We start from the raw sequence: 72089 nt of genomic DNA on the forward strand, positions 1-72089 counted from the left end.
CACACTGATGCAAATTCGGCAGCAACTGCTTGGTTGGCCCTACAGGTTTCAGTACTACCAGAAACCAATTTTGTAACTTTCTAATGACACTATTCCACTTGTCAATTCAAGTTAAAAAATATTGCTTATATACTATAGGCCAATTCCCATGCAGACTTTGGTGTTTCATTGATGAACATGAAAAAATACTTGTCCTCAAGGAGCTTAGTGTCTTGTAGGGGAAATAAACAAGCAACTAAAATTTAGGAAGAGAGAGAGGTGTTGATGGGGATATGTAGTGTCTGCTATGGAAACACAGGAGGAACATTTAATTCTTAGGGCTCAGTGAGTCTTCACAAAGAGAGAGTGGTATCTAAGCTACAGCCAAGACCTCTAGTACAAGCTGAAATCAGCTAATCTTATTCTGTATGAACAGACTTGTGTGACCATGTATGTATGTGTGTCTTGAGGAGCATCAAAAGGTAAAGGCATTCTGGGCAGAAATTGGCACAGGCAAAAACTTAGAGATGAGAGGAATTATGGAGCGTTGGACATTCAGAAAATGGCAAGTAACTCTGTAAATCTGTGAGAAGGACAGGTGGGCAAGTATGCAAACATCTGATAATGAATCACCTCTTATGAAATGCCCCCAATATGGTGACTTTGTGTCAGTTATCAAAAGGGGTCCCTTCTGGGTGAATCAGGTTTTAAAGTTGATGGGTAGGATGCAAAGAGAGAAGAAATCAAGGATATGAGAGGAAGACAGAGGATAACAGATGATGTAGCGTCCCTGAGAAAGCCAGGGTAGATTGAACCCTAAGGTAGAGATGGCAGTATTTGCCTCAAACTAGACAAAAGCCAACATTTCCGTTTTGACAGGAGAGAAGGGGGAAAGGATGAATGCAAATGAAAGTAAGTTTATTGCACATTTAACTTTTGGCATTCTGCCAAACTTTTCTCATACATTATTTTATTTAATCTTTGCGACAATGTACTTCTTTCTTCACATTTTAACATTTTGAAAATCATAATGAGTCTTCCAACAGAGACTAAAAGGATGGTGACAGTCACCTGCAGATGTTGAGTATAGTCTATATGACCTTAACTCTATATAGAAAACACCTGTTCACATGATTGTCTCAACATTAATTAATTCATTCAACCAATATTTATTGAACACTTAATATGTGCCAAACATTAAGTTCTGGAGAAAAAGAAGTGAATAAAACAGAAAAGTTCTGGCTCTCCTAACTGCAAGAGACAGAATAAACACTCAAACAAACGTATAAATATGTCAGATGTGTCTAAGTGGGATAAAGCAAACTGAAGCAAATTAAGAAGTTAGAGTATGGTAGTTCTATCCTTGATTTTTTGAGGAATCTCCATACTGTTTTCCACAGTGGCTGCACCAGTTTGCACTCCCACCAGCAGTGTATGAGAGTTCCCTTCTCTCCACATCCTCTCCAACACATGTTGTTCCACTGTTGGGTATTTATCCAAAGAACTTGAAAACACCAATTTGTAAAGGTACATGCACCCCTGTGTTCATTGCAGCGTTATTCACAATAGCCAAGACTTGGAAGCAACCTAAGTGCCCATCAAGGGACGAATGGATAAAGAAGAGGTGGTATATATACACAATAGAATACTACTCAGCCATAAGAAACGATGAAATCCAGCCATTTGTGACAACATGGATGGACATTGAGGTTATAATGCAAAGTGAAATAAGTCAGAGGGAGAAGGTCAAATACCGTATGATTTCCTTCATTAAGTAGTAGATAATAACAAAAATAAACAAACACATGGGGACAGAGATTGGATTGGTGGTTACCAGAGGGGAAGGGGGGAGGGAGGAGGGTGAAAGGGATAATTCGGTATAATAATAATAATTTCAGTATTTTTGAGAAAACTGTTATAAACATCTTTATGCAAAAAAAAAAAAAAAAGAAGTTAGAGTATGCTGTCTGGGAGTGATATTTTGTAAAGGGTGGTCAAGGAAGACTTCTCTGATAGGGTAGCATTTGACCAGAAACACGAAGGAAGTAGGGAGTAAGCTGGAATTCTAGGCAATGGAAAAGCAAGTGCAAAGAGCCTGACAGCAGCAAGCTTGTTATATTAAGGAATAACAAGCTGATCAGTAGCCTGGGGTGAAGTAAGGTGGAGCCTATTTGGAAATGAAGACAGATCAAGGAAGGCCTTGTTGGCCATGGTAAAGACTTTGGATTTGTTACTTGTATTTATAGAGCTACACATAGTTGAATTTTAGACTTAATTAAATCAGATTTAGATGCCTAATATTCATTTAAAATGTCTTCAAAATACTACACTACAATGCCTCATTGAAGAGATAAGTTACTCTGTATGTAGAGAAAACTGAAAATATGCCTGGGAGACACACATTTACTCTAGGTGAAGAAAATATTTCTTTGAAGGAGAAAGACTACACTTCTATATCTATTGTAAAGCAACAAGATATTCATAAGTACTTGAAGCTGTATATTTTATCATTGAAATAATTACAAAATCATGGCCAATCATACAGCAGCAGTACATTTAAAATGAGTAGATATTACCACATCCCTCAGAAGATGTCATAGAACTTTAAAAATGACTGATTCGTGAGAGCTGAAGGATGATTACTCAGGTGTCAAATGTCCATCTGTCAAAAGCTTCTAGGTGACTTTTAAGAGAGAATGCTAAACTTCTAGCGTTTGACAATTAAACAAAGAATAAACCAATATGCCTTGGAATGTCACTCTCAATCTCAAAGATGTAAAAGAGATTACAAGAAGTAGCCTGTTACTATGAAATTAGACCTAACTACCAAAGGCCAAAAATAGTTAAGGATCTTTATATGCGAGGAAGACTTAATCTTACACTTCGAAATGCTGAAAAGTAACATGATAGGCATTGGTATGGCAAAATGTATGCATTCTCCATTTCTTTAAGACAATGTAAATTTAAAATAATATTTCTCAGTTTATAGAGTTCCTATGTAATTGAGTTGAATATTTTAATTAACGGGTTTCTTAAAATGGAGGATTTCTAGCATTAAGTCCATTTTACATATAAGGAAGCTGAACCTCATAAGTGCAACTATTTGCCTAAGGTCAGATACTTGTTTACATTAAACTATAGATCCTAGACAGCTTAATAAGACAACACACACACACACACACACACACACACACACAGAGAAAGAAATTGAAGATATACAGATTGAAAAGGAAGTAAGAAACAAAAGTGCCACTATTTTCGTAGATAATGATATCATTATCTACGTATAAAACACGGAGGAGTCTGGAGACAAATTATTAGAATGTTAAGAGAGTTTAGAAGGGCAACTAATTTACAAGAATCAATTGTTCTTCTGTTTACCAGCAACTGATAAATGCCATACACAAACATACACATACACATGTAAACACATACATACAGTTCTTAGGAATAAATATAGTAAAAGATATGTAAGACCTTTATGGAGAAAAATTTCAAATTTTAAAAAGACCTGAATAAGTAGAGAGGTATACCATTTTCATGAATAGAGAGAATCAATGAGACAAAGAAGAAAATTTTTCACAAAATGATTAGATTCAATGATATTCTCATTAAAATTCCAACAGGATATTTTAAAGAACTTGACATGCTTATAAAAATTTTATATGAAAAATAAAAAGGAAGATATAGGTGAAGGTAATTTCCCAATCAATTATTAACGCTTGTTATAAATTTGTAGGAACGGAAACAGCAAAGTATTAGTGCAGGATAAATAAAATGTTCAATGAAGCAGAATAAGATCCCAGATATAGACCTTTACAATATGTGAAAACTTGATATTTGAGAGAGATGGCCTTGCCACCTATTGGGAAAGAAGCCGTTATTCAATAAATGGTGCTGGAACGACTGGTTACCTAGAGGATAAAAAAATGAATCTTGACTCCTACCTCACACAATAAACAGAAATCAATTCCAATTATATTAAAGACTTTTTTTAAAAGAGTTGTTTTTTAAAACTGTTTTGATATTTAGAATTTTAAGTATTTAGAAGGAAGCACTGCAGAATAGTATTATGATATTTGTACAAGGGAAGATTTCTTTTTAAATGGTTACAAAAAGCACTAACAGGAAAGAAAAGATTGATAAAAGAAACTACATTAGCATTTAGAACTTCCATTCATCAAAAGTGATCATTAAGAAAGCGAGAAAACAAGTCATAAATGGGAGAAAATATTGCAACACATGTAACTCTTAAAGGACTGTTTTAAAATAATTACTCCCGTAAATCAATAAGAAAAAAACAATGGAGAAATAGGAAAAATATGTGAAAAGGCATTTCACAGAAGAGGAAAGCAGAATGGTAATTAAACATAACAAAAATTGATCAATCTCATTAGTGATCAGGGAAACGCAAGTACAGACCATGGTGAGAGGGCACGCAACGTCCGCTAGGTTGGCAAAAAAGTAAGAAGCCTGATGATGCCACGTGTTGATAAAGATGTATACCAGTGGAAACTCTTATTCTTTGCTGGTGGGAAATCAATTTACCGTTATCTGGTAAAGGTGACATACACTACTATTCATAATTCTACTCCTGGGTATTTAGCGTACAGAATCTCTTACACACACACACACACACACACACACACACACACACACCCCAGGAGACAGGTACTGGAGTGTTCATAGCAGAATTATGCATTATAACAAAGAACCAGACAAAATCTCAATGTCTAGCAATAAAAGAAAAGATAAATTCTAGGATATTTACACAAATGTTGCACCATGCAGCCATGAATGACTACGCAAGGCAACTTGGACGAATCTTAGAAATGCCTTGTTGAGTTATCGAAGTCTGCAAACACTATGTCATTCTTACTAAGCTCAAAACCAAGAAACTAATAAGAAAATAAAAAACTCCAAGGAAAACAAAATTATATATTTGGTGCAGTGCTCCTCAAACTAATATGCATATGAATCAACAGGGCATTTTGTTAAAAGGCAGACTCTGATTCAGTAGATCTGGGGCAGAGCTGAGGTTCCTTATTTCTAACAAGCTCCCGGGTGACACTGATGCTACAGGTCTGTGGCCCATACTTAAGTAGCAAAGTTTTAGAGGATACATACGTATGTGATAATTTATGAAGTATTTAAAAATTGAAAGGTTATGAAATTCACAAAATTTAGGATGGTTGTTACCTGGTGAGCAGAGAAGGAAAAGATGGCCAATGGGAGGAGGAAGGAGCTCACAAGTACACGCAATGTATTGATAATATTGTAGTTCATGAAGTATATGCCCTGTAACCTACACCTGTTACAAAGATTATCTTGTGTACATTGAATACTGCATAATAAAAAACGTAAACATACACAGGGCAGGGAACCCACATCATCACCAACAGAACAGATAAAACTGAGGGGGGTAGGAACAAGCAGTGGGCATTGTGGAGCCAAATATTCCATCTTTAGAAGAGAAAGCTGCATGCCATTTGTAAACCCTCTGTATTTGTACCTCCCCTAAATAACTCACTGGACAAACTTTTAAAACTGTGGCAGCATAAAAAAAAATGTGGGGAATCCAAACAGAATTCTGAGCTAAAAATTGCAAATTTTTAAAAAATAGTATTCATCTTCCTTACAAAATTTAGATTTGAAATTAACACTGAATTAGGATAAAATTTTTTTTGTGAAAAAATACATGTAGCTCTCAAATGCAAGGTGAACCCGCTCCATTCTTTGGCTGTGATTCTCCCCTTCCCGGCACACAAATATCCCTAAATATGTACTCCCTACACCCTCTTAGTCATCAGAAAGTTTCCTTCCTAGGGTGAGGATGGGTTTTAAATTCTTAAATATCTGCCATTAAAATACAATGTTCCTCATCATCCAACATTTTAGCTATCAGCAAATGTCACAGCAGGAGTTAATAACAGCTAACAAGAATTCAGGATAGTTGTCTAAGGATCAAGGACTAGGGTTAGCAGAAAAGAGAGGAGAGTTAAGACAGTTGAAAATAGAAGATGGATAGTGACAGAGAAAAATTTCCTATGTTCTCAGTATTATCTCAGGTTCTCCAAACTGTTCTGATGTAAAAGAAATTGCAACACATCTCTGAGTCATGCATTCATCTAACTGCTCTAAGGGGTAAAAGGTATAAGACAGTAGAGGGCAGGCTACCTTAATTCCAATGACAACCAATATTTACGGAGTTTACTATGAGCCAGGCATTGTTCTTCTAACTGCTTTTCAAGAATTAATTTATGACTACCCCCGTGTAAAGATAAGGAAACTGAGGCACACAGAAGGTAATAACTTGTCCAAGCACACAGATAGCATGAGTAAAGCCAGGGATACAATGCACACTGCCAGATACAGGGCTCTCCCTAGACTGGTGCTCCCTGCTGCCTCTTTGCAGTCCCAGTACCTGGTCTTCTATTAGCACATCTTGTATCCATGGATGTTTCCAATTTCCTCATGAATGAAATGGAACATCCTAATTAAGAGGATGGGTTTAAGGATCAGACCGAACTAACTTGAATCCCCAAAAGTTGTGTGACTTTTGTAACTTTGCTGAGCCTTAGTTTCCTCATATGTAAAATAGGATACTGACAAAATATATATGATAAGATTTTATAAGAATTAGATAAAGTAATTCATGGAAAGCATTTAACCCAAGACCTGTTATTTTATGCACTCAATAAGAATTTGCTGCTGTTGTTATTGTTGTTATTATTGTGCTGATGATTATTAAATGAGATTATAAATTAAAACCCAGGTCTGTCTTTACTCCAGATCTTGTGCAAAATACTGTGCTATACCATGTACATGTGCTATATATGAAAAAAACCCCAGGTATTTTATTTTTGTTGCTTTCTCCCTCCTTCATCTCCCTGAATCACACAGCAATTATGGATGAAAACACATTGAAAGGAACTCCAGCGGAAATCCAACTTTCAGGTGCCCAAACTAGAAACCTGCAATATACAGGGGAAGGGGAAATTCTCTCCCACTTTGCAGGAATAAAGCCATTCTAGGACTGACCATTCAAGTTTAAATTCATTAGCCTCCAAGGGGTCTGTGAATATTTTTAGATAATTATCCAAGACCACCGAATTCAAATCCTACTGTAGCTATAACTGATATTAATTGAAAGATGAATGAGTGTAATTTATTGTTTCAAATAGCTTTTCTTCCAGTGATAACAAACATGTTATTTTTCAGCAGTACCACAATTCGCCCTTAAGATCTGAAGTAAAAAAGACTTCAAAGAGGTTCCTGGCATTGAGGAAAGACTAGTTTCTTAATCTGTCCTCAAGGAATATGTGTTTCCTCCAAAAGAGAGAGAATTCGCATCAGTATTGGGGGTGCACTTACAAAATAACTTCAATTGCAGCCCAGTTCTTCACTTTCTTTGTAAATGCAAAATTTTTAATGAAATAATACCTTTTTTCTTAAACATTGGTAAAGATGTTGTTTACTTCAATAGAATTGTAAAATTTCCATGTAACTTGGTGAGTAGAATAGAATAAAATAAGAACCTTGGGAGAGAAAAAATACATAGAATTCACAATTCAAGGCAGATTCTCCAACTTGTTAGTTTTTAGTGTTTTTGCTTGCTTATTCTGTCTTCTTACAGACTTGACACAATGATACAAGATTTTATTTATTTTAATCAATGTAGTTTTGACATACCATTTGGAGGAAGGAGAAGAAGGATATGAACCATTATTCTCCTCAGCATGACACTACCATTTTAAAATAAATGGAAGATCCATGGTCTAATATTACTAAGGCTGAGTAATTCTCCCCCTGGCTCAGTGCATGGAAAACAGCATATTTTCTTCATGCATAAATAATGGAAATCTCATCTTTTGAACACATTGAATTGTTCAGAATGCTTTGTGGAGTGTGCCAAATGTAGATTTAGATTTATTTGCCAGTGGCCTCTGTGCAGGTTCAAAGATGTGGACTAACTGACCAATTATAAACCACACACTGGCTTATTAACCCAGTTCTTCTTTGACATTGGTCAAGTAACTCGTAAATGACAAAGACGTCTAGTCAAAATGGTCTAGCCAGTAGTCTCATTGCACTTAAATATTGTTTTATCTTACAAAGTATGCCATTCGTCATCATTATTAGGAGAACGGGCACTATAGCCAGGAAGCCCTAAGTTTCAGTTCAAGCTCTGCGTCTTTCTAGGTGTGTAACTGCAGGTAGGCTACATTAACCTCTCTAAGTGTCAGTTTTTCATCTATAAGATAAGGATGACAGAACAACTCTGCAAAGTTACTGTAAGTATTAAATCAGATAATAGATGTAAAATGCTTAGCACAGTATCTGGCATGTAATTAATATATGTATGCATAAGTATACACACATATATATCATTTTATATATGTGTGTATGTATGCATATATGTGCATTTATTACATATAATTTAGGAAATGAGGAAAATGGAGAATCAAGAACCTAGTATGATGCTAGGTGCAGAGCTCTTGAAAATTACGAGCTGTGTCCAAGTAGTAACAGAACTGTGACTTTGAGCCAGCAATGAATATTTTAGTGAGATAAAGAGCTGCTACATCTTACAAGTGAAGCTAGTTCTGCCTTCTACTCTGCTTTGTTTCTACTTTTATTTCTAGTCCATATGTGTTTTCTGGCATATGGAGAAAGAAGAAAACTACCATTTCCTGAGCGCCTACTGCAGGTCAGATGTTACCGTAACGGGTACTTTGCTTATGCTATGGCAATTGGTAGCCGCGGCCTTTTTATCAGGGAAGTATTATTATTCCTGCTTTACAGATGAGAAAGTAGTGTCCTAAATAACTATCCAAAATGTACACAACTAGAAAATACTGGAACCCAATTTCTAGCCACTATTTATGTACCTCTAAAGATATTTACATTTCTTTTTTTTTTTGTAATTTTATTTATTTATTTTTTCCCCCAAAGCTCCAGTAGATAGTTGTATGTCATAGCTGCACATCCTTCCAGTTGCTGCATGTGGGACGCGGCCTCAGCATGGCCAGAGAAGCGGTGCGTCGGTGCGCGCCCGGGATCGAACCCGGGCCGCCAGCAGCGGAGCATGTGCACCCAACCGCCAAGCCACGGGGCCGGCCCTACGTTTCTTTATTTAAGGAATTTACCAGATCTAGTATTGGGTCAGGTCCCTACCTATTATTCTGGAACCTACTCCTATAGGAAAACTATGCTAGGAAAAGTAGTTAGCTTTCTAAGCCAGTTTATTAATCCATAACAGAAATACCGTATTTTTCAGTAAAACAGGGGTTGGCAAACTATGGCCATGGGACAAATCCAGCTTACCACCTGTTTTTGTAAATTATGTTTTACTGGGACACAGCCACATCCATTCATTTACTTACTGTCAATGACTGCTGTCACGCTACAAAGGCAGAGTTGAGTAGCTGTGATAGAGACTGTATAGCTCACCAAGTCTAAACTATTTAGTATCTGGATCTTCATAACAGTCTGCTGATCACTAATGAATAAGAAAATACTAGATGACAACTTCTGTCACCAACAAACCTCTGTTTATAACATCCTCTCTATGAGGAAATACTTCTTGTTGTGTTTGGGCAAAAGTGAGGTCAAGGTACCACAAGAAGATTTCAGCAGCCTGCAAGTCAGCCCGAGAGGAGCAAGGAGATGGGATGCTGTGTGAAGTCAAAGGCATGGTTCTGACTTAGGTAGTTCACCCCAAAGGAAGCTCCTCTGTTCACAACTCCCAGCTGCCCAGCACAGATGAAGACCCACTGCTCGCCTCTGTCTGCAGCCTTTCCTTGTTCCTCCCATTTCACTCAGCTGAAACTTCTCCCAAGTCCTCATTCTTGACTCAGCTTCCGTCATCCCTTTCAAGAGGTCAAAGCCTTCCCTCTTCCCAAGCAAACATCCTTTCAAAGCAGGAAGGAATATGATTATTCACCCTTAACTGAAAACAATTCATGTACAATGTTTTAACTCTTCAAGGTACTTGAGTATCTTTATCCTTTTCCTTCTGTTGGTGAAACTAAAGACTGGAATTTCAGAAATTTTAGGCAATACGTATCTGCAAGAAACATTTCCAGTTCCTAATACCACATTATATCTCAAACTAATTCTGAAGGTAATCTATAAAAATACTCAGATGTTATTAAATGAAAGGCCAAATAATTTGTTCACATATGTAAAGGAAGGTATGAAATAAACTCAAAAATTTTAAAAAGAAAAGAAAAATGGAATTCCTTTTGGAAAAGTTGCTTTTGATTATTGGTTACTGTTTTAGTGGAAGCACCATGACCCCTAAATTTGCATTAACCTGAGAGTGAAATGCTTTTCTGATAATTATTGCAATTTCTACTTATAATTTAATTTTCCTTGTATCTTTCATCAGTACAATTTCTGATAGCTTAATGATATGAGCTAGAACCTAACAGTAATAACCTTTCCAATATTTTCTTTGTCCTGGAAACTACTGAAAATAAGGTCCAAGATTGTGTATTTTACCCACTACGGACTGTAATTCCAGTAACTATATTGTCCAAACTAAGAATTGGGGTTGGGTTCAGAATCTGTTGATCTTTAAGAAATGGAAACTATTATTTTTATTGAGATATAATTGACATATAACATTATATTAGTTTCAGGTGTACAACATAATGATTTTATACATGTATATATTATGAAACGATTACCACAAGTCTAGTTAACATCCATCACCACACATAGTTAGAATTTTTTTCTTGTGATGAGAACTTTTAAGACCTACTCTCTTAGCAACTTTCAAATATACAATACAGTATTATTAGCTATAGTCACCATGCTGTGCATTACATCCCCAGGACTTATTTATTTTAAAACTGGAAGCTTCTATCTTTTGACCCCCTTCACCCATTTCACCCACTTCCCCACCCCCTACCTCCGGCAACCATCAATCTGTTCTCTGTGTCCATGAGTTCAGAAAACAATTATATTTAATTAGAATTATTTTCCCAAATCCAGGATGTAGGATAACCATAAATGCAGAGACACTCCAATATATTTTCTAGAGTTGCCATCTTCGCTAAATGGGGAAGATTTGGATAATTGAGAATTCTACATCCATTTTCAAAAACTAATGATGAAAGGAATTCAGGAAAATTGACTGAGAATTAGTTAAATCCATGATGGGGAAAATAATCATTAGAATACATTTGAATACAATACAAAGTGGCAGAATAATTTTTTTCTGGATTTCTTTTTTATCTACATGTTTTACCATATTCATTATTTTATATTGTATTTTCTCCTAAGTTCACATTTGGGCATTATCTTTATGTGCACTAACTCTTCTAAGTGAATTAATTGACTAGCAAATCCAGTTGTATAAACAAAAATTACTAAATATGTTGAATTAAATACACTAATATCATCTTAGACTATTTCTTCCCTTTGATTTCTTATATCCAAACATTTCTAAGTTTTACCAATTCTTCCTTAACAATATCTGTTACAGTCATCACTTCCTTTTCATTCCTACTTCTAAAATTATAGTACAACCCTTCACCACTCCACTCTTGGGTTATTGTGACAGCCTCCTTATTTAGTATTATTCAAAATGTGGTCTGAAGACCACTTAAATCAGAATCACATTGATTCTTGTTAAGATGGAGATTAAGGGCCCTCTCCAGACTTATTCAATCGGAATCTCTGGAGTAAGGCTCAGGAATCTGCAATTTTAACAAGCTACCTAGGCGGATTCTTAAGTGCGTTAAAGTTTCTAAGAGCCACTATTCAAACTGCTTTCTTCCTTTCTCATCTCTCCCTAGTTTCAAGAAATGGTGCACATTTCTATCAGATTAGTCATTCTAACATGCTGTTCTTCTCCTTCCACTCCTCTGTAGAAAACCTTCCATGATTCCTCATTATTCTCAGGATGAAGTCCAAACTTCTTAATCTGTCAATTAAGGACCCACACAACACAGTCACGGATTATTTTTGCAGTTCCCCACTATCTCCGAAAGATGACAAGCTAATTCCTAGTTTCATGCATGCAGCTTCATTTTGAATCTCCCCTACTCTCAACTTGGAACATCCTCCACTTATTCAATTCCAACACATTTGCAATCCAATCCAAAAGCAAGGCAATTCCGAGTTTTTCCATGGTGCCTTCCTTGATCTTTCCTCTTTATGAGCTCATATCATTTATTGTTCATACTATTCATATGGCACTTAATCATAGTCTGCCTGTGCTGCCTCTTGAATTGTCATTTAATTTTTAATGTGAGTATGCATATCTCATTTTCACATCTTGATTGTGAAATTTCTGAGGGTAAGAACATTGTGTATCCAACTGTGCTTCAAGCATACCTATAAACAATGAATAAATATTTTTGAAATGACTAAGTGAATAAAAAATTGGCTAATTCTCCATTGATTTAACCAATTATTTGGCTGATGCAATTAATTGTTTTGAATTGCACATATTCCGTGTTAAGAGACTCCCTTATTTTATGAGTTTACACATTTCTTATTTTCATATGCCAAAGAGCTATTCATGACAACTGAATTAATCCCAGACCAGACAAAACACCAGTAATAGAAGCATCAGCACTCGGGTCCCAATATTGTATGAAGATCTTGCTGGCTAGTTCAACTAGGTGGTAGAGCTTGGAATCCTAAGCATCATTCTGCCCATTTTATACTGTCACACCATCACAAAATGCCTAATTTCTCAGTTATTTCTCTTAACACCCCAAAGAGATGCTGGTAATTTAATTGTATTATTCCCATATCACCACAGACTCCAGATTCCCTATTGGAAGCACTTACATCTGTGATACTTATAATCACAAATATCTCCTTGCCTCCAAAGGCATGTCTCCATGTCCAAAACACCTAGTCAGAATTCACAATGCAGTAGAATCACTGGTGCAGGGCTAGAGTCCTGAAGTCTGAAGACCACTTAAATCAGAATCACATTGATTCTTGTTAAGATGGAGATTAAGGGCCCTCTCCAGACTTATTCAATCGGAATCTCTGGAGTAAGGCTCAGGAATCTGCAATTTTAACAAGCTACCTAGGCGGATTCTTAAGCGCGTTAAAGTTTTTAAGAGCCACTATTCAAACTGCTTTCTTCCTTTCTCATCTCTCCCTAGTTTCAAGAAATGGTGCACATTTCTATCAGATTAGTCATTCTAACATGCTGTTCTTCTCCTTCTGCCAGGGACTAGACAGCAAGCTAGGGTTGAAGGATTAGCATAGGAGCATTGGTTGACTTAAAGATTGGTTTATCTGTCTACCAAAATCTAACGTCTGTCATGTTAAACACTTTAAGGCAACTAGATGTACCTTAATGCAAACACTTTGGATAATAACTGACAAACTTTGCATCTGAGTGGTCTTTTAATGAGGTTTAATTTATACTATGATCCATTTTTCAGATGTTTCAAGTAATGTATTATGGTAATGTATATGTACTTAGTTTCCATGACCAAAGCATATAGCCAAATTCTCTATTTGAAGACATAATTTATTTTTCATATAATATTTTAATGATTTATATGGCTCACACTTTTGTTATTATTATCTAAATTTTCATGAGATTTTTTTCCCAAGCAATAAAGTATAAAGGGAGGTTTTGGAGTCATAAAAATTTGTGTTCAAATCCCAACTCTGCCACTACCACGTAAATCTGGGTATGCTGTCTTACTCCTCTGAGGTTAATTTCCCTAAGATGTTAAAAAAAAGGAAGACTAATTTCTATATGAGACAATTGTGGTAAGGATTTAATAACACATGAATGAATTGAGCACAGTACTTGCCATACAGTTATTTGTTTATTGTCTGCTCCCTGCATTAGAAACCCAACTCAGTGAGAGAAGATCTTGGTACATAGTAGGTGCTCAAAAGTCATTTGTTGAATTAATATAATTAACTTGTTTTACTGATAAGAAAAAAGATTGAAGCCGATTTTTAAATATTTTAATGTAACTTATCTAAAATACTAGAGTAAAATATCCTAGAAAGGAAAACATTAAGAAACCAGTCTTTTCATTCTTCTTTCAGATGCAGGAAACCAAGACTCCTCCTGGTGATGGGAGACGCACATCATCAACAAACTAATAAACATATTGTGATTAATATGTTTATCACAGAGTAGCCTAAGAATATCAAAAACACATGGGCATATTACACGGATGACCTGTCAGATGAAGGTCAGGTCAGTTAATCTGATATTTTGTTAGTGATCCATGACGAGGCTGGAGGGGAGTCCATATTTGTTGGATTCTACATTCTGAGGTCCCTCATGGTTTTTAATCATTAATACAAATAAGAAAAGTAAGGGGGATTACAGTATTCATTCATTAAACAAACAATTATTGAGCACCAACTAGCTGCCAGGAAACGTTCTAGTCACTGGGGATACAGCAGTGAAAAACATAATCAAGGCTGCTACTGTCTGTATCTAATGTAGTGAGATGAACAATAAACATAATAAATATAAAAACAAACACTGCAAAAAGAAGATAGTGAGGTATGCTATGCTGAGAATTAAAATAAGGGATGTGCTAGCAGGTGATGAAGGCTGCTTTAGATTGGGTTGCCAGGGAAGACCTCTCTGAGCAAGTGACCTTTAAGCTGAGATCCAAATGATATGGAGGAACGAGGAATACAAACATCAGGGGAAAATCATTATAGAGTCAACAACTAGGCTAGTGCGGCAACCCTGAAGAATAGCTTGGCCAGTTTGAGTGAACAGACATCAAGCCACTGTAGGTGAGAGTAAATCAAGCCAGTAACTATTCAAAAGCATGAGGAATACTTCAATCGTTCTCATTGTTTTATGGAAGGCATTGGATGTGATAACTGCCAAGGACCATTTTCTGCTAAAGAAAAAAAATCCAAAATTTCTATGGTCAAGCTGGTTCTGTTAATCCCAATTGAACTCTTTGTGAAACATCAGCTCTTTCAAGTCCTTTGTTAGAAAATCCCCCTGGCCTGGGGCCCTGCACTCCCTGCCCCATGAGGCTGTAGATGTGCCAGTTGTTATAATGTTCCATGTGTAGAAGAGTCAAAAGCAACTCGTTTTCAGGTACGTGAGAGAACCAGACTAAGATGTTTGAATTTTGCATTAACAAAATTTCTATTGAAGAGAGAAAAAAGGAAGATATACAAAATTTGATATATAAAAAGTAAAATAAGGCTTATTTTATTTCCTTGTGGTCCAGAACTTTCATTATAAATATTAGAGCTTTTGTAGAAACAACTCAGGTAATTAATTTCTATGGCATTAAAGATATTAAGTTTTCAATGAGAGTATAGAAAGTATAGTATACTTGTGTTTGTCTACCTAAGGGAGAATATGTATATTTCTCTATAGAAATTCAGAGTTAGAATTGACATGTTGACTCCCACTTGTGCAAATCAGATGTAAAAAGTAGCTTCTGTGTGCTTTAAATATTGAATATTTTAAAAGTAAAATGAAATTTGGTGGAACAAATATGAAATGCCAATGCTGAGATCAAGAATAATAATAGCCTTAAACAGTAATCAGAATAATGTCAGAATTTTTTGACATGAAGTTGTAGTTTTTGAGAGACATAATTTGTCCTCTGCTAGATCCAATATTAAAAACCATATAATAATAAACCATCAAATTATATCTCTATTCTATTTCTATGTCTCTGTTCTATTTCTCTATATATCTCTAATAGAATAAACTATATTTGTATTTCTTAAACATAGTTAAGGATAGACTGGGTTACCTTGGGTATAATATATACATTTCTCTGCAGAAATTCTGAGTTAGAATTGACTTGTTGACTCCCACTTGTGCAAGTCAGCTATAAAAATAATTTATTTAATTCAATAGCTTATTTATGTAATATGAATAATTACTAAATATTCTAGGTACTTGATTATGGCATGAATATAACAAAATTCTTGTCATCCTTGAAATAGACAATAAATAAACATATATTCCATCAGCTGATGATAAGTTCTGTGGGGAAAAATAAAGGCATGGGGAATAATAAATGGGGCAGATGTGAGTGTGCAGTTTTATAAGATGTGGTCAGGAAAGTCCTCTATGGTAAGGTGATATTTGAGCAGGGACTTGAGGGAAACTGGGGAAAAGCATTACAGGTAAGAAGATTGTCAGTGCAAAGTCCCTGAGACAGAGCAGGACAGTAAGGAGGTCGATGTGGTTGTGGGTTAAACAAGTGAAGGACCAGAGGAGATAAAGTTGGGTGGGGCTTGTGTATGTGTGTGTTTGTGGGGAGAGGTTTTGTCTTTGACTTAGAATGCGGTGGAAGCCTTCAGCAGGTTTTGAGAAGAGAAATGGCATGATCTAAATTACATCTTAAGAGGATCACACTCTGGTGGCCATGTTGAAAACAGATCATGGGGTGGCAAGCATGGAGGTAGAGACACAAGACAGGAAGCTATTTCAATAATCGATCTGAGAATTAACTGACCAGAGTTGAAGAACTAGGTGGGAAGACAGTGAGAATAATTAAAGTTAATTATATTTTGCAGATACAATGTATGTGGTGTGTTAAAAATTTAAAAAAAGAAATCAAAGCTGTTTGGTCTTGACTGGAATTATGACGCTGCTGTTTAGAGAAGGTTGGGATGCTGGGGGAGCAGCAGGTTTGGGGATTGTAAATCTAGAGTTTGTTTTAGGGCAGATTAAGTTTGAGACATCTATCAGCCTTCCAAGAAGAGTATAGAAAATAGTGTACTTGTGTTTGTCTATGGGTATAATGTATACATCTCTCTATAGAAATTCTGAGTTAGAATTTCCATATTGACTTCCACTTGTGGTTGGGAGAAACAGGTTTTTGAGTTGTCAGTCAACGGATGACCAGCTAGGGCAGGACTACAGAGACTGAAGAGAAAAGTCTGAAGACTGAGTTGGGCAAATAAGAAGGAACCAGAAAAGGACACTGAGGAAACGCCAGTGCGTTGGAAGAGGAATAAGAAATCATCCTGGAAACCAAGGGAAGGGACGGTTCAATTACACATGAGGTTATTTTGAAATTTATTATCAATAACTGACACTAGCTGGTTGTTTAAGAGGACTCAACAACTTGTTCAGCCTACACCTTGGAGAACACTGGGAATAAGCTTTTTAGCAGCTACAGGCTTCAGCAGAACTTGGAAAGGAATGTATTTTGTCTTAGTATTCGGACAGTTTGTTTTGGGCATGAAGATCACAAGTTTACATTATTTCTGGGTTGCAATGCAAATAGTTAGTGTTGTTCTTGTTTTCTTCACAACAACGTGAGATTGAACATCTACGCATACATTTTACCAAACTAGGAACTATTGCATTATGTTAGGATTATATTTGATTTTTTCCCCTCATATTTGTGTGATTTATTCTTAATAGGAAATATGAGTAAATCACATATTTCCCTGAAGGTAATTTTCATTTCTTTACAACGCTTATCTCTTTTTGGTGATGCGAATTATCTGGAATATTATCACTCCAGAAAAACAAAGTGGGGCATTTGCTTGTACCTAATCCCTTAACGGCCACATTGATCTAAATCTGAAACATATAATATTTATTTCTTTGAAATACTTCTATGCAGATAATTTGTCCCCACACCTTTTCTTCTTTCTTTAATTTTCTTCTCTCCAGAACACTCTGTAGCCAGGTCTTTTCTATTCTTTACCTCTGCTCATCACCCGACATCACCCCCAAAATATGGATATTCAACAACAAAATATAATCTATGAGAGGGCTTCTTTCTGAACTTTTACATTTGGAGGAGAAAAGAACAATGGTGGACCCTCTCCTGGAAACCCTGCCTGATACACCAAGACCTAAGCTAAATAGAAAATAATCTAGGCAACAAGCTCACATATCAACTGAGAAATGCTAATTGGCAACTTCTACAACAGGAAAACAAAGGCATGCGTATACACAACTAAATTAAAGAAAGAGCTATTCTGCCTTTACTATATTTTTAATCATAGTTTTCTTAATATGAGAAAAATTTACTTCATGCAGCCAAGTTCATGCAAAAATTTTCAAAAAATGATCCAGGTATACAGTGAACAATAAGAAATGCAGTGGGGCCAGCCCTATAGCTTGGTGGTTGAGTGCCTGCACTCCACTACTTGCGGCCCGGGTTCGGATCCTGGGCGCGCTGCTTCTCCGGCCATGCTGAGGCCGCGTCCCACATACAGCAACTAGAAGGATGTGCAACTATGACATGCAACTATCTACTGGGGCTTTGGGGAAAAAAAAGGAGGAGGATTGGCAATAGATGTTAGCTCAGAGCTGGTCTTCCTCAGCAAAAAGAGGAGGATTGGCATGGATGTTAGCTCAGGACTGATCTTCCTCAAGAAAAAAAAAAGAAATGTAGTAACTCTGGTCAAAATAATATGTGCCAAGTGCACTTGTCAAAAGGTAAATGACAGGGAAATAAGAGTTTTCCAAGTATGAAACCAATGCATTTAATAACCAGAATCTGACAAGCTGATTGAATGTACATATAATTCAGCTTTAAAACCTGCTTAAAGAACCATTAATCAAATTGTTGTTTCACTATGTATTGTTAACACTGGTATTATGTTTGAAATATTTTTTTAAAGATGGCTCTTGATAATACGTTTAGTAAATATATTCAAGAATCACTGCAAACAGACTGGGAATATAATATTTTTTACAAACCTATGAGACTAAACATATCACTCCTCAAAGATGTCTTTTATTACCTACTATTAAACAGAATGGGTGAAGGTCAAAGGAGAAGGAAAAATAGCAGAGAATAGGTTGAATTCTACGTTGACATTAGACTGGCTAGCACATTTGGGTAGGGTGTGGTGCTAATGAGGCCAGTCATAGGCTTGATTTTGATGTGCCAATTAACCTCATCCTGTTTCATGTTTCCAAGCTGAACTCTAACCATTGTCACTAGCTGACTCACAGCCTAGCTGGTCTCAGGGGGGACCAGGCCAGAGAGTTAGTATGGATCAACACAAAATTTTAAGTGCTTTTGGAAAAACATTTTAAAGGATTCAGCCTCCTTATAGCAGTTCATTAATCACCTTTTCTAAGAAATGAAGGTCAATTCATTACTTAGGGACCACAGGATGCAGTGAAAGGGCATTAAACTTTGATATAGAAGACCTGGGTTCAAGTCTCAGTTGTAGGGTCCCCGACTTTGGGACCTAAAATATACCAAACTCTCTGACATTTAATGTCGTAATTCATTAATTATTCTATAAGAATACTCTCCCAGCCTTACCCTGAATGTTAAGAGCATCAAATAAGATGTGACTTGGTCACTTTTGTGTTTCAATCTTCTAGAGTATAGTTAATGCTTGCTTAACAAGTATTTGCTGAATAAATTGTTAGGATGAATTGGGAAGACTGGAGCACACTATTCCAATGGAACTTATTTAGCCTAAATGACCACTTGTAGATGTATATTGTAACCTAATATACTTGCCAATATATTATAGAGTTTGTATATAAAAATAAAAATCTATAACATTTATTAAAATCATATAGAATGAAATGTTACATAATCAGATCTCCTCTTACAAACTGCTAAACAGTCAATGTAATTAAATACGCTTGTGTAGAAAATCAAAATGCATAATCAGTCTTCTAAATTTAATCAATCTAAAATGAAAATCTAATGACCTATGATTTTGTAGTATATATATCATCAGTTCTACAAAAAGGAGAAAAAATTGTGGGATAAATTTGGGGGAAAAACAGCATTATGTATAGTACTCATAAAAATATAATCATCATTTGAAAAAAATGATTTTCCAATTTGTCTGAAAGATAAACAACATTAGGAAAAAAATCTTTATAAAGTCAATTATAGGCATGCTTTGTCTCTGCTTTAAAATAAGTGTGTGTGTATGTGCATTATTTTTTAAAGAGGCACCTGTTTATGGAGCAGTTAAATGCTATTCAATTGATTACTTAAAGTTGATTATCTGGTTACCTGGAAACCTTGCAAAAATGCCTAAGACTGGAATAGATTTTCTTTTCTGGAATGTGGCAGGCAGACATTAGAGTGGCCCTCATGATATTCACAGCTTTGTGTAATTCCCTCATCTTGAGTGTGGGGAGGAACTGTGACTTGCTTCTAACAGAATAAGGCAAAGGTGATGAGTGTCTCTCTCGTGCTTCCTTACATTACGTTATATGAGACTAAGTCACGATAGCAATCTTGCTCTCTTCCCCCTTTGCTTTGAAGAAATGAGCTGCCATGTTGTAAAGAGTCTATGAAGAGGGTAACCCAGCAATGAACTGAGGACGGCCTCTAGGAGCTGATAGCAACCTCTGAGCTACAGCCACTAAGAAGCCAGGACACTCAGTCTTACAGCTGCAAGAAAATTAATTCTGCCAATAACATGAGTGAGCTCAGAAGTGGATCTAGCACTAGTCGGGCCTTCAGATAAGAACTGGGCCCCGGCTGACACCTTAATTGCAACCTTGCAGAGGACCCAGCTAAGCTAAGCAATTCCAGGTCTCCTGACCCACAGAAATTGTAAGATAATAAACGTATATTATTTTAAGCCACTAAATTTATAGTAATTTGTTACATAGCAATAGAAAACTAATACATGGACTATTTGAAGAAGTGAAATTGTTCTGACACAAATATCACAGACAGACTCAAAAACACATACATATACGCATGGAGTCACATAAACATAAGAAAACTGGCTTTTTTGGGGGAAAACAGCTGAATGTAAACGACGCCACCTTTTTTGAAAACTGGTTGAATTTTAATTAAAAAGTTTTGCTTTCTAATTGTTTACAGCTGGATAGATTCCACAAACTACTGCCTAAGCTGGTTGATAACATCAACAATCTGCTTAGTTTATATCCCTGAAACAGCCAACTGCCAATCTAAGCGTTTCAGCCTGGCTTTAGGACGTATGATTAGAGTAAGGCTATAGAAATATCCTTGAGCCTAGAGAAGGGCTATATTACTCAATTCTCACTTTCCCTCCTCTAACCCTAGTCTTTCCTAGGGACCAATTAAAATCTGCACCATACAATCTGCATGGACTTTCTTGGAGGTTTATTCTTTCATTAAATGTGCCAGATCCTGATTATCAAACAAATTGGATTAACTATAGCTGTGCTTTACTAACAAACGCCCTTCCTCATCTAGCTAACTACTACTCACTCTTCAATTCAGGTCAGATTTACATCCTTTGAAAGCCATATCTGGAATTCTTTCATCTAGTCTGATGGAAGTATTTTTCATTTGTACTTGAAAAGCACTCCATACAAATCACTGGGCCTGGTAATCATGCATTTACTGCTCTACTTTTTCCTTCTGAAGGGAGAGACCTTGCCTATTTTTCTTCTTCCCTTGGCTCAGTGCTTGGCACATAGTAGACATTTAATGAATATTTAGGAACTTTTATTTTTCAGAATGGTTTTACACATAAATGCACACACATTTTAACATCACAAATATTCAAGTGGTGATCTGGCAAAGATTAACTTATAAATGTGTTGGTCTCTTTAGTGATAGAGTAGATACTTTTTAATACAACATTGCCCCTTTATTAAATGAAACATTATATGTCTATTTCTTCAAGCACTTGGTAAATTTTAATTAACATTCTCTGATTACAAAAGATGCAGGTAGGAATAACTGAATTGAGATTATAGAAAATGAACTTTTATTCCTTAAATGTTAAAAACATGCACTGCATCCATAAGTAAAATTCAGACAAAACCTTAATATTGTGCTAGTGATAACAACCTATGCTGGGGCATTGGTGAGGCTCATGAAGAGACTCATCTCTTTTGTCTTGGTCCTCATCTAAATATAACCTTTTCATCAGCTTCAAATCTTATCCCAGTTCAAAATCTATATAATCCTATATGGCCCTAGACAATAATTGATAACAAAATGGATAAGGTAATTATAAACAATTTGCAATTCTTATTTATGCCATTTTCCAAGCCCATACTTCAAAGAAAAAATAACTCTCTTTATATCACAGTCACTATTTTTGTTCCTGTATACTGCTCTACCATCCCATGGAGATGCTGAAGTGCTGGGTGTACAATCTTCCTTTCATGTCAGTGGGCTTTGTTGACGTATTTGATATTTGCAGCTAAAAATATATCGAAACACCTTCTTCAGCTGGACTAGGGAGTTTTTTTTTCTCCCTGGCTTTGAATAGCAATATGTAACATCTAGAGTAAATTGGAAGATAGACCTCATTATGGAATAGTGGTTAAGGGCACAGACCCTGGAGTCAGATTGCCAAGGTCTGAATCCTGGCTCCACCACTTACTAGCTGTGTGACTTTTGCTGAGTTACTTAACTTCTCTGATTTAACTTTCTTCATCTGTAAAGGGATAACAAAAGTGCCTACCTTATAGGGTTGGTATGAACATTAAGCAAGGTAATCGGTATATGATGCTAAGGAGAGTGCCCGGCACGTAAAAAGCCCTCACTAAACGTTGGCTACTATTAATAGCCCATCTCAGACATAGTCCCCTCTGATGCCAGCATTTCACAGTGGGCAGCATATCAAAAGTAATAATTGAAGCATTATCATTATTAGGATTACTAAAGATATAAAGGTATAAGATGACTAATATAATCTATTAATAACCTAAGAAGTGATTTATTAATAAAAACATTAATTTTTAGAGAATTACATTCAAGTTACATTGGGAAACTCAAAACAATAAAAACAAAAATGAGCTAAAACAAGACTAGAGGGGATAAGGAAACGGTAATGGACAAGGAGAAGACTGATTTTTTGAAGGAAGACTGTGGATAAACTAGAAAATATGAGAGCCTACAGAAAACACATACAAAATAAAAAAGGGTATTTTAATTTGCCTAGCTATGCTTTCAAATAATCATCCTGAAAGCATTTTGCCAGATGTTTGAGAGAAACGTCAAAACTGAAATTTCAATAAGAGTTTACTTTTATCTTCCCAAAAAGGTATATTCTATTTCATGGACATGTTATCAGTGAATTAATAAAGATTCAAACCCTCAAGGACATTAAGCTATACTAAGTTACACAAAATTGCACTTTCTGAATTTATGAGCATATTTTCCCCTTACAATCATAAAATGCATACTATGTACCATCACTCTGAGCTCTCTGTAGCATCTATTTTGGACTGTTTTGAGGTGAAATCACTAAAGTCTACACTGTTGAGAAATGATCAACAGTATTCACAAAGAAGTTTAAGTAGAGGCTAGTTAGTACATTTTTTTAGTGATTTTTTTTGTGCTAAGGATCATAATTTCAAACATTTATCACATATTTTCTTTTATAGAAAACTCTCCCCGGGCCACAGTTCAAACATCTTCTTTATAAATTACAGACATTGTCTCATGTATTAAAAAACCTCAAAATATTGTCCCATGTTCAAAATAATTTAGGCACAAAATTAACGCATTTTTTTAAAAACATAACTTGTTTCTCTAAAAGGAAGAAAATAATGACTATTCATTATTCATACATATCAATATGTAGCAGTGTTCATTCTCATTAAGTATAATAAAGCCCAACTCTTAAAATCAAAAGTCATGGTTACTGTAAATTTCAACAAAACGAAATGGGGTAGATTTGCAGACTACAGTCTCAAATATATGATATTGATTCTTAGAAGAAAAACATAGGTTATTAACCATATCACTGATAGTATTTCAGAGTCTGCAGTAAACGCTGGAGTTAACACTCGGAATAAGTCATGTTCAACTAACCTCAATCCCTTTTTTGATGGAGTTTTAGCTTCGGGGAAGCTTTAAGATGTATTGATTTCAGCACGATCCTGACAGCCTTCCATGACATCTTTATGGATAGAATTGTGAAATGTGATGTGGATGATAGTGGTCTGCAGTGAATTAATTGCTGGTTGCTGGTTGAATACTGTATTCGGACAGTATTGCTAAATAGCTTGGGATCAACTTGGAAACATCACTCAAATGAAGTCCAAGATTTCAATTCCATATTTTTATAAATGACCTGGGTGAAAATAGGGAAGGCTCGTTTATCGATTTTGTGGGTACAGAACAACATACATTATAGAATAAAAACTATTTTGAAATTTTAAATAGAAGGAACCAAAAAAATTGAAATTCTACATGTATACTGATAAAGCTCTACATTCAGTTAAAAGAGAAATAAAAAACTATAATAAGGGATCTGGCCTTAAGCAGTTTTTATAGGAGTAAACACTGACCACTAAGTGATAGAAATTACAGTATACTGCAAGTATAAATATTCAAGCCAACTTGGATGGCATTCAAGTAGGAGAGCATTCCAGTTGGGGAGACGGTACTAAACTGTGCTCTGATCTGGTCAGTTGTACCGGGAGTACCATGGTTATTTCTAGTTTATCCTTTAACATTAGAAATCTGTGGTGAGCCCAGAGATCAAGACTCCAATTTGGAAGGATAATAAAAACTACACTCACTTGTGTCTGATGTTTACTGGCTCTAAATACTTGTTTGTTGCATGGATACTTGATGGATCAATAAAAGGAAGGAAGATTGGAAAGAAGAAGTGGAAAATAGGGGAAGGATGAAGAAATTAAGGATGGATATATTGAAGAAGGAAATTATCAGGAATAGAAATTATAGCTCTTCCTTTATGGATTCAGGGGACTTGATGAGCAGATGGAGTAGAGAGGCCTGTTGTTAGTCTGGAGAGAAGCACGAGGACTAATTGTCAGACATTACCAAGAGGCAGACGGATGGGACATAAAGAAAGGCGGCATATCAGTGTCCCCTACCAGTGGATAAGACTGCCTGGTGAAGTAATGAGTCATTGGAAGTATTCAAAGAGAGGACCGTTGGCCTTCAGCACAGGAATACTAGAAGGTGGGTCAGACTCCAGGGAGGAACATGAAAAACCATGGACTCTGCCTTCAACTGTCCACTTGAAAGACAGATTTGCAACAATTAGAAAATACATAGGTGATTGCCATAAATGAGATATGACAGCATAGAAAAGGAGGCTTCAGTTTACATAGAGTTGGTAACACGAATTTGAAGGATGAGTGAATTATGCTAGTTTAAGGACGCTTCTGCATTTGAGAGCATTTGAGCTATAGTTTCTCCTGCCTAAAATCATCTTCCTCTCCATGTTCTGCCTCTACTCATAACACATTTTTTCCTTTTATTCCTAACTTTTTTTCTGTCTGTTTTCTTTCTCTCTTTGATCTCTTCAAGCATCCTTCAAGATCCAGTTCAAATATTCCCTCAAATGCAAAGCCTTGCATGACTGCCTGGGCCTCTTTTAAATTCTCTCTATTCCCAAACCTAGTAAGTGAAACTAATTCATAAACATATAATGTGAATGTGGTAAGTACCATCCTGATTTGTTCAATGAAATTCTTGTACTAGAATATAAACTGGCAACCAGACAAAGTACATTGCAGCTGAGTATGAAGCTACTGCCATGGTTATATTTGTATTTACCAAAAGCAAGTATACATAAATTCTCCTACTTTAAGAAGGCCCATGTGAGCAAGAACATCAACAAAGTATATCATCCATATCTATTACCTAGAAATCTTGGAACATGGTACGTTTTTCCCTTCAAAGACAGCTTGACTTGCTTTGATTCAAGTGGCTGCTTCCTGAATTCAGATGCAGGTGCTAATTAGCATCAAGGTACGTAAATCTAGAGAGGAAAGTAAATGGGGAACATATGGAAATAGAAATGTCACCAAAACAAAGGTTCTTTCTGATGATAAGCGTGGTTTAAAAAGTTTCAAAATGAGAATGCAAGCCGGTGGATGGGAATGTTCTACATGTCTCATACTGAAATAAAGCCACCACGAAGAAGCATTTATTACTAAGAAATGTGATTGTCTAGTTGTTCACTGCTTGAATATTTATGAAGTTTACAGTTCGCATGTGGCATTTCCATAAACTGGCTTGATTAATGAATTTAATTGTAAATGTTATGAGCTGATTTCTTAAATTGTATTTCATTTTGTTTATGTGCTTGGTATAAAAGTAAATTTTCAGACTGAATAATGCTCAGTGGGTTTGATTCAGGTGACAAAGCTGTAAAGCTGTATGATGTGAGCAGTGCATACGCGAATATGGCTGCCCGAGGATGGAGTCTGATCAAAGTGAACGTGTGGAGGGCTTAGCGCCAGATTTCCTGAGCTGATTTAAGATTATCCAGAGGACCTAGGAAATAAGCACCAAGACCAGATATTAAAAATGAAAAGACTGATATGAAATTCTCCTCTAAGGACAGTTCTTTAGCTATATAGGATCTGGTGGAGAGGGAATTTCACAACTTTTGAGTTTTTTTTTTTTTTTTTGTAAGGACGACCCGCCCTGAGCTAACATCTATTGCCAATCTTCCTCCTTTTTTTTTTTCCCCTTCTTCTCCCCAAAGCCCCAGTAGATAGTTGTATGTCACAGTTGCACATCCTTCTAGTTGCTGTATGTGGGACGCTGCCTCAGCGTGGCCGGACAAGCGGTGTGTCGGTGCACGCCAGGGATCCAAACCCGGGCCGCCAGTGGCGGAGCGCATGCACTTAACTGCTAAGCCACGGGGCTGGCCCCAACTTTTGAGTTTTTAAACAGTAGGAATGAATAAAGGATGAAAATAATGGAAGCAGCCTGTTGATCACCTTCCTTACCCCCTTGGGATTCTATTTTGTCTTGCAAAAGGCTGAAATAGAACAAATACGGGATTGATACTGGGCCACAAATCTCCCATCCTACTCCTGGGACTATCTCAGTCTCACTCTTTATATTTCCTTATAACTTTTGACACCCCCAAAGGTCTGGACCTTAAAATGCCCCATCTCTATATGTTAGATCAAATGTCATTGCTCTTTTGCAATTGCCATCCCCAAGTTGGAGTAAGGTCAGTTAATTTGGTGGACATTAACATTTTCAGCTACAGTAAAAGAGCTTAAACTCTTAAGAAAGAACAAGGATGCTTTTCTGAGCCCTGAAAAGATAGATGTGCTTCAAGACCGTTATATAAATTGACTTATTACAATCTACAAATGCACTAATTTTGTATGTACTGATGTGAAAATTAATCTCTTTTTAAGACTCTTACTGTATGTTATTCATACCAGCTTAGGTTAGTACAGGCCACGAAAATATAATCTTGAAAAAGTTTAGACATTTTATTGCACGCTCCCCTGTCCTCAGATAAATTATAATATTGGTCTTAGCAATCCCTGAGGAACATCATCTATACTCTTTTCTATCTAAAGAAATATTCAATTTAGTTCTACCTTTTTTTTTTTTTAGGTCAATTTCTCTATATCTCAAAACATACCATTTTCACACCCGTTCCATTTTGATTCAACTTTTAAAAATAGCTTTTGGAACAAAACTCTCAAACAGTTTAAGGATATTTTATCTTCAATCTTTATTCAAAATTGATTGTCTCCCCACCCCAAAGAATCCTAAAAGTTAGACTTTATGTTCTCATTAATATTATTTCCCTCAATATGTTAAATGTCTGAAAATGTGAAAAGATTTAAGTAAACCCATGGGCACTTGGCTAATATTGTGGGAATGCATTCGTCTATGAAATGCTTCTTTTACATACTTATTCCCATCATATTGGGAGACAATTTCTCTAACACGGCATCTTGATGGACAATATCAGTGGACCTAACTCTAAGCATAGTTACTACACAAGCCAAGCCCGGCTTACAGAAAAGGCCACAAAAGGATTGGACAGCACTTCCCTGGGAAAATGCTTCTCTTCAAAGTCAATGAATAAGGAAGCTCTAGCTATCTCTGTGTGAAGGTCATAATGTAAGTTTGAGCACCACAGTCAAATAGTGCTGAAAAAATGTTGACTTCATGCAAATACAGTCTTTGTGCCTGGCACATCTCTGGCCAGAGTATAGATGGCCTTAGTCGAAAGGAACCTGTAGTAGATTGAAAGTTAACCCCACAAAAGGTGTGTCCACCTGGAACCTGTGAATGTGAACTTATCTGGAAAAAGGATCTTTGCAGATGTAATTAAGTTAAGGATCTTGAGATATCAGCCTGGATTAGGGTGGATCCTACATCCGTTGCTGAGCATCTTTACAAGAGAAGAGAAGGGAAGAGGAGAAACACAGAAAGAAAAAGGTCATTTGAAGACAGAGGCAGAGATCGGGTTGTGCTTCCACAAGCCAAAGAACGCCTGGAGCCACTCGAAGCTCGGAAAGAGGCGAGGAATGGAATCTCTCCTAACAAGGAGAGAAGGAACAAGTCCTGCCAACACCTTGATTGCAGACTTCCAGCCTCTAGAACTGTGAGAAATGTCTATTGTTTTAAGCCATCCAACTTGTGGTAATTTGTTATGGCAGCCTTAGGAAACCAATATAGAACTTATCCTGGGGTCTCAGTTCTTTCACTGTTATCTGTGCTGGGATGAGTGGAGGAAGCCAGGAGGACTAGATGTACCATTGCTCAAAGAGAAGATGTTATCTATAACTGTATTCAGGAGGAGAAGCTAGAATTTTATTTAGATTCATTGAAAGAAATGATTATTTTGAACAACGTGTGGAAATATCACTAAATGAACTTTCATCTTGCATGTTAAAATACTGGCAGTTTTAGATTCCAGGCAAAAGAAACAAGTTAAAAGGAAAAAAACTTTATTTAGGATCACAGTGATTGCCATAACAGATGTGACAGATTTCTAATATTTCAGGGATTTGTAATCTTGTCTCTCTTTTTTAAGCTTTCAGAGGAAAACAAAAAACTGTACCAAGGTGAAACGTTCCCTATTTATTTTGCCATTCACAAATTAGACATTCTTGAGGAAATATGAATTTTAATCTATGTAATACTTTTCAAAAAGAGAGAATTATACAAAATATTTACATATTTTCCCATTTTTGCCTATGGACATGTTTATACAAAAATTTTAAAGTTTAAATTATGTTTATGATCATTTCCATATTTTTTTAAAATGATGTTTATTTAGCCTTATTTTGTTATGTAAAAAAGTAAAATAAAGGTTACAAAGATAGCTGTATGCTGAGTAATTTGGTTTACGTGCTTCTTTGATCCTGCCACACATTCTAAATTGTAGCATTAAAAGCTATTTTACTTTCAGAAACCATCACCATTCAGGTAAATCATGTGTTAGAAGCATAGCCATCGTGACTTTCAAGATGATATTAACAGAAAATAGGATTTTTAAAGCCAAAGCTGTCTCCTGTCAAAAATGAAGTTCAACTCAACAGATAATTTATTGATTACTGACTATAATAACAAAAAAATAAACATGTTATGGTCACTGCTGTCAAAGAGCTTTCCACCTAACATGGCAGGAGGAGTTCATGAGGAATAACAGGAGAGCTGACATTCTGACAATTTACTATATAGTAGGTCCTGTTTGAGAATTTCATGCATCATCACCTTTAACCCTCACAAAAATCAGGACAGCTACAAATTAATATGCCCATTTTATAGATGAGGACACTGATGTAGAGTGAGGTTAAGTAACCTTCCCAGGATCAAACAGCTGGTAAGTGGAAATCTCACTTTCAAGTTTGAGCTTTAAGGCATTACACTACACTGACCTCCCCACCATCATCAGTAACCAAAGGTTCTGATCAGTGCTTTTATATTTATGCTCTAGGAATATAGAGGACGAAATGGTGATTTATTCCAACTTGGGGGAATTTGGAAAGGATGTAGGTACCACATTGCTTCTACATTGGACTTTAAAAGACAGGGAGAAATGTCATACATGGAGGAAAAAGCATTTCAGCTAGAGAGATTAGTCAACAATACTGGGGAACCTCTAGTGAGCACTTCCCTTGGAAGGGTTTTGTGCAACTCCAGGACATGATGGAAATTTCCACATCCCAATTTCCACCACCCATCTCTCACCCCCAGAGAGTGGCTAATAGTTCTATAAACTATGAGATCTCTTCTTTCTGGGGGCAGCATCAGACTTCTAGAGACCTTCCCAAACTTTACGGGACTCAGAGGTCTGGAAGTGGGAATCTGGTCCTCTGCACCATTGCTCTTAAACAGGATTCAGAGCATTTGTAGCAGGAACATCTTGTTCTACACACATAATGCCTCAAATTCAAGTGATTTTCTCAGATCCAGAGCCCTGACCCTGCTCAGATTAATTCAGTAGTTTTGATTGCTAGCACTAAGGCAGAGGAAAACATTACAATTTGAGAAGGTACTTCCATAATTACTGATATGTCTCTAAACGAATGTGTCATTTACTTTTAACACTGAAATTTTAAAGTCGTGATTTCCTAACTCTTCAATTAAGGGTAGAACTCCATGAAACTGACTCCAGCATAAATATGATGATATTGAGAAAGGAAAGTCAGAATATCAAATAGCCTTTGGGATCCTGCAGTAAACATCGTACCCAACTCATACTTGAATAAAGCTCACTGGAGTAACCCTTTTGCATTCAATGAACATTTTAAACTTGTGCAGAGAGCAGGGCTCCTACTGTGTGTCAGGACTCCAACTAAAAGATTTAACAGAAATTATCTAAATCCTCACGTTTATATGAGGTAGATTTTATTATACCTATTTTATAGGTCAGGAAACTGAGGAAACTCAAGGAAAATTACCTTCCCAAAGTCACAAACCTCATACACGGTGGATTAAGGATTTGAACTCTGTTTTTTCCCGTATTGTGATGAATAAATGTTTGGAGCTATGTGGCCCTTCCCTAGATATGTTTTCAACCTAGGTGGAAAAAAATGAGATGCACACAAAAGTGAATAATAATTTTGCCTATCTCATAGTGCTGTGGTTATGAAAATTAGTTTACTTTGAGCTAGTTGACCTAAGACAACTTCAGGACTGCAGAATTCCACTGAGGGACAGAACTGCTATCAAGCTTAGGAAAACACTTGAAAACTTATTTGATTATGGAAGGTGAGACTCTTTTATGTATAATCTAGACAGGCGAGGTTTAAACAACAAGAAAAAATGGTGAAATATTCTGCATAAAGAAGTAAAAGGAGCTGAACGCTGGCATTCTGTGAGGGTTTGTGACCCTGGTAGACGAGATGGGAGAGGAAAAGTCTGGAGACGGGGAGCCCCACATCCATGGATGGCCTTGGTCAGGGAGTGTTTGGCAAACATCTAAGGACTCTGATTCTAGCATTTGAATTCCAGTTGATTCCTTCTTGTACTATAATTAGCCTGCATTATCCCAAAACTTTCAGTAAAAGTCTATTACTGACGATAACCAGCTGTTAGTGGTGTTTTGGGTAATAATGGAGAAGAGGTGGAGTCCTGCAGTTCCAGACAGTGGCCAAGAGGAAGAAAGCAGACGCCCAAGGCAGAGCTAGAAGCAACTGCCAGGAGCTGGGTCAGTGAAGAGAAGTGGAATGTAAAGTGAACTGGTTTGGAACAGATATGTGGCAACTCTCCCACCCCCTAAATGTAGCAGAGGAATGTGAGCCTGAAAGGGAAGGAGGGAACTCAGATTCTGTCACTCCAAGGGATGGGGCTTGAGCCATATTCTTTGGATGTTAAAGAAAGCAGTGATGTCAGAAAGCCTGGAGGACTTGGGACACCCATACGGCAGACATTTGATTAGATCTGTAAGATAGAGCATAGTGTGATGTGTCATCTAAATAGCCTGGAACACATAATATAGCAGTGCAGAGAATGGGGCATTCCTTTCAGGTAGAAGAACAGAGACTATACCACAAAGGATGTCGCATTTCATGTAGGCCATGAGAAACATGTAGCATTTTGATAGGCAAAGATTGGTGTAAGGGCTTTCAATTCACAGCAAAAATGGCATGAAGGTTGGGAACGTCAATGCATGCTCTGGAAACAAAAGGATTCAGACTAACTCAAGTCAGCCATATTTCAAAGCAATGGAAGATATAGGTAGAAAAGAAAGGTTGAGGTTAGAGAGAGGAGGGTTTTTAATGTCAGAATGAGGAGTTAGAGATTTATTCCACAGTAAACAAAGACTCACTGAAAGTTTTGATAAAGGACGTTAAGATAACCTGTTAGTGGTTGGTAGATGGCCTGAGGTCTAGAGGTAAGAGGTTTGAGGACTTTAGTTTTCAACATGTTGAGTTTGAAGGGCTGGCAGGTCATAAATATCGAATCCATTGAGCATGTAAGACCAAAACTTAGGAAAGCCTTCAGGACAAAAGATATTGATCAGGAAGTGATTCTGAAGGCCTGAAGTAACGATTGAATCTGGGGGCAGTGGATGAGAGTTCCTAAGAAGAGAGTAAGAGAAATGAGGAGATGCCAGAGAATAGGATTCAGACATGACTTAGGGGTGAGAACTGGAAACTTAAGACAGTATAGGTCAGAAAACAGGAGGGCTTTTCAGGAAGGATGAGGTGATTTACGTGTCACGGAGGATAAAGATTGGGAAATAAACCACATTAAAGGAGCACTACTTTCTCATTTGATGGAAAAGGGATAGAAAATAAACTCATTGTGAATGATTTAGGCATACATAAAATATGGAGAAACAAATGGAAGCATTTAAATTTAAAATTTGTCCAATTTACATCTTGCCAAGTTGGCTTTTAATTTTTTTTCCCCATTTGTATTAAAAAAAAGTCTTACATCCAGTGTGCATTTGAGTGAATACAAAAATGAAGACACAAACAAAACAAAAAATAGCAAAAAAAACTTCCAAGTCACTATTGCTACTCAAAGAATGGTCCCAGGACCTGCGGAGTCAGAATCATCTGGGAACTTGCTAACGATGCAGAATTCCAGGTCCCATCCCAGACTTCCTGAGTGAGAACCTGCACTTTGACATGCTTCTCAGGTGATCCATTCATTACAGTTTGAGAGGTGGTACAGTGCATAATACTATTTTGTCCATACATCAGCTTAAGGATATACATGACCACTATGCTCAACAATTTATTTATGGATTCCTCATTTCATGTTGTGAGATAATAAACAGGCTGTGAGACTGATTTTTAGTTCTCAAGTCTGCCACTCAATAGCTGTGAGAAAATCTCACTCTCCAGTCTTCAGTTTCATTGCAAAAACAGTAGTCACATCCAGTCCTATAATTCTGTTATTTTAAATAAATTGAGTTTAAGGGACATGGCCCCTGCTCTTTAGAACGTGTGATGGAACACCGACATCGTGATGGAGAGAGGGACATTAAGGGCATATATTAAACAAAAGCAAAAATGAACAAAGAAAATATCTTTCAAGGACAAAATATAGGTAAGAATGGCTTGGGAAGGACATTTTTAGAGTTCCAAGTCTGAGGAGAAACTGCTATTACTTCCTCCTCCAAGTAGTTCAAGGTTTTCTGGAGATAGAAGTTTCTTATTAAATAATGCAAAAGAGGAAGCTCTGCAAACCTCTAATGATGACCGTAAATAGCATGTGTGGAATGCTTACTGTGTGCCAGATACATTTACATGCATATCTCCTTTAATCCTCACCACAACCCAAAGAGGCAGGCAGCACTACTATTAGCCCCATTTACAGTTATCAAAACTGAGGCTTGGAAAAGTTAGTAACTTAAACAAGGTCATACAGCTTATAAGAGGCAGAGCTGAGAGTCTAACCCAGATCTGTCTGACTTGAAAAGTAGAATTCTTAAGTACGACCCTATCAAATGAGGGATTAAGGAGGAAAATACTATAAATAATATCTGCTAATGTCTATTAAGTACCTACTATTTGCCAAGCATCATTTTAAGAGCTCAGCATATATTAATACATTCAATCCTGACAAACACACTATCAGATAGGCACTATTATTATCCTCGTTTTACAGGGGAGTGTATTAGTCAGCTCAGGCTGCCATAACAAAATACCATAGACTGGGTGGTTTAAACAACAAAAGTTTATTTTCTCATGGTTCTGGAGGCTGGAAGTCTGAGATCAGGGTCCAGCATGGTTGGGTTCTGGTTAGAGCTCTCTGCCTGGTTTACAGACAGCTGCTTTCTTGTTGTGTACTCACATGGCCTTTCCTGGTGAGTGCTCCTAAGGAAAGAGAGACCTCTCTCTCCCTCTTCTTGTAAGGCCACCAACCCTATCAAATTAGGACCTTACGCTTATGACCTCGTTTAACCTTAATTACCTCCTGAAACCCCTATCTCTAAATATAGTCACATTGGAGGTTAGGCTTCAACATATGGATTTTTCAGGGGACACAACTCAGTCCATAGCAGTGAGGAATCACTATATGAGCACAATTAAATAACTTTCTCAAGGTCACTCAGTAGTGAAAGGTAGAGTTTCAATTTAAATTTGGCAGGATGGCTCTAAAGACCATACAGCCACTACACTATGCTCCCTCTAAGAATCAATGAAGAGAGAGCATATTAAACATGACATAGCTCTCTCCATTAATGATTGCTCTGTAGTCAATATTTTATTGTGATTTTTGTTTAACAAATACTTTTATTCAAATATAATTTCCCCGAAATATCTGTTTCCTGTTGGTGCAACTCTAACAGTACGGCTTTTCTTTTTCTTTTCCAAAGCCAGTACAACTAACAAATATAAGATGGGAGAAAATAGATTAATTTGTATTGACTGAGTGCTATTAGCTTCTAGGGACAGATTTATTGAATGATGTCCTTCAATTGCCTCCAAGTTTTCATAAAACCTATTATTCTATGCTATCCTTCACTTTGTATCATTGTTAAGGGTTTCTCCACTCAGTTAAGTCCCTAGAAGTGTCAATTAAAGGTGAGATTAAAGACACTCAACTCACAAGCTGGCAGGGCATTGGTGTTTACCTGCTCATGGATTGACAATGGGCTGAAAAGAGAGATTAAGTCAGGCCCAGCTCTTTCTGAACTGCTGTGCCAGTCACAAAGAGCCTGGGAGAAAAGCAGCTGATAATCTGGAATTTTAGAAATGAAAAAAGTGCAATCAGGTCAAGGTGACTGATACGTCTAAAGCCATATCCTTACGCTGAGGATGTTTTATGTTATGACCAAAAATAGTTGAGAGGAGCGTGGATATGCTAATGGTCAGATTTGTCACTCCAATCTTATCTCCCGTGGTACCTCAGCACATACTCTCCTCTTCAGCAAGGCTGATCACTCTTCATTGTGACCTGGACACATTCTCATATATACTTTTTGATTATGTTCATGCTGTTTCCTCTACTGGCAATGCCTCCTCACCCAGACTATCCAAATCTCATCTGTTAGCCCAGTTCAATTATTATGTTCTCTTGAATTTTTCTATCATCTCTTCAAATTCAATTTGAATTTAATCACACACAGCTCTACACTAATATACCAGTGGGGAGATTTCTGTGGTCACACATATGTGGTTCTCCTTTCCTTCACAATTCAGGAGAAGATTACATTTCCCTACCCCTTTACAGATGGGCAGGGCCATGAGACTAGTTCTGGCTAATGGATTGTATAGGGAGATGAAGGATATCACTTCCTTACTGGGGTATTTAATTACCAGTGTGAAATCATTTTTGTCTCTCTTCCCCTTGCCACTGAAATAGACAATATTCTAGATGGTAGCCTCCGTCAGCCTGGTCCCAGAATAAAGATGAAATAGAGGAGAGTACCCTGTTAATGCACAACAGCGATGCAGCATGAGTGAGAAATAAACCTTTGTTGCTTTAAACCTCTGAAATTTGTGAGTGTATGTGGCTTTGCTGGGGAGGGGGAGTATGAAGGGGAATAGGGAGTTTATTACAGCAGAACCTACCTTATGCTAACTAATATAGTATCTTCCTGCTTTTAGATTATATATATTACGCTACTAAGAGTATTCATGTATTCCACAATCGACAAATATTTATCAGAGTATCTATTGTTGGCCAGCCAATAGCCTAAGCACTGAAGGTACAATGGTGAGCAAAACATATAAAGTCACTAACTTCACAGTGATCATAATGTAGTGAAGGAGATAAATGTACATTAAATAATTACAGGAATAAATATAAATATTAAAACAAAATCAGTGCTATGAAGAAAAAGTACATCTGATCTAGTTGGGAAGACTGCAGTGAGGTGTAAGGGAAGGCCTTTCTGAGAAAATGATCTTTGGCCTGAGTTATGTAGACTAGTAAAGGGCAAACTAGGTAAAGACCGGCAGGAGGGACAAGAGCATTTCAGGCAGAGGGTACAGCAGATATAAATGTTTGCAGGCAGTAAAGAGCATAATTAATGTGAAGTAAGCAACAAACCAGTGAGATGGGGACTGACCCATATAGAACCTTGTAGTCCAAGCTAAGAATCACAGACTTTTTTTCACAAAAGTATTTACTTTATTTATTTATCTTACTTTTTTCTGTTTAGAAGGGAAGCCAGGGAAGAATTTAAAGATGGTAAGGAGAGGGGATCATTGCAACCTCATTGTGACACGGGAAAGGTCCCTCCCAAGGTTAAGTTCCCATATTTAAACTCATGGCACTAGCCCTTCGGTATGATCAAAGAAAGATTTATTACTCAACTGGGTAGGGAGTCTCACCAAGTCAAGCTTGTGGAGGACAGCTTTCTGGAAGGAGGTTCATAGTAGAGGGAGAGAGAGCAAAGAATAAACAGGCATTTTACGAAGGAGAAGTCCCTCTAGTGACACCTATCTGGCGGAAAATTTGAAAGAGATCATCAGGGACAGTGTGAGCTGGGGAGACGGGCCTGGGAGAAGGTGCTGAGCCTTATCATGGTGCTGCAGGAAGGGACAGACAAAGGCAGAACATGAGACTTAGAGACCGTCAGCACTAAATCAAACATCACTGGAGGCGCAAGTTTCTTTCCTATGGTCTCTATAGAGGGGGAGCACACGTAATTAGATTTAAATTTCAAAGAGTTTTTCTGGCTACAATGTAAAGACTGGATTGCACACCAGTTAGGAGGCTGTTCCTAATCTGGGCACAAATTAGGAGGGTTTTGCAGTAGTTAGGTGAGAAATGAAGACAGATTAGACTAGAGCACCAGTGGTGGAGATGGAGAGAGTGCCTGGGACATAAATTGCTCTACAAACGAATATATTCAACTTGTAGCTCCTATGAAGGAATAGTTTCTGAAGTCAGTGTTTGATATCTGTTCTGACCCAAACACGGGTCTTCCCAGTTGTCTTACTCCCTGGTTCTCTCCTAAAAACTAGCCTGCATTTTGACTCTCTTCCTGATTGCCTTTCACCACAGCCTCCACTGTTCTTGAGAGTACCCTAAGGCTTGAACTTCTCCATGTTCTGTTGCAAACAAAGTCATTTCCTTTGGGAAGAGATTGAGAACTATTTCTTTTATGGGCTGCTTCTCCTCCAAGGCAAAATCTCTAAACTGGGGCTCTGGAGGTGAGGGTGGGGACAATGGCAAAATTCTCTCTAAGTGATTGACACTTCCACTCTAGGAGCAGAGCTTGGTGGCAAGGGGGGTGAGCAGTAGTCTGAAGTCTTCTAGGCTTGTCTCTCCTGGTGTAGAGCCACTACCTCAGGAGCCCAGGCAAGGGTCATGAGGACCTCAGCATTCTAGCATGCTGTGATCAAGGTAGTGTTTCCATTCCACAACTGGGGGCAAGATTGAAAAGGGAGCATCCTACCTCTTGATTGCACTCACCCAGGGCTTAGCCTTAGCAACAGATAATTGGGGGCAGGATGAGAAACAGTGAAGTCCTACTCCTCTCAGGAAGAAAGCCCTCTGGCTGGGAGCCATGGGAAGAGGGAGCCCTGTGTTCTTGGCTAACCCAGTCTGGAATGGGGCCTCTACCTCAGCGAACTAGGAAGGGGGTGAGAGGGAGGGGTCTTGGTTCAAAGAACACAGACTTTCACCCTTCTTACTGAATTTTTGTAGATGTTCTTAAATAGACATTTCTTCATTTGCTGTTTGTCCTTAGGACAATTTCCAAAGGCTTTAAAAATTTTAAATGGTTTTCACCAATTTCACTGCAGAGTGGGTCAACAGAGCTCCTCAAGGTATCATGCTAGAAGTTGATCCCCTCCCGATATCTCTGTCTTGGGTAGGCCTCTCCCACACTGACTCTGGGCATTGACCAAGAGATTGTTAGCAAATGTGATATAAACAGAAGCTTGAAAAGTACTTGCTCTGTGAGGCTCATCCTCTCTTGATGCTGTGAACCCTTTTACCACCATTTGAATAAGCCTGAGCTAGTGTCCTGGAGGATGGTGAGTCCACATAGAGAGAGGCCCCAGCTATCACAGGTGTCCCAGACTTTACAGATTAGGTCAAGAGAGAATAGTGTTGGAAAAGGCAGGAGAAGAGAACATTTTAAGGCGGGGAATGATAAAAGCATTGAATTCTGCCGAGAGATCAAGTAAGAGAAAGATTGCAAAGTTCATTATATTTAGAGGTACTGAGGTTATTGTTCATCTGAACAAGAACCATTCTATCAGTGAAATGAGGACAAGAGACAGAGTAGAGTAGATTCAGGAGTGATAGGAAAGAGAGGAAATAGAGCTAGTGGGAACAGTGAAGACTGTGGTAAAGTGTGGTCTGGCAGAGGAGAAGAGAGCAGTCGTTTTCACCTGGGGGAGATTTTGCCCCCATGGGACAATCGGCCATGTCTGGAGACACTTTTGATTGTCACAACTTGGGGGGACTGCTGTCATGGGTAGAGGCCTGAGATGCTGCTAAACATCCTACAATGCACAGAACAGCCCCATAATAACAAATTATCCAGTTCAAAATGTCCAGAGAAACTCTAACAAAGAGTAAAAAGTGAGTGAAGACAAGGTTTTTGGTTTTTTTGGTTTTTGTTTGCTTTGTTTTACACACAGAAGATAGTTGAATATGTTTTGATTCTCACGGAAAGTATCTAGTCAAGAGGAAGAGGTTGAAGGTACAGAAGAGAGAGGTGTACTTTTCTGTGGGTAAGAATTATTATTATCCCTTTCTACAGATGAGCTACTGAGGCTCTGAGTGGATAAGTGGTTTGTCCCAGGTGAGGAAGTCAGTGAATGGTGGAGCCCAGATTCACGTTTTGGCCTATTTGACTCTAGACTGAGTAGCTAAAGGAGCTCTTCGTCCTTCTACTATACTGCCAACAAAAACTGCACCAACAGAAACTCCAAGCAAACTAATAACACAGATATCTCCTAGTTGCCTTCTGAAAGCTCTGCTCTTACTCCTGACCCATTTTCTTTGCTGAACCACATTTTTAGCTTATTATTAAGGCCGAGTATATAATTTAGGGAAGAGAACCTTCACCTACAGTCCAGGCTCCAATCCTCTTAGTCCCATTTGTAGCCACTTGGCCTCTGCCACATGGCAAGCATCATTTCCTCTTCCGGACCCCTGTCTATCCCTTCCCGTCCTTGAAATGCTCTGCAGTCCCAGCCATCACTCAGCGAGCCCTGTTCTTCTCTCTGGGGGGCGCAGCTGGCTCATGTGTACAGCACAGAAAAATGGACCAACCCAAATGAAAGCTGAACTCTTTGCTGGATCTGCTTCTGAACTCTGATCCTTTCTCAGGTGCTCTGATTGCCCCCATCCCGAAGGAATGATGTTGCAGAATTCTAACCATTACCATTTTATCATACAGTAACAACAAATGTGCAGTGAGAGGAGCTAGAAGCACTTATGCTGTACCCCAGGGACTATTATGGCGGACTAAGGGAAGTAAGAAAATGAATGGTAAATGTGGAAATGCAGGGATGGAAGACCACTTGGAGCCAAATAACACATTAATATGAGAGCATATCTGTGGGAGAAAATTCTAAAACCTGCACCATGGGGCACACCCTAGACAGAACCTGAAAGTGTCCAGGGAACCTATGCCTTCCTCCTAAAGAATCTGGCTGGCCTCAGGGGTGACTAGAGAAGTGTTAACTTAATGCAGTAAAGTGTAGAAGATTAGAAAGAGCCATGTGTCCACTTTCTTGTTTTAACAGATTCCATACCTGAGCTGTTTTTCAATCTCTTTGGCTAGATTTCACAAACTCCCTCTCCTACTCTTTCCAGTTTTTAATACTTTTCAGTCTCAGGAAATCCTTGCATTAGGACTGTATCTAGGTATACCTCCTGTTTGACCACCTTGAAATTCCCTCCTTACTCAGTGGAGATGAGGATGCCCTTCAGAACCGCTTGTAAGATAACCCTTCATGGACTTGAGGTACATCTTCCTCCCTCCTGTCTTCCTTTCTTCTTTCTTCATGTCTTCGTTCCTCTTCTCCCTCCAACCCTTCTTCTTTTCCTCCTCTCTCTCTTCCTCCTTTCCTCCACCTTACATTTTTCTCTGCAGTCTTCTTAGGATTTGACCCCAGATGTGTTTGATCCCAAATCCCACAAAATCTAGATTTCTTGAAATATAAGAACCACCCTGGACTATAATGTTATTTTTTAAAGATATGCGCTCTGATCTGTTAAAATGTTAAAGCGCAAAATTTTCTAGAATAATATCAAATATATTGATCTCTTGAGAAGCAATATAATTTCACTCATTACTTTGCTTGGTTTTTCTGTGGCTTCTTTTGAAGGTGTGTTGAAGTAGTTTAGTTAATTTTTCCCGTTTCTATGTATCTGATACTGCATTACTGAAGCAGAATAAATGGTTGAAATGGCAATTTGCCACAAACTCTTCTACGCTTTGAGAGGAGTGTATCAGACGAGAATATCATTTACTGTTGACTAAAACAGTAAAAGAGGAAATAACATTTGCTTTTCATGAAAAATCACTAAAAGTCTACCAGGAAAATGCTGAAAACACTTTGGATCACAGTCTAGCTTTTTATTACAGAGCTTGAATTACTGTTCGGAGTTTGTGCTGTTTTCCATAGAGTCGAAGCTTAAGAGAGGCAGGATCCAATGAAGATCTAGATCGTTTAATCTTAGAATATTTCATTTCTGGACAGTGACTGAGACAGAGAATATGAACAATTTATATTTAGCTAAAACTGAGCATGAAGAGATCTCTTTCCTGTTTCTCTTACCACTCTAGTATCTCTTTACACAATTGTTGCATTCATTCTCCTCTCTAATATTTGGTAATAGGCTATGATAGTGACCTGGATAAAATATAAAAGAGAAGCATCTTCCAAGTGGGAACCATGACCCAAAGCCTGATGCCAATAAAGTGATGAGGAGGAGAGGTGATCAAGGGCAGTGGGAGTGCTGTAATAAATAATTTCTAGGCTCTGGACAGACTGATTCTTGGGCTTCTTTATTAAAAACAGCTACTCCTTCTACCCACTCCCACTTAAAGGAATGACCCAAGGTTGGTTTGGTGAGGTCATTTGCTCATGTGACTTCTTTGTGGGCAATTGTATAGCACTAACAGCCTCTGAGCAGTCAGCAGAGAGCAGCAGTTGGACCATCTAATCACTCCAAAATTTAAATCTGAGGTTGATGGCTTCACAAAATAGTCACTTCTCTTTTTCAAGTGAAAATGTTAAGGAAGAGCTCAGTAGATCTTGATGTGTGGTCTCCTGGACAAACTGACCATATCTGAGCCACCTTCCACACTATAGATGTTCTCAGAGTAGACATGGGGGCAGCATTCCAGTTATTAATGACCATTCTGACCAATTTATCTATCTCTGTCACCCTGCCATCCAAGTGCTGAGGCTCAGACAAGCTGTTCCTTCCACCAGCCTCAAGTCACAGATAATTAAACCAGCACAGTGCTGGGTGAGCAATACACAGACCATGGCAGAATAGAATGGATCAGTTGGAATTAGAACTCATACCCCACAACTTCTCATGTTTAGCAATTATTACAGCAATGTTGGGAATTAGCTTCTTGCCTCCAAGTAACTAAAGGAGTTTAATACCACTGTGCCTTAGTGAACAAGGAATAAGAGAACAGCCAAACATCTGTATGTCAAGATGAATCTCTCACAATTCAGAATGCTGAGCCAAAAGACTTTTCTGAAATATCTCGCATTTCTAACATGCTATGCATTGAAGACAGACACCCATCTTTCCTAACTTTACTTAAAGAAAATTATTCAAATATGGAAGCCATTTGCATCTAGTTGTGAAGTTGTTAGCATTTGCCAGGATACAATAACGATGGGCTGATTTTGCCCAATGTACTACCAGATCCAGGTCTTCACTTGCCCCAAGTCACCTAATGTGGAAACTGACTCATAGAAAGCAGTCTCTAATTGGTGAAATGCCATATGTATATTAGGGATTCTTATTTAAATTAATGAGCTATTGTGATATCTGTTCTAATGGGCCCATAATTCATTGCTACATCGTGCAGACTGGGGCTCTTTTCAGTTGTGTGTAATGCTCTGGTATTTACTCTGACTCATTGTGAAGTCTCTCCTCTTCAAACTATTGTGTTCTACACATTTATAATACAAGCACTTTTCATGTATGCTCTTTCTCTCATATCCCTGTTGATGTATAACTGAGTTTTGCCCCAGTTTCCAAAGGGAAAAGTTTGGATTCTCAAACAAAATGCCAGACTCTTGATATGGCTTAGTGGATTCTATTTGTGGCTGAAGAGACTGAGCTGGAAACGAAGAATTCCTAAAGGAGTGTCACATGCCTGCAAACTTTGAAACTGGTTATGTTATTACATCTGGCTATTTTCAAGTCATCTTAAAGTTTCCTTTTGACAAGAGAATATAACCGCAGTTCTCCCAGTACTTTCCTACAGAGAGTACTTTGCAGTCCTTTGAGTTACTTCCTAATATTCCTCGGAAGGCTTGGCAAGCTCTTCCCTTCTCTCTTAACCTGCTGCACCCTTCCCAATCCACTGTTAAACAGGAGATGAAATCCCGGTTATGCAGCTCAGGAGTGGAAAGCTGGGCATGCTCTTGAGGGCCACATAACAGGCTCAATGGTTGTAGGTCTACAAAAGGACAAACTGGTCCATCTGGTCCTGTACGTCAGCTACTAGCTGCTCCCTTGTGTGGGTATTAACTTCATCCTGAGCATCAAGAGATGCTACATCAAGAGAAAACTGAAACTTGTAGGATGTGAGTACTCATTGCTGAAAGCTTATAAGTTCTTGAAATGCAAATACCGATAAAGAGGAATTGAAACCTTTCAAAGGCATATCTAAGAGGAAGCTTGTTTAGGCAAACGATTTTCAAGGATACGGTTGACTCTTAAAAGTAACTCCAAAGGCAATCAAGGTGGTAATTTGTAATGTTTAATACACCAGCACACTCTAATAAAGATGCATAAAATATACTTCAAATATTAGCTTACTAGTGAGTGCGGTAATAGTGCCACAAATGCCTGTGAGTGGAGCTCCATTATATAAAAGTTGTTATCCGAAGCTAAAAATAATCGCCACTCTTGACATGTTCTACCAAGTTTTCGCTATGGGTACTTGTTATATTCTTGGGATCATATTGTGGCCCGGGCTATGCCTAAATTTACATAACAATAAGCTAAATTATAAGGGAATTCTTTTGTGATTGAGTAATGCTGTATACAAATTCTATATATGGAGAAACCAAAGCATAGATGAATTATATTGTTTTCTTCACATTGCAGAAATCTAGTAGGAAATTGCATGTTCTTTTCTGGGGAGTTACAGAGGAAAGAGTCACTGGTTGTGCACCATGCAATTCTAATTTCGTGCAGAGGATTGTAATGGCTGGCTGTTCTTATAAGTTGAAGTACTGAAGAAGGAATGAGAAATATGATATGAATAAATAATTTTAGGTTGAATATTATGTTAAAAGCTCATAATTGGGCCGGCCCGGTGGCATAGTGGTTAAGTTCATGTGCTCTGCTTAGGAGGCCCAGGATTCACAGGTTTGGATCCCGGGCACAGACCTACACACCACTTAACAAGCCATGCTGTGGCAGGCGTCCCATATATAAAATAGAGGAAGATGGGCAAAGATGTTAGCTCAGGGCCAGTCTTCCTCAGTGAAAAGAGGAGGATTGGCAACAGATATTAGCTCGGGGCTAATCTTCCTCACTAAAAAAAAAAAGCTCATAATTAACAAATGAACACTGAGCCCCCAATAGCTACAGCTCTCCACTAAAGACTGTGGTTGATGAAGAAGTCACTAACCCAAGCTTTTAACCTTTAAGACACTTATAATTTATTCGGGGAGGCAAGATACACAAATACAAACTGTTTTAAAATGTGACATCTTAGTATAAAGGAAAGAACACTGAGTTGGGAATCATTATATGGATTCTAATCTTGATTAGCCATGAGCTACCTTAGTGATCTTAAGCATGTCATGATCTCCCTGGGCCTCAATTTTCTCACCTAGTTACAGGTAACATTTATTGAGTGCTCACTCTGTGTGCTAGGCATCTTACACATATTTTCTCATTTCATCCTTAAAACCACCCTATGAGGTAGGTAATATTATTCTATTATTGGTCCCCATTTTACTGATAAGGTAATTGAAGCAAAACAAGGCTAAGTAACTTGTCAAGGATTATACTGCTGTATGTGGCAGAGGATTCAAACTTGTATTCTCAGACAGGAGAGGTTGGGGCAGCATCAGAATGGTGTGTGTGTGTGTGAGAGAGAGAGAGAGAGAGAGAGAATTAATGAGTATCTGATAGGTTTTTCTGGTTGTATTACATGATATATGATATACATGATAAAAGAATTACCAACTATCTGGACAAACTATGAGATATGATAAGATTCTGTTCACTTCACATATCAGTAGAGCCCATTCCTTGAGCCTATCTCCATGACCAGGTGGGCTTGATTCTCTAGTTCAGTTCTTTACAACATGATCATGTCAAGTACACATGTGCTACTTTCATCGTTAAGAAGAAATTCCCCATAGAAAGTCACCTGCTATGTTTTATATTTGAGATGATATGAATTACCCACTCACTAATTTCAGCAAACCTGTTTCTGTACAGACAAGAGTTATAGAAATTTTCATATTACCTTACAATTATTACTTATGTACTGTAGACGTAAGATGTTTGCTGCTTTTATGTTGTTTGCTTTATATTACTTTAAGGGGAAACATGGAGATATCTAAACTTAAATTCACTTTATGATGATAACACAAAACTTATGTGTTTAATTTATATGTAATTAATAAGCATTTAAATCTGTTTTTGTTTGTACTGGCCACTTCAAATATTAGAGTTAAAGCTTCTTTGGGTAAAATTTTCGAAACAGTATAAACATAGTACAGCATTGGTCTAGTGGTATCTATCCTAAATGTTACTTGTATTAAGAAATTTTTGGTTCCTTCTTCATGACTCATTTTAAAGGTCATATTTTCTGTTTTGTTTTTTTTTTGTAAGGAAGATCAGCCCTGAGATAACATCGGATGCCAATCCTCCTCTTTTGTGCTGAGGAAGATTGGCCCTGGGCTAACATCTGTGCCCATCTTCCTCTTACTTTATATGGGATGCCGCCACAGCATGGCTTGACAAGCGGTGTGTTGGTGCGCGCTGGGCATCTGAACCTGCGAACCCTGGACCGAGGAAGCGGAGCACTAATACTTAACCACTGCGCCACCGGCCTGGCCCCCCATACTTCTCTGTTTTTTGATCTGCATGTCTTACAGTATCTTTGGATAAAGGCCACACGTCTCTGATCTAAGGCCACCAAGCTACTATGAACCAAGGTGTATATTTCAGTGTTCTCAGCCCAGTAGCTAGTTAGTTAGTGCCTTCTTTTTTCGGAGAGGGCAGATAAAAATATAAGAGGGAATTTCCAACTGCTACAATTATATTTGGTTATATAACCTCATATTAATAACATTTATATTTTATAAATGATTTATTTTATGATTTGATCCTCAGTAGATATTTATGATTGTTATGAGAGAGATGCTAGATTTTCCTGGGCTTGATGCAGATGTCTTTGTCTTTGTATCTCTGGAAGACAGTTCTCAATTTTTGTTGAATGAGTAAATGAATGAATGGATGAATATATAGATGAATATCTAATCATGATAAAGGGTACACTATTTAAATTAAGAAGCAAAACTCAGAACATCACTTAGTACAATCTGGACTGCCCTCTCTCTTGACTGTTTGAGTCTAGACTATGAAATGGATAAATCCTTCCTTCTCTATCAAGGCCTGTATTTAAAGTTTACTTTGTCCTTACCTTTTGGCTTTCCAAGAAATTGGTTTTATTTTATTATTGATATATTTTTTATTTCTTCTTTTTTTCTTTTGCATCACTTCTGAGTAACTTAGAATTAAATAGGTAAGAAAAAATTTGTACCAGTTATTATTTAAGAAACAGCAGTTAACCCAGCATAAATCTGAATAAAGCAATCTCATGTCTGCCTCAAAACACTTAAACAAATGGCATAAATTGAGTGATACAGCAGAAGAATCTCAAAAGAATCATTCTCCATATCATCAACAGCAAAATTTATTGAGTCCATCCTATGTGACAGGCATGATTTTAAGTTCTTCATAAATACTAATTTACTTAATTCTCACAACAAACCTATATAAGAAAGATAATACTGTGCTTTTTATATTTTCATGTAGCCTCAGCTTTAGTAATAGCTATTATCAGCATATAGAAGAAAAGAATAACTAGGGAGTAATCCTTTGGGATTATAAGAAGTAGATAAATTATTTTTCCATGTATTCAGATAAATTTACATGATCCTTTTACATCCAATATCAATATAAAATATCAAATGCAAAGAGAGTGAAATGTTTTCTATATGTTGCAGTTTAGAGTAGCAGGTAAGTGTCTTAAGAACCAGAGTACAGTGGCCAACAACTTTGTATTTTTCCAAGTATGGGCAGTTAAAAATCCAAAACGTAAATATCGTCTACTGTCACCATCATTTCAAAAAAGAAAGACCATTTTAAAACCAGAAATGTTGGAAGGATATAAGCTCATAATAATGGTCGTTTCCTTTAATTCAATAAATTCAGCTTTGTGAAAGATTCTTGGTGTTATTTAATTTCTGATTTTAGAACCTGCCAATGAAAATTTCACCATCGACTGGCACCAGTCTTTGCACCCACATTTGGGAACCACCAAACATCATGCCGTGACAGCCACAGGTATGGCTAAATTTTTCTGAAAGCAGACGTAACCCAGATTTAGAAGGCCTCTACTTTTTCCCTATGTCTACAGTGAGGCCATACTCAGCAGCTCATTGTATCTTTTTCAAAAATAAATCCAAGTCTACAATTCACTGGGATATCATTTTCTCTAAAGATTATAAGAATATAGAAAAGCAATTTTATCTCACCTACACACAGGAAGCTTCATCAATATCCCCTTTAAACGTCTCCTTCTTCCCTCAAAGTCCAGCTGTGAATGCCAGATTCCTCACCTTTCCTCTCTCTGTTCCCCTTTGTATCCACCTTCTATAAAATCCTTACCCCCCCCCATCACTTCTGGCCCCAAACTTTCATGTCCCACTCAATACAACCGTAGCTTGGCATTAGCTAAACCTATCCCCACCCGCCCACAGCAGATTACATTATCCAAAGATGAATATATAGATCTTATGCTATCTTATGTTGTGACTGACATCCCTCTCACAGAAAGGTGGGGGGTCTATGTTCTCTCCCTTTGAATCTTGGAAGAAGCTTGTGGCTGATCTAACCAATGAAGTATGGTTGAAATGATGCTCTGTAGTTTCCAAGGCTAGATCATTAAAAGGACACTGCTTCCAGCAGGCTCTCTCTCTCTATGGGCATGCTTGCTCTTGGATCCCAGTCACCATGCTATGAGGAAGTCCAAACTAGCCCCGAAGAAGAGAACACATGGAGAGGAACTGAAGCCTCTAGCCCATAGCCTTCACCAACCACCAGACATGTGAGTGAATGGCCTTTCAGATGATTCCATTCCTCAACCTTTCAAGTCTTCAGCTGAAACCAGCCATTTCCACTATACCTTGTTCAATTTCCTAACTCACAGAAATCATGAGATAAGAAAATACTATTGTTTTGAGTCACTGAGTTTTGGTATGGAGAAGTAGGTAACTAATACATCGCCTTAGAAAGGAGCTGGATGACCATCCGTTATTACTCGTCTCTTCCCCTTGGAATAGAGGGGCCATTAATGTTTTAGCATTTTCTTTGTTAAACTGCTTTTCAAATATTCACCAAATAAGCGCTGGTCTCATACAATTATAAGGCACTATTTGTTCTAGCCACTTCTATAGAAATGTTTATACGTCTTTAAGAAATGGTCTAATGTTTGTATCAGAAACATGAGACTTGGAATCATGTCCTAGATATACAGAAGAGAAAAACTGCAAATGTAAATCATATTTTGCTAATCAAATGCATCAAAAATATTTATTTGTTAAATATTTATATTCAGCTTTAAAAAAATATTTATATTTTGAAACCAAATAATGAAGCAGTTAGACTATCATTTTAAGTTTAACTCATATTTTTCACAAGCAAAGGAATAATAACTTTGCTGGAGCCAACTAAATTCCTCATTAACATTCACTTGATAAAACCGGAAATAAAACTGAACGTTAATTTGATCACAAAAGTAACCCTTAATGTTGCAGAATATGTTTTTCAGTAAGGTTGGAAATCTGCATTTACTAACATAATTTCACAGTTCTCAATCTATTCTTAGCAAGATATTACAATGACTGAGCAGGCCCAGTGCTTATCAAATTATTTCTATCGCTCACAGTACTATAAATTATAAGGAATATTGTGAACATTTGTAATATTATATAATACATCTTTATAAATGATAACTAAAAAGATAGCAATATTTCCCACCTGATTTACCTATTCAATTTAAACTGTACATATTTTAGGGTAAGGGAAGAATTAATGACAAGGCTTCATGAAGGGCAGGGTCATTCAACAGTCACACCAAATGTGAACCACACTAAAGGCTCAATTCCTTGGAATGTTTTAATATTCCTTATGTAAAGCAGGAGAAGAATCACAAGAAATGATTTGGTGAGGATTATTACTGCCACAGGTTTGAGAAGAACCGGGCATTTATAAAAAGGAGACCTTTCCAAAAATTATTTTAGCATATGAAGCCAATATCCTGGATAAGAATTACTAAACTAATATTTTGACAGTTATTGGAGCAGCATTCAGTATGAAGGAATGTATTCAGATGGGAGATTCAGGCCCAAAGGTAGTGGAAAAAAAGCAGGAAATACTAAAAAGTCAGAAATGGCTGTTATTATTAGAGATGGCATATCTAAAGATATTTTAGGGCAGACCGTGGCACTGGCATATTGTATAAGAATTTCTTCTTATTCCCGAGGACCCAGCTGCAAAATGTCAGTGCCCTGAAGGTGCCCTCCTTATCTTTCAAGATTTTACTGCAGTACTAGGTAAGAGATCAGTGCTCAAACAGACCCAGAAGAATGACATATATGTGCCCCAAGCCCTTCTCTTCTTGGTTCCCATAGCAAAGTTTAGTGGAAATTTGCATTAAATAAGTTGATGTATGTGAATGATACACAGGAATATAATGGGTGCACAAAAATACTGGTTTAATCTAAATCTTTTATCAGAAATTATGTAACATCTGGAAGTGATAACATATAGTTATATTAAGCCTATAAGAATACATTCTTTGACCCAATAAGTCTTCTTTTAGAAATTTTTCCCAAGGAAAAATCAGAGATGTACAAAATATTTATAGAATTTGGACACTTTTCCCAAATTGGTTATTAGAAATGTTCAAAACACTTTGTGTGTGTAAGTGTTTATAATGGTGAAAATTTTGAAATAATGCAATACAAATACAATGAAATTAAAGCAATAAAATATTAATCTGTGAACTAATCATTATCGGAAAGAATTTTTATAATACCAAACAACATGTTAGAATGTTAAATAAAAATACTAAGTAAATTACTATAGCTTTGTAATATAGCTACAGTAATCAAAACAGCATGTTATTGGCATAAAAACAGACACATGGATCAATGAAATAGAATAGACAGCTGAGAAATAAACCCTTGCCAACAATACAAGATAGCGAAAAGATAGTCTTTTCAAAAAATGCTGCTAAGAAAACTGGACATCACTACGCAAAAGAATTAAATTGGATCCCCATCTTACACAATACACAAAAATCAACTCAAAATGGATTAAAGATTTAAATGTAAGAGGTGAAATTGTAAAACTCTTAGAAGAAAACACAGAGGAAAAGCTTCTTAACATTGGTCTTGGCAATGGTTTCTTGGATTTGATAGCAAAAGCACAGGCAACAAAAGCAAAAATACACAAGCGGCACTACATCAAACTAAAAAGTTTCTGCACAGCAAAGAAAACCATCAACAAAATGAAAAGGCAACCTAAGGAATGGGAGAAAATATTTGCAAACAACACATCTGATAAGGGGTTAACATCCAAAATATACAAGGAACACATGTAACTCAATGGGAAAAAAATAAATAACCCAATTAAAAATTGGGCAAAGGATCTGAATAGACATTCTTCCAAAGAAGAGATACAAATGGCCAACAGGTACATGAAAAGATGCTCAACACCATTAATCATCAGGGAAATGCAAATCAAAACCACAGTGAGAAAACACCTCGCATCTAAGATGTCTATTATCAAAAAGACAAGAGGTAATGCTGGTGAGGCTGTGGAAAAAAGGGGAACGCTTGTGCACTGTTTGGGGGAATGTAAACTGGTAGAGCCTCTATGGAAAACAATATGGAGATTCCTCAAAAACTTAAAACTAGAACTACCATATGACTCAGCATCCCACTTCTGGGTATGTATGTGAAAGAAATGAAATCACTATCCTGAAAAGATATTTGTACTTCCATGTTCATTGCAGCATTATTCATAATAGCCAAGGTATAAAAACAACCTAAGTGTTCATTGATGGATACATGGATAAAGAAAATGTGATACACACACACACACACACACATACACAGAGGAATATTACTCAGCTTTAAAAAAACAGAAAATCCTATCATTTGACAACATGGATGAACCTGGAGGGCATTATGCTAAGCAAAATAAGCCAGACAGAGAAAGACAAATACAGCATGGTATCACTTATATGTGAAATCTAAAAAAAAAAAGACAACACCAAACTCATAGAAACAGAGAGTAGAAAGGTGGTTTCTAGAGGTTGAGGGAAATGGGGAGAGGTTGGTAAAAGGGTACAAACTTTTAGATATATGATAAATAAGTTCTGAGGATGTAATGTACAGCATGGTGACTACAGTTCAGAATACTGTATTGCATACTTGCAATTTGCTTAGACAGTAAATCTTAAGCATTCTCACCAAAAAAAAAAAAAGATAACTATGTGAGGTAATGGATATGCTGATTAATTTGATTGTGGGACTCATTTCATAATGTATATGTATATCAAATTATCACATTGTACACTTTAAATATATTACAATTTTAGGGGCCAGCCCAGTGGTACAGTGGTTAATTTTACGTGTTCCGCTTAGGTGGCCCGGGGTTTGCAGGTTCGGATCCTGAGTGCGGACAGACGCATCGCTTATCAAGCCATGCTGTGGTGGTGTCCCATATAAAGTAGAGGAAGATGGGCATGGATGTTAGCCCAGGGCCAATCTTCCTCAGCAAAAAGAGGAGGATTGGCAACGGATGTTAGCTCAGGGCCAATCTTCCTCACACACACACACAATATATATATATATTACAATTTTATTTGTCAATTATGCCTCAATAAAGTTGGAAAAAAATACTGAGTGAAAAATGATGTGACATATAATAAAAGTTACAATATTATCTCAATTTTTAAAGTTATAAATTTAATTAATATTAAAATATTTAATTTATGTGAAAAACATTATTACATATAAATAAAAAATATAAATACATATAATATGTGAAGGAACACAGAATATTAGGAGTAATTTTCTCTGAGTGTAAATTTCTCTGAGGAGTAAATTTCTCGTACAGTAAAATTATCTTAGATTTTCCTCTTTATACATTTTTATATTTTCCAAATTTTCTTTCTTCTTTTTTTTTTTTGGTGAGGAAGATTGGCCCTGAGCTAACATCTGTTGCCAATCTTCCTCTACTTTGTATATGGGATGCTGCCACAGCACGGCTTGATGAGTGGTGTGTAGGTCCATGCCTGGGATTGGAACCCGTGAACCCCAGACCACCGAAGCGGAGTGCACGAACTTAACGACTATGCCACCGAGCCCACCCCCAAATTTTCTGCAGTAAACATGCCTTATATAAATAAGTAAAAAAGACCCTGATTTCTAAGTTCCAACAGAAATATTTAAGATCTTTTCCCCTAAACTGGCATAAGGTTTATAACTGCTGAAGTTTAAAACAAAGAAAATATATAAGAATAAGAAAATATATTAAAGTGATTGCAATTACTATAATCAAATTGACTTTTGTATGCCTACTCTAAAATCATCAATGTAAGTATTTAATAAAAGGAAGTTAGTTATATATGCTTGTATATGCATAGAGTCTATGGTGGTTGTGCTTCAAGGGAGGGACTGGGAAACTGAGAATCGGGGGTAAGAAAAAGACACTCTAGTACATATTTTTCTTGTTTGAATTTTTTATCATGTGCACATAAGATTTAAAAAAAATTAAAACACTATGCATAATAATAGTTGACACGAGTAAGTGTCCAATCCACCTAGCTAGTGATCATTTCAATTTTAGCAGGTATGTCCCCCAGGCAATATCTGCTTGGCAATTCAATTGGCATGTGCAGCCTGAATATCAAATCAGTTATTCTGTTCAGTGGGTGCCTGCCAACTGCAGGAACGTGCTGTCCCATCCAAGTCCATTCCTCTGCTCAAAATAGGAAGGAAATCCCTGGGGATATCACAGAACTTGGCCTAAATCTGCTCAGGCTTCCAGCCTTCAGGACACTGCAGGGATTACTTAGCTCCTCTTTGTCCAACCCCGAGGATTCCACTCAGTGTAGCTGAGGGGGTTTTCCTGTGTAATATTCCGTCCCAGTCATTTTAACCAGGACAAGAGCCAGCTGCGAGGGTTGCTTCTCTGTGGCAGGCAGGTGCTGGGCTATTTCTCGTACCGTTCCTCTTTCTGTTGCAGCCATCCCTTTTGTCTTCCTGTAGGGGAAGGTCCTCCATTCCACAGAGCCACCTCCTTCCTTTACAACCCTCCCTCCCACCTGCCTGAAGGTCCTTTCATTCAGATCTCCCCTCTCCATGGGAAGATTTACCACCAAATAAGATCAACATGTTCTCCTTGTGGGACTGCTGCCACTTATTAAAAGGAATTACTGAGTGTCCTTATCTTCTGCTCCTTCTCTCAGTCCCTCTTTTGTTGCAATCAGAGGAGGTTGTGCTTCACTGCCTCACTGACAAAGTTACCTGATACTCTTTCTGGAAGAGAGAATAAGAGCTCAGCTGTAAGACCTCTTGTACTTCTAGACCCCACAGACAAAGGTGGAAAGGCAATTGACTTAACTCTGAATCAGACAACGGTGCAAAAGCAGGAGTTGGAAATCTAGAAGAGCGGTCCAGGTCTTAGATGGCAGGAGGTCACCACATCAACAGGACATTGACTTATAATGGGAGAAAATGCGTTCTGGGTGGGCCCAAGCAACCAGTGTGCCCTTTGGTTAAATTCATCAACAGCTTTCAGCCTGCAGGACAGTTCTGCAGCCCCTGACCACTTGGAGACAAGCCACGCCCCCTTGTGCTTTCTCACAGAGACTCCAGCTCCCAGACTGTTCCTCCCAGCGTCCATCAGTCCGGGGCCTGAGACTTAACTGTGGCCTGGGCTGTATCACAACCATAACAGAGGCATCATTTTAGATTTATGTGTCGTAAAATCTTTCAATAAGCTTATAGCACCCACACAGTGAGAGTGGAAAAAACCAAGAAACTGTATGGGTATGTACACGTGTCTTTGCAGGAGGTGTTGCAGGGAAAGAGGAGGAGCAGAGGTGGGTTTATGGTGAAGGTAAGGAAGCCTAAGAGGCAGGGCTTTCTGCTTGTGTAAGCACCTTCCGAGGGTCTGGGGTGGGGCCCTGGCAATGTGTTTATTTAGTGCCACGCTTTTGCAAATTTTGCAAAAGTAAAATAAAGCTTCTTCCAATATCAAGAACTGACTTTGCAAAGATGTTTTGAATGTTTCAATAAGACACGTGAGAAATGACTGACTCCTGGTTTGTACATACACGAAAGATACTTTTTTTTTAATCCTGAAATTTTTAATTAAAGAACTAAGGAAGAAATAAATAAGAGAAAATTTCGAATACAATTATTGGAATATGAAAAACTGCAATAAGACCGGGTGATTAAATCAACAGAAATTATTCAGATATCAAGCAGCAAATTGTAACAATTTTTTCAGTCATCTCAAAAGTGGTAATTCATTAATAGGAAGAGAGAAATTTCAAATAGAAATGATGACTTGGTTCTTGGATTGCTTGGCAATTGAATTAATGAAGAAGAGTGAATCACTAACACATTGAAAAATTTTTAAATTTTTTTCCAGATTTGATATAAAACGCTGACATTGATGAAGATGATCTAAAACTCATCTAAATCAGTTATGACACCATAGTGAGAACCTCAATGACAAAGTGTTAAACCAGTTCAACCAGGCATATATAAGATTAGTCCACACACACACACAAACCAAAATGCCCTGAAATCTTATAGCTCATATATGAAAGAAATATTTTAAAGATTTATCCAATTTTGACAACTTTAACAATTTGTATGACATTCATTATCTAACTTTTTTAAACAATTAATAATTAAAAAAAAAAAACAGCCTAGAGAAAAGTCTGAATTACCTTTCTAATCTTTCCATAGAAAATATTATATCAGTGTTATATAAAGAGACAATCGAATAATATGCAGCCAAAAGTATAGAGAAAAGGTATTAGAGAATTATGTTGGGCAGTTGATTATATATTTTGGTTTTTAATGTTTTGTGACATTTGTAATATATGCCAACTTAAATTTTAATTTGTTGTGATTTCTTTTCTCATTTTAAATATTCACTTTGTACCTGATTTATAGTATATTAGCAATACTTATTTTTGCTCTTAAAGAGGGCACCATTACTGAATTAGCTTTAGGCCCAAGTTTCAGTTGCCCTCTCCCCTCAAACCTGCATTTGCTCTGTAGAGGACACTAGAGAACTGGGAAGAAGAGGAGGGCAACATGCACATAACCAGCCTCTGGAGATCCAAAGAAGTCGAGGTCTTATATAAAGATACAGAATTAAAGTCACTTTTCTTAATAACAGGGAAAAAGCATTTAAGAATAGCCAGGAGAGGCTTGGCTCAAAATGTTGCACATTTCCTGTCTAGCTTCTTGTTTTTTTTTATTAGCATATGGTCAATCGAAGCTCTTTCTATATTCTACTCTGGATCCAAAAGTTATGCTCTCATTCTCCATCTTGGCCAAAAATCTCAGAGGGGTGGAAACAAGATTTATTTTCCATTTTTTTCAACGACATTCTGACTAATTCCTCCAAAGCTTCATTTCATGGACTTGAAGATTTTAACCACGACTGTTCTCAAGACTTGAAATATGACTGAAGAACCACTCTCCCCTCACACCTGTCCACTCATACCCCTTGTACTCACCCACACACACCACTCACATTCCTTGCTTCGCTCTCCTAGCTGTCTATCAAAGGGAATTTTTACTAGAACACAATGGCATCAAGCCATACCCAAAGCAGGAAAATAATAGAAACAGGCTGGTTTCCAATGCACAAATTCCTTATCCTAATTTAACCTGAGAGTCAGAAAGATAAGTCTTCCTCAGGTATAGCAACCTCTATTGTGAAATCAGATTCCTTAAATTTTCCTTTTTGGCTTTTCATGCTAATCTTTCCATTGGTATACTTCATAGTTAGATGGACTTTTCTTCTAACTTAATGTGGGCTTTTATTAAAAACATAATGTCTTCTTCCTACTGCTCAGATTAGAAACACAGTCCTATTCAGAGTGGGGTGACCTGTTCCATACATTGCTTTTTTAGGTTGAAAACATCTCTAAGATCCCAAATTTCCTAAACCAACTAATAGGACTAGACTCTTAAACCAGCTCTTATTCTTCTATTTCCATAGTCATTTCTTAACTCCATCTAATATTAACCCTTTGACAGGGTCTGCAGGGCTATAATTTCTTATGAGCAGAAATATCTGGCAATGCGCAGGATGGATGCATATTGCAGGTTACTTGCATCTGCAAGATGTATAGAGAAGGTTTATTCAGAGTCTTTGTTCTACACATATTTAGGAGAGATGCAGAAATTAAAATTCAATTAGTTCTATGAGGAAAACTTCAAAAGAAGAAAGATCTATGTGATGGGCCTAGAACACGACCATTGGAAGTGGCCATTGACATCACATCAATCAACAATCTGCCTGTTAAGTTCGACTCATCCTCCCCTTAAGATTTTGACCTTTACTTTGATCTCATTATGAAAATGAAAAGTTCAACCTTTATTCTTAAAAGTGAAGTTAATCAACATAATTTCAAGATTTTTAAAAAATCAGAAGTAACTAGCATTTCGGCACAGCCAGACTAATCTAATGGAGAGTGTACCCTCCTTCTACACCTTATAATTTTGTTGACCTACCTCTTCACCACTAGCCAGTTGTGAAGTTTGGCTTGCCTCTTTGACAATGCCCTGCTTCCTCACTCAGTGTTCTAAGCCAAGATCTCAATCCTCTCTCCCAAGTGTCCATGTCCACTCCCAGGCTCTCTGCTCTATTCACTTTCTACTCTACATAGGCAATATTTTCTACACTCAAATACAAGAGAGGTAAGTCTATCTATTCTGCCTGTAAATATTTCTCAAAAGCTGATCATTTTTTTTCTATCCACTGCCTCTTCTCTAGACTACGCTGCCATTGTTTCTCACCGAATTACTGCAGTAGGTTTCTGACTGGTCTCGCCATGGGTACTCTTGTTCCAATCTCCCATCTAATCTCTAACAGTAGCCACAGTGATCTTTCAAAAAAGCAAGTCTGATTTCACCCCATTCATCACTGGTTTCCCACTGCTATATTCTTAGTCTGGCTTATCTCTGCATCCTGCCTACCTCTTCAGACTCATCTTGCTCCATGCTACTGCTTACTTTATAGTTCAGTTATACTTCCCTTATTTTAATTCCTTAATTATACGGTGCTCTGTTTTGCCTCAGGGCCTTTGCACACGCTAAGAAAAAATAAAGCTCTTAGAAAAGAACTTCTACAATTTTGAATCACCACATCTACCTACTTATATGCACCTGTGCCATATACTCTACTTTCTCTTATATTACTACAGATAAAGTGTCCTTGGTGTGATGCCAAGGCCAACTCTCCTCTTGTACTCAGATCCATCCCCTCTTATCTACTCAAAGACATTGTCATAGCAGCTTCCTGCATCATCAGTTTTCTCCTCCCTACTGTATCATTCCTGCTATGGTCTGAATGTTTCTGTCTCCTCAAAATTCATATGTTGAAATCCTAACCACCAAGGGGATGGTATTAGAAGGTGGGACTGTTGGGAGGTGCTTAGGTCATGAAGGTAGAGCCCTCATACATGGGATTAGTGCTCTTATAAAAGAGACCCCAGAGAGCTCCCTTGCCCCACACAGCAAGAAGGTCTTGGCTGTCAACCAGGAAGAGGGCCCTCACCAAAACGCAACCATGCTGGTACCTTGTTCTTGGACTTCCCTGCCTCCAGAACCAGGAGAAATAAATTTCTGTTGTTTATGAGCCACCCAGTCTGTGGCATTTTGTTATAACAGTCCAAATGGACTAAGTCAATTCCCATCAGCATACAAACATGCTGTTAATTCTCAAAGATAAAAAAAGAAAAAAAAAAAGACCCTTAGTTCCACATTGCCCTTCAGTCATGCCCCATCACTTCTATACCTCTATAGAGAAACTTGGTAAGCAGCATGGCTAGCTCCCTCAAGTCCTCCAAACCTTTACTCAAAGTTTCATTTTCAGTGACATTTCCCCCGGTCACTCTATCTAAAATTCCAACCTCTCCAGATAGATCACACTCCTTTCCCTGCTTCCCACACCCCCTAAAATGTAAGATCCATGAGAGCAGGGTTATTTGACTATGTTGTACACTATTTTATCCCAGTTTCCATCTCCTTGAGAGCAAGAACTATGACTCTTTACGCTCTTGAGTGCCTGGCATCATCCCTGTCTCAGAGACGGCACTGATCACTGTGGTGAATGAAGGAGTGCATACGTGAGCACTGAAAGAGCTTCCTCTCTCCTTGGCTTCCTCTCTGCCACGGGACACTGATGATTACAGTCTCTTAATACTTGAAAAGTCTAAAGCTCCTGATAAGTTGTCCACTCAGTGACAGCTTATAGTCTAAGTCAGCGGTCAGCAAACACTTTCTCTAAAGGATCAGATAGTAAACATTTTAGGCTCAGCAGGCCAAATGGTCTCTATCTCAACTACTCTGCTCTGCAGTAGTAGTGTGCGTGCCAAGAGAACTTCACTTACAGAACAGGTGGGATTGGGCCTGCAGGCCCTAGTGTGCCTGGTCTACGTTGCTTTTCTGGGTCTTAACTCATCTCCTAAGCATAAGTACATGAAAACAAACAAACACAAAATTGATACAGCTCTTCCTGCCCAGATATGCAGATTTAGGCCTAGCCATTGCCTCACAGACTTTTTGACCTTTCACAAGTGAGGACCTCACCTATTACCCCCACCTCTCCACTAAATCTCCAGATCACTATCAGTTTACTACATAAAATTATTTTAGAAAGACAATTAGAGTCACCAGCGAAGATAAAGAACAGTAAAATAAAGTCTCTCTACTTGAGGATATCACATGACTTTACCCCCGGTATGCCTCAAATGGTGTCATTGCCCCACAAGCCCTCCAAGGAAGTGTATTCGAATTTTTCTTCTTCTGCAGCATTATTAGAAAGATAAACTTTAGGATGAAAAACAAAATGCAGATCCTTATAATTCCTTTCCAGAGGTGTTTACTAAAACCCATATTTTTTAGTTTTGTAGATGACATATTTCTCTCTCAGGTGTATAGGCCTATATCACTCAAGCCATCTTCTGTTTGCTTGTGCTTACAAAATGCAGCCATAGGGATAATTTAAATGCAAATTAGAAGCCATCCAAACACAACTTTATTTTTTTGTTGTGATGTGAGGCTAATCGAAGCAGTCACTCATTTTCCAGGATAAAAGTGTCCTTTAAATAAGAGAAATGGTATAAATGTTTCAACTGATGCCAATTTTATTTTTTGCAAGTGTCATCTGATTTTGTTTTTCCCATCAATTAATAGACTCTAACAAGGTATTGTGCAAAGTTGTTTTTATAAAAATAATAGTTTTCAAATTGTTAAAGCAATTGTCTGGGGCAGTTTAATAATAGATCTTGATGTTGCGTGACAACACGTACTATTTTGAATGGGCAAGGGTTTTAGTGAATGGGGCTAATTTGTAACAATGAAATCTAACTGACTTTAAGTGACCATTTTTTTTTTTTTTAATAATTTTATTTATTTATTTTTCCCCCAAAGCCCCAGTAGATAGTTGTATGTCATAGCTGCACATCCTTCTAGTTGCTGTATGTGGGACGCGGCCTCAGCATGGCCAGACAAGCGGTGCGTCGGTGTGTGCCCGGGATCCGAACCCGGGCCGCCAGCAGCGAAGCGTGCACACTTAACCGCTAAGCCACGGGGCTGGCCGGAAGTGACCATTGTTAAGGCAGATTTTCACCGTGTTCAAGGTACTCCTAGGAGAGATCTTTTGTATTTGTTAAAGGTGCATTAAATCTTTCAGACGAAGTCCGAGACCATCTAGCACTGAAGATATAATTTCTTAATTGGCAAATGAGGCTCCACGTGTGGGAGATCTTTATGGAGAGTCGACTTGGAGTTTTCTCAGGATCTCAGATGCCCCAGGAACCCTAGCCACCTCCAATCTCTTCTGTACCTGGTAAGGATTACTTTGGCATAATAATCTTCAGCTCATGTTGGTGTTTCAGATAATTGTAGATGTCAGCAGGGCCTTCTTGAGAAAGAGGGGAGTAACTTTAGGGAGACATTAGAGAAGGTTCAGGTGTTTTTGAAGAAAGATCACCAATGCCAGAACCTGTTTCTAAACGATTCCAACTGCACTTTTTATCAAACCAATCAAATTTTTCTCAGCTATAAGAAGTAGTACTGGATATGCAATTAATATTCTGAAGAATTTGGGAAATTCAAATATCCATCCATGTCTCCTCACAATTCCACCATTAACATTGGAACAAGCCATTAAGTTAATTGAAATGATTCCCATCTCATGAAGAATGGCCTTATTAGGTCCTTTCTGTTTGACTAGAACGGATTCCCTGAAATAGATATTTTTCTAGGAAGGAAGGTGGGAGAAGAAAACAAATTGTGAAGCACAGAATTACAATTGAGGCTATAAAGCTATGAATATAATTACAATAGTGTATTTAGGTGGAAAGAGGATACAAAGAAGGAAAAGAGCACATGCAAGGGTTTCTGAGAATGTTGAGGTAATGAGCCTGTGTCGTCTCTGCCAGGAGTTGACCCTGCAGATTGCTGATAAGATTTTGAAAATGATCTGTCTCTGAATACTTCTTCTGAAGTAGATCGCACACATGCACACACATATGGGCACACACACACTACAACCAAGACAAATGACTTCTAAAAGACAAGGACACCTATAACAAAAGTTTAATCAAATTTCTCATCTTTCTATTCACAATTGTCTTCAAAATTTTATAGCGGGAACAACTGTGCTAAATTTGGCACTAGATGTGAGGAAGAGTTAGAGAGAGGAATGTTCCCATTTTCAAAGGAAAGACTTTCTCAGTGGACTAACAACAATCAGAGTTAATTTTCCTTCAGGGAAAACTTCTTTTAAGAGAGAGAGAGAGACAGAGGAATTAAAATAAAATAGTACTTATAGAGGAAGAATATTCTCCAGAGGGAAAAGACATGCAGTTTGTAATTTCATGCACTTAATTAATTGCAGTGCAAACCGCTCTCATTAGGAGTCCATTTTAAGCCTACCAGCTTGAACAGTCAAAAGGGAGTAATTACAATGAAGCCTTGTCCTTGCCTCCTTACTGAAAGCTCCGCAAACTTTGCCGGGGACATCGAGGGACTCTTCTCTCCACCACCTTCCTTTTTGTTAACCTTTCATGTAAAAAGAACACACTGAAATGAAAACTCAAACTTTCCCTTTGGTTCCTCCCTATTAACTTTTACTAGTGATTTTACAATTAAAGTTTTGGAAAAGTCAGAGCACTTCTTGTACTTTGGTTTCTAGACTGATAAAACCTCATAATAAATTCATTAAGGGCTGAGTACTTGTCAGGGTTCTGAGTTGCGAACAACGGAAGTCAACACTGATGAACTTAAGCAGGAGAAGGAATTCGACAAAAGAGTATAGGATAGGAATCAGAATGAATAGGGAGCTTGGAGAACCAGACTTGAGCAGGATCCAGTGGAGCAATGAGCAACCAGGATGGAACCACACGATCAGTCTGCATAGGACCCTGCTGCTCACCAGCTGAGCACATACCACTCCTGGTCACACCGTCAGAAGCCACAACTACCATATGCCACTAACTTTTCCACTCAGTAATGGTACTTGTGACAGCGAGTTGAAGCCGTCCCCTCAAGATCCAAAGTCCTGGCTGGGAGCATTAGACTGACCACACTGAGGTCTAACTGCCAGAGAGGTGTGCAGAGGGAATATCTGAGTCCTGTAGCTTCCCTGGTGGAAATCTGGGCCCTCTCTCCTACCTACCCTGAGATTCCTCCAAAACAGAAGAGTGTTGAGTACCGACCAACCAAACCAGTTGTCCACTCCAGGACCTTACTTCCTTGAGTTCTCATCCCTCTAACTATCCCCAGGGTTACATTCCCAAGCAATGAGGTGACAGTAATGTAAGTTGAAAAAAAAAGAGGGTACAGAGCACCTGTCTCGTTGCAATGTCTGGCTAAATGAGTATCTAACCTAGTGTCTTAGTCCATTCAGCCTGCTATAACAGAATACCATAAACTGGGTGGCTTAGAAACAATCGAAATTTATTTCTCACAGTCTGGAGTCTGGGAAGTCCAAGATCAAGGTACCAGCAGATTCAGTGCCTGGTAAAGGCCCACTTCCTGATTCATGGATGTCATGCTCGCTGTGTCCTCACATGGCGGAAGGGCCGAGGGATCTCTCTGGGGCGTCTTTTATAAGGGCACTAATCCCATTCATGTGTGCTCCACCCTCATGACCTAATTACCTCCCAAAGTACCCCCTCCCCCCATACCATCCCCTTGGAGGTTAGGATTTCAACATATGAATTTGGAGGAAACACAAACATTCAGACCATAGCACCTAGGCTCACTCATAAAGAAGGAGATAAGAACTAAAACCAAAATACCTTCCTGTCCCAGTGTTAGGCAATTTTGAGTCAAAGCTTAAATGCTTGCTTTAGTGCTAAACAGATCTTGGGACCAAGCAAAAATAATGTAGGTACTTGCTGCAGGAAATGCTTGCTCTTGGAATGTAAGACTGTAAACCAACTAAAATAGCTTCTTTATCAAGACTAAAAGTTTGCTCATCAAGGTTCACTTAAGATCCTCACTTCACTTCAAGACCCCATTAATCCAAAGCTACTAGGTCCTTAAATTCTGCTCAATCCCAGCCATTTTTCCACCTAGCAGGACTAGGCTTTCACACCATACAAATATCCTTTCTTTACTTCCCCCTTCTGAAATATTTCTAAGTTTAAAGGTGCTGTTCTCCTTTCTTTCAGTGAGACTAATACTTAATTTTGCTTGATCAGTAGGTTCTGCTGGTGATCTTTTTGGGGAGTGTGCTGCCAACAGAGGCATGGTTAAATAAAATGATCAGAACTCTGAAAGGTCCAAGTATTCCCCCCTCCCTCATACTGGCCCCAAATTCCTATTGAATCACATGTGAGAAACAAAATATCATGAATTTTATTTTTATCTATTCTTAAATATGCTCCCAGCATCTAAAACAGTGTCTATCGTATACTAAAGGATCAATAATACTTGGGTGAATGAAATTGCAAAATCATAAATGAAATTTTTATATAATTTTACTGATTGGACAAATACATATTTTCAGTAATAGAAGTCAAGATGAGAGGGGAAAAAAAACAACCAAACTCCTGTTATTTCAAAAAATCTAATTCTTTTCATACTGCTTTCCAGTTCTTAGCCACATGCAGGCATGTATTTTGCAATGCTGTAACTTTAACATGGATATACTTATGTATTTTGCTTTTCCTCCCAAAAGGCTTCAAGTACTTCCATATTACTATATAGTTATCATACTGATCATCTTAATGACTAGATAATGGTCCATGAATGTGAATTTTCATTATCATTTATTCACTGTTATGCCACTGCAAAGACGTCTTTCACTTATAGGGCGATTTTATAGAAACATTTAATAAATCTAAAATCATTAGCCTTCACCTCAGTTTTTTCAGTGGATATTGAACAGAACATTTTGGTTATAAACCAAAACAAGACGATGTGGGTTCTGGTCTTTATTTCTTGTAGTAATCCTCTGAAAATCAATTAACCTTTACATTCTTCTTAAGACAAATGAAGCCTTCTCTGCTTGGGTCTCTGTGGAGTATAATTAATATCCTTTGCTGAGGCATTTTTCAAATATGATTTACTCCACAATTGCTAAAATCTAGTCACAAGTACTATTTCAGATGGTGAGGATTAAAACAACAACAACAAAATGACCCTCAGAGAGTCACAGAAAAGACCAGAATAAAAAACGTGTTTGCAGAAGCATCATATCAAGGTTTTTAGTCTCAAGTCTGAACCATGCAAGACTATCAAATAGTTTTAAATTAAAATTAGTATGAACACAGTTTGCTGTAAGACGAAGTCTGCAAATAATATGTTACATGCAAATTAAGGGAAAATCCGTATGTACACCCCTCTCTGTTCTTTCACTAGACTCACATTAGTAGCCCAATTTACTGAAGAAAGTTTTCTACAAATAGAATTTGTCCACATAGAATTCAATTTCATTCTAGATTTTACTGCTACAATTGGCAGCATGATGAACTGGAATAATGTTTGAATCCCAGAAATAGTATTAAAGAATATTTAAGAAAGCAGTATCATTTAAGACACTGATCATTTCCCTTTTTTTTTTTGAGGAAGATTGGCCCTGCGTAACATCTGTTGCCAATCTTCGTCTTTTTCTTTTTTCTCCCCAAAGTCCAGTATAGAGTTGTATATCATAGTTGTAGAGTTGTAGCTCTTCTATGTGGGACGCCACTTCAGCATGGCTTGATGAGCAGTGAGTATGTCCGCGCCCAGGATCCAAACCGGTGAACCACGGGCCACCGGAGCGGGATGCGCGAATTTAGCTGCTACCTCACTGGGCCAGCCCCAACACTACTCATTTCTAATAAAGAAAATTCTTAAAAGAAAAACCCAAATGCTAATTCAAAATACCTAAGTTGTTATTAAAACTGGCAAAATAATTAGAGCTAAATATAAAAAAACAATTGTTTAAAATAGAATAATACTCTGACTGGAAAGATAATGCACTTTAAAAAAAATCAGATTCTTCTCCATATTTCACAGCCTGTAATAAATCTAGGACACTGCCGAGTAACTTGAAAGATGCAAAATTCCCCAAACACCAGAAGCTGCTGTTTCCAATAGATGATGAAAGTACGAGGAACCAATGAATACCATTGTGGACCTACTTATTTCAACTAGGACAACCCGACGGCCTTTCTAAAAGACTAACTGGGCTCCACTTCCCCTTCTCTGAATCTGTCTGTCAGAGGACAGCTAGACCAATTCTTGAAAATGTTTGGAATTTAGCTGTAATAATATCTCAGAGAACCACCTGAGATAGATTATTCCTCTCCTCTGTGTTCTTCTAGTTCCTTATCCCCATGTTGCTCCATGATTTCTCTCCCCTGTCCAAACTCCCACTCTTGTTCTTCTTACATTTTTCAGGTAGGTGTTCTGGAACCCTTTTTCCATGGTAAACAGACATCCCTTCATCCTCACCTGACTGCTGAAGAGTCATCCCACATTCCACCTTGTTTCAAACTTGGCTCTTTGCTGAGAAGTTCACTTCCCTGTGTTGCACTGGAGGGGAGGCTGCTCTTATTCTCAGTGTCCTGTGCCTCTTCCTGAGATGGGGTTGATGCTCTCCTAGTTACTCACATTAACTTACTGATCATTACTTTTCCACCCTCTTGTGAAACCTCTCCTTTGACATCCATGCCAATCAATTCTACTTCATCACTGACTGCTGCCAGTCTCCCTGGTCACTACTTCCAGTTTTATTGAAAACTGTCCACCTTTTTAGAATCTTGACATCTCGAGTCTTGCTGCTATCCTGAGTGACTTCAATGTTGATGTGGAGGAGTCCTCATACCCAAATCTCTCAATTTCTCAACTACTTTTTTCCCACTGTAGTCAACCTCTTCCACCTGGCATTTCCCTAGAAATCTTGAAAACACTTTAAATGACCTCCAACACTTAAAACTTAAGTTTTAAACATCTTATCCTCCAAATATAACCTCCTATGTTTTCGGCTTGTTCAGTTATTCTAATTTCACCTGTTTGACATCATAGACACCTCTAGAGACCTTGATCCCTTTCTATATCTGTAGCTTCTTATACACTCATTTCCATACCCAGCTTAGTTGTCATAATTTATCACTTCCTTCACTATCTTGCAAATACCTTCAAATCCCTTTTCCTGCTTTTCTTACATTGTATTCCCACTTTCTAATTTTGGATCAACCGAACTGTTTGCCTTCTTGCTGCCTATACCTTGGCTGCTCAGCTCTACTGGAGAATATTCCATTACTTATGCACCTCATAGTAACCACAAACCAAAAACCTATACTAAATACACAAAAAATAAAGAGAAAGGAATCCAAACATAACACTAAAGAAAGTCATCCAATCACAAGGGAAGACAGCAAGAGAAGAAGAAAGGAACAGAAAAGAACTACAAAAACATCTGGAAGAAAGCTAACAAAATGGCAAGAAATATATACTTATCAATAATTACTTTAAATATAAATGGAGTAAATGCTCCAATCAGAAGACATAGCATGGCTGAATGGGTAAAAAAACAAGACCCATACATCTGCTGCATATGAGAGATACAGTTCAGATCTAAAGACACTCACATACTGAAAGTGAAGAGATGGGAAAAGATACTCCATGCAAACGGCAATGAAAAGAAAGCTGGGGTAGCAATACTCATATCAGACAAAATAGACTTTAAAACAAACATTTTAACAAGAGACAAAGAAGAGCATTACATAATGATAAAGGGAATAATCCAACAAGAGGATATAAAACTTGTAAATATCTATATGCCCAACATAAGAGCACCTGAATACATAAATAAATATTGACAGATATAAAAGGAGAAATTGACAGTGACACAATAATAGTAGGGGACTTTAACAGCTCATTGACATCAATGGATAGACTATCCAGACAGAAGATCAATAAGGAAACAGTGGCCCTAAATGATACATTAGACCAGATGGACTTAATAGATATACACAGAACATTGCATCCCAAAAGTGCACAATACACATTCTTTTCAAATGAACATGGAACATTCTCCAGAATAGATCACATATTAGTCCACAAAACAAGTCTCATCAAATTTAAGAAGATAGAAATAATATCAAGCATACCATAACAGTATGAAACTAGAAATCAACTGCAAGAATAAAACTGGAAAAGTCACGAATACGTGGAGATTAAACAAAATGCTGCTGAACAAGTATCAAGTCAATGAAGAAATCAAAGGAGAAATTAAAAAATACCTGGAGACAAATGCAAATGAAAATATGACATACCAAAATTTATGGGATACAGCAAAAGTGGTAATAAGAGGGAAGTTTATAGCAATACAGGCTTACCTCAAGAAACAAAAAAAATCTCAAATAAACAATCTAACATTACACCTAAAGGAATTAGAAAAAGGAGAACAAATGAAGCCTAAAATACTCGAAGGAAGGAAATAATAAAAATCAGAGCAGAAATAAATGAAATAGAGACTAAAAAGAGAATAGAAAAGATTAATGTAACTAATAACTGGTTCTTTGAAAAGATAAACAAAATTGACAAACTCTGAGCTAGAGTCACTAATAAAAAAAGATAGAAGGCTCAAATAAATAAAGTCAGAAAAAAAAGAGGAGAAATTACAATGGATACCACAGACATACAAAGACTTATAAAAGAATACTATGAAAAGCTATATATCAACAAACTGGATAACCTAAAAGAAAGGGATAAATTCTCAGAATTATACAACCTTCCAAAACTGAATCAAAAAGGAATAGAGAATCTGAATAGACCAACCACAAGTAAAGAGATTGAAACAGTAATCAAAAACCTCCCCAAAACAAAAGTCCAGGATGAGATGGCTTCTCTGGAGAATTCTACCAAACAGTCAAAGAAAATTTAATACCTATCCTTCTCAAACTCTTCTGAAAAGTTGAAGAGGAGGGAACGCTTCCTAATTCATTTTACGAGGTCAACATTACCCTGATACCAAAACCAAACAAAGGCAACAGAGAAAAAGGAAATTACAGGCTAATATCACTGATGAACATAGACACAAAAATTCACAGCAAAATATTAGCCAATTGAATACAACAATGCGTTAAAAGGATCACACACCATGATCAAGTAGAATTTATTCCAGGGATGCAAAGACGGTTCAACATCTGTACATCAATCAATGTGAAACATCACATTAACAAAATGAAGAAAAAAAATCACATGATCATCTCAATAGATGCAGAGAAAGCATTTGACAAGATTCAGCATCCATTTATGATAAAAACTCTCAATAAAATGGGAGGACAGTACCTCAACATAATAAAGGCCATATATGACAAACCTACAGCTAACATCATACTCAACAGTGAAAAACTGAAAGCTATTCCTATAAGAACAGCTATGCCACTCTTATTCAACATAGTATTGGAAGTCCTAGCCAGAGCAATTAGGCAAGAAAAAGAAATAAAAGGGATCCAAATTGGAAACAAAAAAGTAAAACTCACTATTTACATATGACATGATTTCATATATACAAAACCCTAAAGAATCCACCAAAAAACTATTAGAAATAATAAATTAACATAGTAAAGTTGTAAGGTACAAAATCAACATACAAAAATCAGTTGCATTTCTATACACTAACACAGAAATAGAGGAAAGAGAAATCAAGAATACCATCCCATTTACAATCACAACAAAAAGAATAAAATACTAGGAATATATTTAACCAAGAAAGTGAAAGACCTCTACACTGAAAACTATAAAATATTGTTGAAAGAAATCCAAGAAGACACAAAGAAATGGAAAGATATTTCATGCTTATGGATGGGAAGAATTAATATAGTTAAAATGCCCATACTACCTAAAGCAATCTACAGATTTAATGCAATCCCTATCAAAGTCCAAACAATATTTTTCATGGAAATAGAACAAAGAATCCTAAAATTTATATTGAACAATAAAAGACCCTGAATAGCCAAAGCAATCCTGAGAAAAAAAGAACAAAGCTGGAGGCAACATACTCCCTGATTTCAAAATATACTACAAAGCTACAGTAATCAAACCAGCAAGGTACTGGCAGGAAAACAGACACACAGATCAATGGAACAGAATTGAGAGCCCAGGAATAAACTCTGACATTTAGGGACAGCTAATCTTTGACAAAGGAGCCAAGAACATACAACGGAGAAAGGAAAGTCTCTTCAATAAAAGGTGCTGGGAAACTGGACAGCAACGTGCAAAACAATGAAAGTAGACCATTATCTTACACCATACGCAAAAATTAACTCAAAATGGATTAAAGGCTTGAATGTAAGACCTGATAACATAAAACTCCTAGAAGAAAATAGGCAGTGTGCTCTTTGAGATGGGTCTTAGCAGTATCTTTTGGAATATGTCTCCTCAGGCAAGGAAAACATAAGAAAAAATAAACAAATGGGACTACATCAAATTAAAAAGCTTCCGCACAGCAAAGGAAACCAACAAGAAAACACAAAAACAAACTACCAGTTGGGAGAAGACAGGAGAAATATGTTTGATATTTCATCCTGTCCTGAATTTCAGCTGAACACATTTTTTTAACTTTGAATTTCCCACAGTGATGCCCTTTGGTCAATAATAAGTTTGAATCAGTGTATACATTTATGCAGCACATGATAATTAAATAAAGACCATTCAGTCAGAGTGCTTTCACCTACTTTTTTTTTTTTTATAAACCCAATGTTGCAAGACAGAAGAACATGGCTTTTAAAGAACTGTAAATTCTCCCCAAACACTTCAGTGATGCATAGCTCTGGGTTACATGAGAATGGGCAAACACAGCGCAGCGTTTGTGAAAAAGAAGTTGAGGAGCTGAAAAATTATGATATCCAGATGAAAATAATTAAAGTGCTTTTTTTCAGCTCTGCACTCTACCTACTACAGTTTTGTGCTCTTCAATCACTTTTCACAGTAAAATAAATGCTGCACTCGGTTCATTTTTAGAAAATATGGGATTCCCAACCAGTCTATACTACTAAACAAGTAAAGTTGGCATAAGAAAGGTTTGAAACAGGGACAAGATGCTCTGACATGGTAAATGCACAAGTCATCACTCTCTTTAGTGTTTTTAAGAACGTAGAAGCCTGGTGAGATAGAAACCTTTGATTACAAAAGTAAACCCTCCCCTGGTACAAGTTACTTTACTGACATACAGATAGGGAGTAAAATATTGTGTGTAGTATCAGTTCATTTGGGGTATCCTTAATTAGGATGCCAGAAAGTACCACAAGACTGAAAAGGCACTGCAGTAGTCTGAAAAAGAAAATGGAGTTTGATAATTATCATATTCTTTTGTAAACAGGGCATGACAGATAACATAAAACATTCAGAGATCTATGATGTATGAGTAAAAACAGTCAGCATTATTTTGTTGTTTATTTTAGATTAGATTCAAGAATTGCTACTGATTCTGGAAATAAGATGTCATTTATCAAGATATATAGTAAAGATAAAGAGTTCCATCACTCTTAGAGTCTAATTTTAATCTTGAAAATCACAAATTTCAAAGATAAAGTAAAACTAGATTTAATTTAATCAGAGTCAACGCTTTAGAAACAAAAGGCTTGTGATGTTTTGTGGGTACCCTGAGAAGTTTCAACAAACACCATGCCAATAAATTGCGTTTAAATAAAGCAAAGACAAAGGAATCCAGTTGCTTTTACATAGTATGTCTCTTCAAGATTATTGGAAGTATTGCTCCCCAGTTTCTTTACAGTGCTTACTTTTAAAACCAAATCCAGTTCAAAAATACTCTATGTCTAAGGAATATTTCATAATCACAATTATATGTGCCCATTTTCAATTTTGGAAAGCTTTGCCTAGTGGGTTATAGATCTTCCACATAACTTTCAATAAGAACTTATCAGATAAATCTCATAAAACCTGAGCACATATCCAATATGAAGGTGCAACCCTCACGGGTACACTATGAAATACAACATTTTACTTTTCTAAATCCTTATGTCCAAAATATTTCAAACACGAAATGCCCACTATTAATACCTTCTTATGTTAAAAAGACGAAATTTGAAAGCTAAGAGATGTCTGCTTTAACTAGGCTTCTGTTTTTCTTCGTTTTATTTTCTGTTTGGATTTTGATTCAGAAACAAAGTGTTGAAAATTACTTTTTTTATGTTCTCTCTAACGTACTGTGTGTACTCAAGAACACTAGATGATGAGTGGTTGATCAAAGAATCCAATGCCTAACTGGCATCTGGGACCAGCCCCTCTTGAACGGCACATAACTCAAGGAAATATTTCTGGAAGATTGTTGTAAAATGAAGCTGTATTTGACCAAAGTAGTCCTTCCCCCTATATTCAATAATTTATTTTATTCCCAAGAGTGACTATTTCTTCTATTAAATTCTTTTCATTCTCTTTTTTTATAGGACATAGTAATACAAATGCAGACAATGTACTTCTCCAGACAGGCAATAGGGACACTAGTGATGAGAAAGTGTTTGTAATATTCTCCACCCACACATATCCCTGAATATACATCCATCCAGAGGTGTGTCATCACGTCACAAGGGTACAGCTAGCTCTTTGGTTCTCGTTTTATTATAGCTGATGCCGGATGAAACACAGCTAGAGAGGTTTAGCACTACCTCCCCTTATCCTCCCTCTGCTCCTACCTACGTGCAGGAAGCAGTTTCCACGTGTGGCAAGCTAAACCTTCCTCAGAGTATCTGAGGGTACATGGACCACCCAGGGAAAGTAAGCCAGTGCCATAGGTGGGGCCAAGGGGAGTTCCTAATTCCTCCTGAGGATTCTGACCAGGGAAATATGTAGAAGTCAGAAAGAGTTGTTACAGAAGTGAAGCAAGGAGGAAGGAAGTAAGGAGTAAAGAGGACATATGCTCTCATTCCAAACATAACTGAATAACACTTGAAAGCAGGGCATGTCTCTGGACAGAAACCAAGCCAGACATAGACTACTTAACACAAATGTGACAAGTCCATAATACTCTTAACTTTCTGAATCAAGACCAAATTTCTAGTTGACTCCTCAATCTGCTAGAACATCCATCTCTACCCCAAAAGATATTAGTAGAGGATCTTTGAAGCCAATTCCAATACGGGAAACTAACAAATTCAATAATAACAAACATTATTTGTTCCAATATTTTCCCAAATAAGCGTCGCAATAGCAGCAGTTGTTATTGTTATATATTATATACCTGCATTACACCAAAACAGTGCTGAGTATTCCATCTTCAAACCTATGAGGTAAGTACTCCTATTCCTATTTTTTCCCTTGACAAATTAGAAACCTTGGAGTGGTTAAGTAACTTTTCCAACGTCATACAACTAGTAAGTGGTGAGGGACTCAAATTCAGACCGTGTACGTCCAGAGTCCCCTCTCTTAACCACTTATGACTCTGCTATTGGCCACCATGAACACACTGTCATTTCATTCTCGACTTTTCTTTTTCTGCCCCCTTAGTGCCTGGATATCCTATTTGCCACTATTCAATATTCAAGGGATCAACTGTCCTTGCTTCTAAGAAAAATTATGGGTCGTGTCATTCTTGTTACCTTCTTTTCCTTTATCAAGCTGTGTTCATTTCCCCCTTTCCATTTTCTTCTCTACCCTGCACACTTCACTCTTTTCCTTCTTCACTGTTTTTCTCCCTGTATCTGCCTATCCTCCTTTCTCTTTTCTCCCACCTAATTCCAATGCCATCTCTCTTATCTTCATTCCCTTGACCTTTCATTGTGACACTTTTCCCTGTACATGCACACACACACATTCACACACACATGCATGC

The sequence above is a fragment of the Ceratotherium simum genome, chromosome 18, assembly GCF_057802395.1.
Source record: "Ceratotherium simum simum isolate JZ-2026a chromosome 18, ASM5780239v1, whole genome shotgun sequence".
In the NCBI taxonomy this organism is placed as follows: domain Eukaryota; kingdom Metazoa; phylum Chordata; class Mammalia; order Perissodactyla; family Rhinocerotidae; genus Ceratotherium; species Ceratotherium simum.